The sequence below is a fragment of the Barbus barbus genome (genome assembly GCF_936440315.1).
Source record: "Barbus barbus genome assembly, chromosome: 35".
In the NCBI taxonomy this organism is placed as follows: domain Eukaryota; kingdom Metazoa; phylum Chordata; class Actinopteri; order Cypriniformes; family Cyprinidae; genus Barbus; species Barbus barbus.
The window spans coordinates 26,619,083-26,691,171 of record NC_136763.1 but is presented as its reverse complement, the minus strand read 5'-3'; the positions used below and the strand labels follow the sequence as shown (position 1 = coordinate 26,691,171).

The 72,089-nt window shown below is 39.9% G+C and overlaps 4 protein-coding genes across 4 annotated transcripts; all 4 read left to right on the top strand.

Moving 5' to 3' along the window:
* Positions 1-2,280: 2,280 nt before the first annotated feature.
* LOC306855047 (25-hydroxyvitamin D-1 alpha hydroxylase, mitochondrial-like) lies at positions 2,281-14,901 on the top strand. The gene is made up of 9 exons (XM_079393457.1): positions 2,281-2,587; positions 3,469-3,659; positions 5,457-5,653; positions 6,161-6,361; positions 7,228-7,391; positions 9,214-9,380; positions 9,470-9,551; positions 11,109-11,306; positions 14,109-14,901. Exons 1-9 carry the CDS (start codon positions 2,390-2,392, stop codon positions 14,220-14,222), a joined length of 1,512 nt encoding a protein of 503 aa, XP_079249583.1. The 5' UTR covers positions 2,281-2,389; the 3' UTR covers positions 14,223-14,901.
* Positions 14,902-16,246: 1,345 nt separating this feature from the next.
* Positions 16,247-19,589, top strand: LOC306855114 (EEF1A lysine methyltransferase 3-like; the record flags this gene model as incomplete). The annotated part of the gene is made up of 3 exons (XM_079393564.1): positions 16,247-16,390; positions 18,939-19,050; positions 19,258-19,589. The coding sequence occupies 3 exons, from the start codon at positions 16,247-16,249 to the stop codon at positions 19,587-19,589; spliced, it is 588 nt and encodes a 195-aa protein (XP_079249690.1).
* A 16,950-nt stretch (positions 19,590-36,539) lies between these two features.
* On the top strand, positions 36,540-48,713 carry LOC306854928 (uncharacterized protein). Its single transcript, XM_079393248.1, has 6 exons — positions 36,540-36,765; positions 39,302-39,382; positions 39,962-39,997; positions 43,755-43,916; positions 44,077-44,160; positions 45,008-48,713. The coding sequence occupies exons 1-6, from the start codon at positions 36,667-36,669 to the stop codon at positions 45,407-45,409; spliced, it is 864 nt and encodes a 287-aa protein (XP_079249374.1). The 5' UTR covers positions 36,540-36,666; the 3' UTR covers positions 45,410-48,713.
* Positions 48,714-50,408: 1,695 nt separating this feature from the next.
* LOC306855452 (advillin-like) lies at positions 50,409-64,518 on the top strand. Its single transcript, XM_079394189.1, has 20 exons — positions 50,409-50,563; positions 50,749-50,829; positions 52,197-52,271; positions 52,923-53,119; positions 54,014-54,122; positions 54,607-54,717; positions 54,797-55,002; positions 55,135-55,213; positions 56,081-56,179; positions 56,736-56,889; positions 57,036-57,136; positions 57,348-57,485; positions 58,174-58,332; positions 59,365-59,544; positions 59,674-59,822; positions 61,521-61,665; positions 61,887-62,075; positions 62,206-62,274; positions 62,373-62,480; positions 64,232-64,518. The coding sequence occupies exons 2-20, from the start codon at positions 50,770-50,772 to the stop codon at positions 64,343-64,345; spliced, it is 2,442 nt and encodes an 813-aa protein (XP_079250315.1). The 5' UTR covers positions 50,409-50,563; positions 50,749-50,769; the 3' UTR covers positions 64,346-64,518.
* Positions 64,519-72,089: the final 7,571 nt, after the last annotated feature.

The following is a 72,089-nucleotide window of genomic DNA, read 5'->3' as shown; positions in this document are numbered from 1 at the left end:
TGATCTGAAACATTAAAGTGTGACAAACATGCAATAAAATAAAAAATCAGGAAGGGGGCCAACACTTTTTCACACCACTGTATATATATATACAGTCACGGCCAAAAATATTGGCACCCTTGGTAAATATGATCAAAGATTGCTGTGACAATTAATCTGCATTGTAAATCCTTTTGATCTTTTATTTAAAAATTCACAAAAATGTAACTTTTCATTGGATAATAAGAATTTAAAATGGGGGGAAATATCATTATGAAATAAATGTTTTTCTCTAATACACACTGGCCCCAATTAACGGCACCCTTTTATTCAATACTTTTTGAAACCTCCATTTGCCAGTTTAACAGCTCTAAATGTTCTCCTATAATGGCTGATGAGGTTAGAGAACACCTGACAAGAGATCAGAGACCATTCCTTCATCCAGAATCACTCCAGATCCTTCAGATTCACAGCTCCATGACGGTGCTTCTTCTCTTCAGTTCACCTCACTCATTTTCTACAGGGTTCAGGTCAGAGGACTGGAATGGCCAGCAGAAGCTTGGTTTTGTGCTCAGTGACCCATTTTTGTGTTGTTTTTGAGGTTTGTGTTTGGATTATTGTCCGGTTGGAAGATCCAAACATGGCCCATTATAAGATTTCTAACAGAGTCAGTGACTTATTGATTTTTTATCTGTTGGTATTTGATAGAATCCATGATGCCATGTGTCTGAACAAGATGTCCAGGACCTCCAGCAGAAATATAGGCCCACAACATCACAAATACAGCAGTATATTTCATTGTACACATGGGGTACTTTTTATCCCTGTGTTCACCAAACCCATCTTGAGTGTTTGCTGCTAAAAAGCTCATTTTTTTGTTTCATCTGACCACAGAAGCCAGTCCCATTTGAAGCGCCAGTCGTGTCTGATAACTGAATATGCTGGAGTTTGTTTTTGGATGAGTGAGGAGAATTTTTCTTGAAATCCTCCCAAACAACATGTGGTGATGTAGGGGCTGTTTGACAATTTTTTTTTAAGGTTTTCTGACCCCGAGACTCAACTATTTTCTGCAATTCTCCAGCTGTGATCCTTGGAGAGTCTTTAGCCACTCAAACTCTCCTCCTCACCGTGCATTAGGACGATATAGACACACGTCCTCTTCCAGGCAGTTTCATAACATTTTATATTGATTGGAAATTCTTAATTATTGCCCTGATGGTGGAAATGGGAATTTTTACTGCTCTAGCTCTTTTCTTAAAGCCACTTCACTAATTTGTGAAGCTCAATTATCTTTTGCTGCACATCAGAAATATATTCTTTGGTTTTTCTCATTGTGATGGATGATTAAGGGAATTTGGGCTTTGTTTTCCCTCCTATTTATATTTCTGTGAAACAGGAAGCCATGGCTGGATAATTTCATGTTCATAATCACCCTGGCGTGCTCAAAATTGTGAATATGAATGGGAATATACTTCAGAGATATTTTACTCATAAGAATTTCTAGGGGTGCCAATAATTGTGTCCAACGTGTATTTGAGAAAAACATTTATTTCATAATGATATTTTGATAATCCCATTTTAAATTCTTATTATCCAATGAAAGGTTAGATTGTTTTGTGATTTTTTTTAAATAAAAGATCAAAAGGATTAGCAATGCAGATTAATTTTCACAGCCGCCTTTGATCATATTTACCAAGGGTGCAGATATTTTTGGCCATGACTGTATATATATATATAGTCGTAGTCAGAATTATTGGCACCCTTGGTAATTATGATCAAAGAAGGCTCTGAAAATAATCATTTTGGTCTTTTATTTATGCTTCAAAACAATGTTTTATTGTTATTAAGTACAAATCATTATACATGTGTGTTAATGGGTACATCTATGCATGGAAAACTATTAAAGTTGATTAACATTGTCTGCAAAATATGCAGTGTTATTTGAATGGGTACATAAAATCCACCAAACTTTAGGAATGACCCTAATGTGTCAGATATGCTTCTCCATCATCGGGTTTCTGTGAAAGAGCATTGCATTGCTGCCATCTGTCCCATTGCTTCTCAGTACTGTTGATATATTACCTCACACAGCACCCTGGACATCAGCCACGGTCACTGGAATCAGGTCAGATCTCAGCATAACCTCCTGAAGCAGGTCAGTAAACCATGGGCTCGGATAGACAGTGTGTGTAATATCTCATGATTCGTGACAATACACTCTCCAGTTACTTCATCACTCATCAATATATGGATTCATCGGCTGCTGCTCATCTGAAGAGGTTTCCGCGTATCGCTCAGACCGGTGGGCGGGGCGTCGGCGCTCTCCGCACGCCATTGGCTGAGCCGAGGAAAGGTGTGCTCGGAAGTCTCACTATAAATAGAGTCCCGCTGCACGGGAGTCCTGCGAAGGATGCTGCCGCAGGCTCTGAAGATGTCCGGCAGGAGCGCGTTTCCGCTGCTCAGGTGCGCGGACCGCTGGCCTGACGTCATCGCGTCCGCTGCGTCACGCCAGGTGAAGACCCTGGAGCAGATGCCCGGACCCTCGGCCCCGGGCTTCATCTGGGACCTGCTCTTCAGACGCGGACTGTCGCGCCTCCACCAGCTGCAGGTGCGTGGGATCTTACTTGATTTCTGTTTCTGAGTTGCTTTCGAAGTAACAGAAACGTTACTGCTTGCTTATTACAGCTTCTGCTTCAACTGCAGTGAAAACATGCTGTTTATTAAGATTAATCAGTAATCGTATTGTATAAAAACAGCACTGAAGACTGTAAAATAAGCAGCATTCATTTTTTGGCTAGGGAAACAAATAAACTTAAATTATGTTTGTAAGAACATTTTTGTTTCACAAAGGTTTTTTTTTCTTTCTTAACCCTTGTGTTGTGCTGGAGATCTTACTAATTTGCTATTCCTAGCCAGAAATGTCCGGCCTTGCTTGCTTATAAATCTCTCATTATGCTATATTATCATTAAATCATGGATGCTGTTGTTCTTGTCAGCTTGTTTTCTTTCGGTCAGCACAGGTTTTGGAGCTGATTGATCGTAGGCCTCACTGATCTGAGCTTATGCTCCTTAAGCGTTATTTGTGGAACATTTTGTTCACTCAAAAACTGAGCAAAAGCTCAGATCAATGAGGCCGGCTGACAATCAATCAGTTTCAGGATCAATTACAAAACCTGTGCTAACTGAAAGAAAACAAGTGGATTTCTACTGGTCACCTTCTATTGGTGGCTTGTTAAAACAATAAAATAAATACTAATAAATACTAATGGAATATGTCCCAAAGCACACTGCAGAAAACCATTTTTTAATGGTTAAAAGTTGATGGTTTGTAATGGCATTCGTTTTCGTTTTCTGTGATGGTTCTCTTGTTTTTTTTTTTTTTTTTATCAGATTAAGAAACTGATGACCAGTCCACATCATTTTTTATGTTAATGGCTTTGATGTGAATTAATAGTGTGCATCTGAAATGAAAGTGCACTGTGTTTGCAGCTGGAGGGCAGGAGGAGGTACGGGCCCGTGTGGAAGGCCAGCTTCGGGCCCATCCTGACGGTTCATGTGGCCGAGCCGGAGCTGATCGAGCAGGTGCTGAGACAGGAGGGCCAGCACCCCATGCGCTCGGACCTCTCGTCCTGGAAGGACTACCGCAAGCTCCGCGGAGAGGGATACGGACTCCTGACGGCGTGGGTACAAGCGCTCAGTCATACGAGCATTTCTAGCAGTTTGCATGCATGCAGCTTGTCCTTTATGATCCAATTAAAACACTGGTTGCAGGAGCCAGTTTTACATGCATTGCATCTCACACATCAGGGAAGCGTATACAGTAATTATTGGTTGCTGCAGGTCCTGTTAGGAAATTCAAAGGAGCGGTTAATGAGAACTGAAAAATTATTTACTGTACTGAAGCTGTATGAACACGCAACACCGTTCCATACAATAACAGACTTGAGAAAATGCATCATCAAAGTGATTTCAGTGCCACTGTGATCCACACATCATAGAAACCCGCATCTGAACCGAGATGAAACTTACATGCTCATATCAGTCAGTGGGTCATATCACTGGTCATGAAATCAGTCGCCTGAAATCAGCATCTGTCACTGAAGTGACGTGACTTCTGCAGACGGATGCATGTGATCGCATCACTCTGTAGATACTGTCGCTTACACTGTGACCCAGCTGACAGGGAACGTTCTGGCAAGGTTCTCTCAAGTTACAAACAAACGCGCTTCCTTCATTCAAAGTTGTCTGGTCCATACAAGTGTTCTCAAAATGTTAGCACAAACACAATTATGAAATGTTTCAGCTGGACGTTCATCTAATGTTTTTTATTTAAATGTTGCTTCTTGTTTCAGAAGAATATTCAAAAGCAACATTCCCATAATCTTTGCAAAAGTTTCCTTAACGTTAACACATAACCAAGAAAATTCCTTTATAAATCGTAAAAAATTGGATATTTTGAATGTTCGGGAAAACATTCAGAAATAAAATTTTCATAGCTTAATGGTAACAGTAGCCAAACATAGCCACGGGAACATATTTAATCTGGCGGGCGGGGCTTGATGTTGCAGGGCGGGGCCGCGGTATATAATATTAAACAGCCTGAACTCTTGAAAGTTTCTGACCCATACTCAGAATCCCATCCAAAGTGTGTGTGTGCGCGCGCGCGCGCGCACACACACACACACACACACACACACACGTAGCAGTTGGGGGTTCGGTGCCTTGCTCAAGGGCACCTCAGTCGTGGTATTGAGGGTGGAGAGAGCGCTGGACATTCACTCCCCCCACCTACAATCCCTGCCAGCCGGGGACTCGAACCCACAACCTTTGGATTACAAGTCCAACTCTCTAACCATTAGGCCACGGCTTCTTATAGATGAACAATGAAGACATATGAGTTATATGAGAACAAAAATATATTTATGCTTTTGTGATTTTAGTTCAATATTTTTTTTCTTTAATATTGTAAGGGGATTTTACTAAATATTAACCTCTAAATAAAGTATGCACCATTTATCATCTGTAATACTACGGTGTAACCACTAGATGGCTGTATAGCCCTTTATATAAATACATGAACCGCTTGCTGAGAGAGTATGTGAGACATAAAGCACATTACTTGTATTTGGATATTTAGATATCTTTTTACTTTTTAAGTAAAAGTTGACATTTAACGTTGATTTGAAGTGTCAGTTTTTATTATTGCAAGTTAAATCTGGACACAGAGAAAGCATTTTGTTACTCATACTAGCTACAGCATGATAAGTCACACGAAAGTCATCTGAATAAATGTTGACTTAAGTGTGACCAGGGCAATGTTTCAAAATATATAATTGAGTGTCTACATACAATAAAGAGAAATTCTTGAGGGAAGACTTTGCAAGTAGTCATTGTAGATGGAGTTTGAACGTGAAGTGTCTTCCTTTCCCTGTTTTTCCCTCGCTACACTGATATGCATTGATCTGTGTGTGTTGCAGTGAAGGCGAGGAGTGGCAGAGCATGCGTAGTCTACTGGGGAAGCACATGCTGCGGCCGAAAGCTGTGGAGGCGTATGACGGCACACTCAACGCTGTAGTGACGGACCTCGTCCACAAACTCAAGCTTCGCTCGCAGCAGAGCTCCAGCGGCCTCGTCACAGACATCTCTGCTGAGTTCTACCGCTTCGGTCTGGAAGGTAAATCGAAGCGAGTCAAACCTTCAAGCGATAAAAGAGTTTGAAGACTCCTAACCCTCACTTTCAACTTGCTCAGTACAAAGAGCTTTTATTAAAACTGAGTAAAAAAGATTTAAAATAAAGGTGCTTCGTGATGCCATAGAAGAACCTTTTTGTCTAAATGGTTCCATAAAGAACCTTTAACATCTGAAGAACCTTTCTGTTACACAAAAGCTTCTTTGTGGCGAAAAGGTTCTTCAGATTATAAGAAGGTAAGAAAGAGATGGTTCTTTAAAGAACCTTTGACTGAATGGTTCTTCTATGGCATCGCTGTGGAGAACCTTTTAAGCATCTTTATTTCTAAGAGTGTATTTAAAAAATTAACAAATCTTAATTCATGCTTCTTCTAATTAAGATCTTAAATCAAGCTGAAAGTCATAAAACTATGGCATTCTTTCCTTGGTTTTAAAAAGTCTTAAAGCCTGCAGAAACCAAAGTGAGGTCTCCTGTCTTCTGCTCCTCCTCCAGGGATCTCGTCTGTGCTGTTTGAGTCCAGGATCGGCTGTCTCGACCCGGTGGTTCCTGTGGAGACGGAGCGCTTCATCCAGTCCATCAACACCATGTTTGTCATGACGCTCCTCACTATGGCTATGCCTCAGTGGCTCCACCGGCTGCTTCCCAAACCCTGGGACACCTTCTGCCGCTGCTGGGACTACATGTTCCAGTTCGGTGAGTGTCACGAATCTGCTGGAGGTTTGTGTGAACATGAAACCATGGCCAGGCAAAAACCTGCATCTGCACTTCACTGCATCTCTAAATTCATGAGTGTGAAATTGAATTGAGCACAACTTGCAGAAAGCTGAATTGAAGTGAAACAGTGAAATTCAACAGGTAGTGGCATTCTGGGAAATTAAAGGAATAGTTCGCTGTAGAAAAATCTGCTGAAAATGTGCTCCTCATCAGGCCATCAAGATCAGGATGAGTTTGTTTGTTCATCAGGTTTGTAGAAATGTGTCTCTGCATCAGTGTCTCATCAATGGATGCTCTGCAGTGAATGGGTGCCGTCAGAATGAGAGTCCAAACAGCTGATAAAAACATCACAATAATCCACACCACTCCAGTCCACCAGTTAACATCTGGAGAAGACAAAAGCTGAAACAAATCCAGCATTAAGATGTTTTTGACTAAAATACAAGTCCATAATAACGCTTCCTCCAGTGAAAAAGTGCATCTCCTGTTGTCTCTCACATCAGAATCCAGACACATATTTGTTTAGAGCTGTTTTGTCTTGTAAACCCTGCTTGATCTGTGCAGATTTCTCTCCTGATTCAGAACAGAACACTTTTCACTGGTTGCAAGTGATGAAATATGATGAGGAAACTCATCTAGATCTCAGATGGTCTGAGGGGGAGCATATTTCTTGCACATTTTCAGTTTTGGCTGAACAGAACTACTCCTGTAGTGTTTTATAAAGTATATAAAATACAAATTTCTATAGCTGACACTTCAAACAGTGTTTTTCATCTGGACTGTGGTTGTGGTTGTATAACAGGTTTATGATGTTGGAGATGTTGAAACTCTTTTTGTCACCGCAGCTAAAGGGCACATCGACCAGCGTCTTGAGGAGGAGAGGCAGAAGATGGCGCGAGGAGAGCGTCTAGAGGGACGGTACCTCACCTATTTTCTGTCTCAGGCCGGAGTTCCTCTGAAATCTGTGTACAGCAACGTGACCGAGCTGCTGCTCGCTGGCGTCGACACGGTATGAACCTCACATCACTTCCAGTAAAACGCTTCACACCTGAAGAAATAAGTAACTCTTCGGAAAGATCCGTTGATGGTCTATTTTTAGTTAGCTATAAAAACGTTGCATTATAGTTATTGTCCTTAAGACACTTTAGACATTTCGCAGGCTTTCAATGGCCTTGTGTCAGGTGTGGGTGAAGGGATAGAGCGAGGACTCAAATGCAGGAGGCAAAAGGGCTTTATTAATACAAAAAATTAAATAAACAACAAAAACTACCCCATAGGGGAAAACAGACTGGCAAGGCCTTCAAACAAGGTAACATCGACGACGAACTGACACAGGACTGCAAACACAAGAAGATTATAAAGGGAGCAAATGAGGAGGGTAACGAGAAAACACAGGTGGGGCAAATTAACCAATAATCAGGAAACAAGGTGGGTGGGGTCAAGACAATTAACATGAGAGCACATGGCACAGAAGTAAACAAGACCAGCCATGTGCTCACACAAAACAAAAACACAAGTAAAACAGGACACGAACACGCAGCTAATGAGGAGACTTATAAGCAGCATGTTCACAAAAAATGACAAACATGAAAGCACGCATCCAGTGAAAAAAACACAAGCTGCGTGCCACACAGAACAAGACGAAACAAGAAAAAGCATGCAGTCGAAGAACGAGCTGCTTGCAACAACACAACGAAAAAGCTGAACCGCGTGCCGAACAAAACACACACTCACAGAGGATCGCACAGCCCGAGCAAACTCGAGACCGCACACACCGTGAGTGTCCGGACACCGACACAAAACCAGAACTGAGTCTGAACAAGACAGGAGTGCCGGGATCCAAACACCACGCCCCAACATGAAACAGAGCACGCAGACACACTCGAAGCCACGCGCTCACCAGAAAACAAGACAAGAAGGGAGTGTCAGGGCTCCGTCACAAAACCATGAATAAACTAGACTGAAGTGACAGAACCCTGACACCTTGTTAATCAAAATCTACTGCTTTTGCATCCAGACCTCCAGACCAAGATATCGGCCAGTGCTGCGTTAACAAAAACAGGTAACACTTTATTTTAAGGTGTCCTTGTTACACGTTACATGTACTTACTATTACAATAACAATAAATTATGCATAATTACATGCAAGTAACCCTAATCCTAACCCTAACCATATAGTAAGTACATATAGTTCATTAATATTACTTGGGACTTAAATGTATTTACACTATAACAAGGAAACCTTAAAATAAAGTGTAACCCAAAAACACACTGACTTCACCTTTCAATCTAATTTTTGTACAGCATTTCTGTGAACAGTAATCATCTGAAATCATTTACAGTTATTGAATTGGCAGATAATGTTTTATCCAAAGCGACTTACAATTGAGGAATACAACAAGTCATTTATCATAAGATGGCAATAAACATAAGAAATGCCTGTTATACAAGGTTTCAGTCATCGTTCGAATTAGTACAAGTTAGGACAAGGAAGGGATGAAGGCTAATAAGAGAACAGAAGAAGTGAAGGCATAGAAACATATGTATTTATTTATGAGATGCTCAGGGAAGAGATGAGTTTTTGCTTGTTTCTTGAGGACTGTGAGGGATTCGGCTGTCCGGATGGAGTTAGGTAGGTCATTCCATCAACAGAGTAAGGCAAAAGAAAACTAGATTTGTGATGAAAGCTGAATCGGGGAGTTCTGACTGTGGTGTGGCAAGATATGACATGATTATCTGATTTCTTTCCATCCTGGGAGAACAGTAAACACTGATGTTTTGGTGTAATATCTGTTTTGAGGATGTGTTGACACTGTATTGGTGTGCTCCAGATCTCCAGCACACTGTCGTGGTCTCTGTACGAGCTCTCGCGGCACCCTGAGGTCCAGGCGGCGCTGCGGGACGAGGTTCAGCGCGTGATGAAGGGCCGCAGCGTCCCCGAGGCGCGTGATGTGGCTGCCATGCCACTCATGAAGGCCGTGATGAAGGAGATCCTCAGGTACGAGGAGAGCTCTGAGCCTTCACTCGTATCATCAAACACAGTTCATCCTGTGCATTATATCAAATTAAGCATTGAATGTTTCCCAGGCTCTATCCTGTGATTCCAGCCAACGCTAGAGTCATCACAGACAGAGATATAACCGTCGGAGGATACCTCATCCCGAGAAACGTGAGTACTTCCATCAACACACTCACATACTCTAACTGTGATGCATTGCTTCTCTCAATTAATTAAGCATAATTGTGCAATATTTGCCTATTTCCCTAGTAAAAAAGTAATACATTTAAAATACATTTATTTCATACTAAGGATAGTTCAAATCTATTAATATTTTTACTGACATATCACTCGAGACTTACTGATATAAAAATGATAATTAAACTTTATTTGGAGTACTACTTGTGCACAATGCACATTTCTTAACATTAAGCCTAAAATGTGTTTTAATATCACTATTGATGAGGATTGTATGTTCTCTGAATAATATCTTTAAATGCAAGATATTTAAAGTAGACCTGAAGTACACTTTAGCACAATCAAATATACTTCAGTATATCTTTAGTTGGACTTCATCACTATTTTCACACAATTAACGTGCATTAAGCACAAAATTAGTTGTTCCAGTTCAGCAGACTTTAGGTTTACCAGTTTAGTATACTACAATGCAGGGTATTTTTCTTAAGCACATAAATATGTAAATGTATCTGTAGTGTACTTGGTATGAAATAAATGTATTTCAAATACATTTTAGTATATTTATTTTTCACTTGGGTGGTTATTTATCCTGACATTTGCATTATAAATGGTAACACGGTTGCCAGATGTCAAGAGTTTAAATCCCCCAATCAGAGCTTTTCTTTTAAATGGATCCATTTTCTGACTAGTTTCACTTAATCTTCACAACCTGGCAACTGCAAAGCAAACATGTAAGCTGGAGTTTAGCGCTCTCCATTGAGATATTCTGCTCAAAATGAAAGCGTAACACAGCCAGTCTATGTTTCATCACACAGCCGTAAATCTGCCATCATTCCTTCACATGACGAATTGTAATAAATCCAAACACGGATCTGGGATATTGCTGAATAAATGCACTTATGCAACATCCGAGCCACAATACAAAGGCTTTTTTGTTGTTGTGTTAAAAATAGAGACTTAAATATTATGAATATTTTAGGAATTTGACAGCTTTTGAGAGAAGCTTTCCCTGCTGAAAATAAACAAAACAATAGACACCATCACAAAATGTGTAATACAGTAGTTTTACTGGTTATAATGGGAATTGTCTTGGTTTTAATAGAAATTGTAATGAACCTTGTGGGTCTCTATTGGTAATTGGTCGTCTTCTATTGGTGGCTTGTTAAAACCAATAAATCCCAATGGAACATGTCCCAAAACATACTACCAAAAAAAAACATTTTTTTAATGATTTTAATGAGTAAAAGTTGATGTTTGTAATGTTTGTAAGGGTATTTGTAGTAATCTATTGTATTTTTCGGCAGGGAATTTTCTTCATAGTGTAGAGAGTGTTTGTTTATATTGTTTATAAAGACTAAATATAATAAATTAAAACATGCATGCGAGTTGATGTTCCCTCGATTTGTGCTTACATGAAAGTGCAATAATTCTGATCAAATGTACAAAGAAGTTCCTTACATGACAATTGTGAGTGTAAACTGAAGCATTATGATGCTGACGTGAAGGTCTGCGTTTGCTCGTTCCTCACAGACGCTGATCACTCTGTGCCACTACGCCACGTCCCGTGACCCGCGGCAGTTCAGTGATCCGGACACGTTCGTCCCGCAGCGCTGGCTGAGCCGCTCCGAGGGCAGTCACCCCTATGCCTCCGTGCCGTTCGGAGTGGGCAAGCGCAGCTGCGTCGGCCGGCGCATCGCTGAACTAGAGGTCCACCTGGCGCTGGCTCGGGTATCTCAACTATTCTTACGTGCATGAAATTAAAATTCACCCCATGGGTTTTCTAAATACATGTTGTTGATCTTCTTGTCAAGTTCATCCGTGCGTATGTATTTGACCTCGTAACTAGTGTTGGGGAAATTTACTTTTAAAAGTAATGCATTACAGTATTGCGTTACTCCCTTAAAAAGTAGCTAATTATGTTACTTAAGTTACTTTTTATGTAAAGTAATGTGTTACGTTTTAAAGTTTTAAATCTGGGCAGGGCTTGCTTGTTTTTTTATATATATAAAAGTTCTTCTTTTACAAATGCAAAAGCTCTTTCATACCAAAAGGGAAATGAATACGCCTCAGGCTGAAGGAAATGTAAATTCACTGGTTATTAAAATAGGATTAGATACATAAATGATATTTGTCTGATTTAACATATTTAATTATTGCAGGTTTGTATAATATTCTGAGTTTGCATTTCACTGTTTTTATTCATTCTAAGGAATACTGAATCTGTTTTGTGCAGGTGAGATGAGTAAATGCATGTTGACATTTAGTCTAGAACTACTACTTGTTCACACACAACCCTCTGCACTTACTCCTGATTTCTCTAAACATTAGGAAAGGAGAGCTGTCAGACAATACATGAGAAACAAAGTAACTGGAGTTACTTATTTTAAAAAGTACATATCCTCACAGAAACTGATATAAGATGCTACAGTCTCTGTGAACTCGTCCAGATCGTTTGCGGCAGCTTCAAAAACAGTCCAATCAGTGAGAGAGAAACAGGCTTGTAAAACCCGCTCTGTCTCATTAGTCCATCTTTTAACAGATCTTAATACAGGTTTAGCTGATTTCAGTTTCTGCCTGTAGGTCGGTATGAGATTAACCAAACAGTGATCCTGTCCTTTATCGCTGTGTAACAGTGATCCAATATATTACTGTCTCTGGTGGGACATGTAACATGCTGTCTGTATTTTGGTAGTTCACGGGAGAGATTTGCTTTATTAAAGTCCCCGAGAATGATTAAAACATAGTCCGGGTGTTTTTGTTCTGTGTCTGTGATCATATCAGCGAGTTTCTGTAAAGCTGATCTCATGTTCGCTTGCAGTGGAATGTAGACACTCACGAGAATGAACAAGCAGAACTGCCGTGGCGAATAGGACGGCTTGCAGTTAATGAAAAGCGTTTCTAGATCTGAACAGCACATCTTCTTTAACACGGTTACATCTGTACACCACCTCTCATTGATGTAAAAGCACGTCCCGCCGCGTGAAGTTAGCCAGATGTAGCACGCTGTCCGGTATGTTGCCCTTCAGCCTGACGAAGCTTCACAAGCGCGCCGGCTCGCTTCCCCCGCCATCTGCGCCTCCTGAAGCATTTGACCAGAGCTACTGCTCCGCCAACTACAATGTCCAGCAAAACGTCCGAATAGTCAAAATCCGGTAAAAGATTTTGTGGTGTGTTCTGCTGAATGTTCAGCAGGTCATCCCTGGTAAAACTGATCATATTTGAGAAACAAAAAACAGGAAAAACAAACAAAACTGTACAAACACTGAAGAGCAAAGCACTGTAGCTGCCATCTGCGGCGCCATCTTAGATCTTGTAGATTGCTGCGTTCTCTCCCCACTGCTCTTCTCCCTCTACACCAACGACTGCACATCTAAAGACCCCTCTGTCAAGCTCCTGAAGTTCGCAGATGACACCACACTGATTGGCCTCATCCAGGACGGTGACGAGTCTGCTTACAGACAGGAGGTTAAGGAGCTGGTTGTCTGGTGCAGTCTCAACAACCTGGAGCTTAACACGCTCAAAACTGTGGAGATGATCGTGGACTTCAGGAGAAACCCCCCTGCTCTTCCCCCACTCACCATCATGAACAGCACTGCGACTGCAGTGGAGTCATTCAGGTTCCTGGGCACCACCATCTCTCAGGACCTGAAGTGGGACATTCACATTGACTCCATTGTCAGGAAGGCCCAGCAGAGGTTGTACTTTCTTCGCCAGCTGAGGAAGTTCAACCTGCCACAGGACTTACTGAAACAGTTCTACTCTGCCATCATTGAATCCATCCTCTGCACCTCAATAACTGTCTGGTTCAGCTCAGCTACCAAATCTGACCTCAGAAGACTACGGAGGGTAGTCTGGACTGCTGAGCGAATCATTGGTACAACCCTCCCCACTCTCCAAGAACTGTACTTATCCAGAGTGAGCAAAAGGGCTGGTAAAATCACTCTGGACCCCTCACATCCAGCACACTCCCTCTTTGAACTGTTGCCGTCTGGTCGACGCTACAGAGCTCTGAGCACCAGAACGACCAGACAGAGGAACAGTTTCTTCCCTCAGGCAATCCATCTCATGAACACTTGACAATAAAACGCAGAACACACAACACTGTCATACATTATTTATTCACCACACATACTTTTTTTCATTTCAAATTTGCACATATCAGACCTGTACACACATAATTGTCTTTATTATATGTTGTGTTTTTGCTGTTTGGTACATTGCCTATTTGTATGTTTATATATTATTCTTTTATTATCTGTGTCCTGTCCTGTTGCTGTCTTTCTGTTGCACTGTGGAGCTTCTGTCACTATAACAAATTCCTTGTATGTGTAAACATACCTGGCCAATAAAGCTCATTCTGATTCTGATTCTGTAACTCAGATATTATCTTCTAAATTAAAAAGTAATGCATTACTTTACTAGTTACTTAAAAATCTGATTACGTAACTTACATTACCCCCAACACTGCTCGTAATGTTTAATCATAAGGTCGTGACTATACCTCTGATGCATGGCTTGTTTTTCTCACAGATTTTAATGCACTTTAACGTGGAACCGGCGGAGGAGAGCGAGCCGGTCCGGCCGATGACCAGAACTCTTCTGGTGCCCGAGAGACAGATCAACCTCCGCTTCATCGAGCGCTGACGTGACGGTCCAAGTGACCGGGTGTGACAGAACTGACCCTGTCCTTCACAGAGAGCCAGGAGGACACTGGGATGTCTGCAGCAGGAGCCGGTCTCCAGCACCTGTGACTCCCTTACCTGAGCAGATACCAGCTCAAGAACTAACCTGTGATTCATTACCCATGTGACATGACCCAGAAAAGAGTGCAAGAGAAGCTGAAGGTGTCCATTGCTGGATGAAGCTGAACAGATCATGCTGCAGATCTTCATGAAGAGCCGCTGCGCTCCTTCGTTACGCAACATAGAGACTAGAAAGATTGAAAAAATCTCTTCATTTATAGACGCTTGTGTGCAAAACAAATGAGGAGCAGCTCGTGCTCATGGTCTTTATTAGAAAATGAAGATTTGGTGCTATTGTGTTTGAAATTTGCCAGTTTGTTCATTGTAGCCACTGCAGACTCATCTCCTTGAGACTTCAGTAATCATACAGAGAAACATGCCACTGTCCATAAAGTGCTTTTTTTCACATATGGTTGATCTTCTGTGAAATTCTGAACTGACATAAGATCAGCCATATATATTCAGGAAAAATATCAGACTTGAAAAATTGCTGATGAAACTACATGCAGTATGATTGCTTACTTAATCGCACAATTTTTCTATATTGAATAAAAATGTTGTTTTGAGTAAACTTTAAAGGTAAATGCATTTGCTGTCTCTGGTTATAAAGTCTCTTTTATTAACAGTGCACAAAAAAACTAACTTTACTTTCTGGCTCGCTCCTATAGTTTAGTCCACGGTAATTCCACAAAAGCCTGCTTACTCTAATAACAGGTTTTCTGAGAAGGGTTGTGCTGTTCCTGATGAACACAAGGCCAGGCTGTGTTTGCTGTGGGGTTTCCCCAGCGAGCGTTCAGAGGGTCAGCGTGTGCTCTGAACCCGTGATACTGGGAAACCAGCAGTCTCCTAAAAACACTTGGCTCTGTAGTGTCCTCAAACCTAAAGCCTGCTCTGATGGCCAAGTCAAGATTGAACATTCATTGACATTAGTGGTCTGGAACTTGTTTTGTAACAGCAAAGAAATCAGTCCAAAGCTCATCTCTTGGTAGTTTGAACTGAGAGCAGCACCAAACACAGTGCGATCATATTCCTGTAAGTGTTTGTGTAGCAATCACAGAGTCATCCGTGCACAGCAGCTGATGGAAGGATGCCATCTTGTGGTGCAAGATTGTTGAAGATCTTAATATCATAGAAGATTTACCCTGTAAAGCCTGACATATGAAATAACAGTCAGCAAATCATTAGAACCATTAGTTGAAGCTTTAGATAAAATATGAAGTAAATAATTTATATTTACATATTTAATCCATCAGGCTTTTATATCTCATATAGTCTTATAGTGAAAATATGGAAGAAGAAAAAAAACAGCTCAATTTTACTCAGAGACTAAAACTGATCAGAAATATGAATATGCTGATATTTAGGCCTACATGATGAAATACTGATGCTTTATAGGCTAATGTAAATCATTGAGATCTTTATAGCAGATACTGACATAAAATGATCTAAATATCAGCGGTCACTCTATTTCTCCAGTAAGATGAGATTGAAATGATCCAAACATATAATGCAATGCTGCTTGAGAGATGAAGAAATAAACGCTCCTCAGAAGTCTGACGATCAGATTTGATTGAGACTAAATTTGATCATATTTGAAGCGAATCAAGGAAAGTGAAGCGTTCATCTTGACATTACTAACAATATCAAAGTTACTCTTTTACCTGTTTACTTCAGAATAGCTTAATAAACTTCATATAAATAATCTGAACACCGTTTACTGTATTTCACATAGGCCTGCAATGTTTCTACTGAAGAGGGAAATGCATCCTCATGATCATAAACCGGCTGTCAGCAGATAAATGAAACTATATCACAGAAAAACAAGAGAACTGCTGGAGATTTTTGGATCTGTTGGCGTTCCGTACTCAAGACTTTCTCTCAGGGACGTAAACGTGTCTGCAGCTGTTGTCATGATGGGAGACGCACATGTTCCTAGCAGAAGATGGTTTGTTCGAGGAGTCGTTCAGCACAGATAACAGCTCCAGAGTTCACCGACTGAACATCAGGCTTCAGCAGGATTACAGCGCGAGTCTGGGCCTCCGTGAGTTATTAATACAGCAAGCAGATCCTGTATGCAGTGAAGAATAAATCTGTCTAATACATTAATACATAGACCAATGAAGGACAAAACAAACACAAAAAGTGTCTTGTATCCAAATAAATTGTTTTTATTTATTTACTTAGCCTATACCCATTTGGGGTGTATGGAGGTCTTACATGATATAATATAACAGACTGGTTGCGCACACTTTGACCATAAACAAAGTTTTGCTGCGGCAGAACTGAATATTTCTGTGAACTAACTAATACTTGAATGTGTTTGAAACCCGCATTAAATAAGGATATTTAGAAAACATGAAGCTGCTTGAGCCAGAGCATGCCTTATAAGGACACAAGAGTCTCAAACTCACTGTGGCCGACTGAAGAATACACAAACCCCTCCTCCAGCCTGCGGAATGGGGCGGGGCTAACGCGTCGCCACGCCCCATGACGACTCTCATTGGCTCGTCGTCTTTCTTGGGCATACATGCTGTGCTCATAATCTGTAAAAGATGAGCATTTTTTACAAAGAAAAAGCATTCACCTGCATCTGTTAACTGCTGATATAAATGAATTAAATTAACCAGGAAATGTTTATTTCGTCAGTGGTGGACAAACTGCTCATATGAGTTCATTTATTTCTCATGTGGCTTAAGAAACCTAATGACAGCAGCTTTCTACTGACCTGCGTGTACTGTTTTGCCATGTTACATATGATGCTGATATCACTTTTTTGATATCACTCACTTTTTTAATTTCCTCATTTAATTCATAATTCAAAAACCTCAACCTCCTGCTGAATACAGTCGACCAAAAACTAACCTTTTAACAGTGACATTACACTGCTTTTGCAGTTTTCATATTTGATCGACATACATGTGAAGTTGTCTGTTCATCAGTTCATGCACAGCAGATGCCAGTGACATGAAAATCCTACCATTAAATATTTTAGAATTACATTTTAATTGTAAATCTAAATTAAAATCCATAAATAAATCCCATTACATGGATTAGGCACATACAGTGCCCTTGGTAAAAATGAGCAAAGGCAGCTGTGAAAATAAATATGCATTGTTTATCCTTTAAAAAAAATTACAAAATTCCAACCTATCATTGAAGTAAAACAATTGAAAGTGGGGGGGGGGGGGGAATCTAATTGTGAAATAAATGCTTTCTCTAGTTCATGCTGGCCACAATTATTGGCACCCAATTATTGCAACGTCCTTTTCCCAGAGTAACAGCTCTGAGTTTTCTCCTATAATGCCTGAAGAGTTTGGAGAACACCCGATAAGAGATCAGAGACCATTCCTTCATCCAGAATCTCTCCAGATCCTTCAGATTCACAGCTTCAGTTCATCTCACTCATTTTCTGTAGGGTTCAGGTCAGAGGACTGGGACAGCCATGGCAGAAGCTTCATTTTGTGCTCAGTGACCCATTTTTGTGTTGATTTTGATGTTTCTTATGGATCATTGTCTTGATGGAAGATCCAAACATGGCCCATTATAAGATTTCTAACAGAGGCAGTCAGGTTTAGATATTTTATCTGTTGGCATTTGATGGAATCCGTGATACAATGCATTTGAATAAGATGTCCAGGACCTCCAGCAGAAAAACAGGCCACAACATTAAAGATCCAGCAGTATATTTAACCGTGGACATGGGGTACTTTTTTTTTTTTATCTCTGTTTGTACTAAACTCATCTGGTGGGCTTGCTGCCAAAAAGCTCTTTTTTTCAGTTTCATCTGTCCATAGAAGCCAGTGCCGTTTGAAGTTCCAGTCGTGTCTGACAACTGAATATGCAGGAGTTTGGATGAGCAAAGATAATTTTTCTTGAAACCCTCCCAAACAACATGTAGTGATGTAGGGGATGTTTGATATATTTTTGGCTTTCTGATCCCAAGATTCAACTAATCTCTGCAATGCTCCAGCTGTGATCCTTGGAGAGTCTCTGTCCTCTCAAACGCTCCTTCTCACCGTGCATTAGGACGATATAGACACGTCTTCTTCCAGGCAGACTTGTAACATCTTTAGTTGATTGGAGCCTCTTAATTATTACCCTGATGGTGGAAATGGGGATTTTCAATGCTTTAGCAATTTTCGTACACCCACTTTCTATTTAGTGAAGCTCAACAATCTTGTTCTGCACATCAGAACTATATTCTTTGGTTTTACTCCTTGTGATGGATGATTAAGGGAATTTTGCCTTCGTGTTACTCATATTTATAATCCTGTGGAACAGAGGTCATGGCTGGACAATTTCATGCTCCTAGTCACCCTGGCGTGCTAAAAATGAAAATATACTTCAGAGATAATTTACTCATAAGGATTTCTAGGGGTGCCAATTATTGTGGCCAACATGCATTGGAGAAAAAACTTTTATTTCATCCTGAGATTTTCTCCCCACTTTCAATTGTTTTACTTAAATAATAGGTTCGAATTTTGTGAATATTTTAAATGAAATATATATCAAAAGGATAAACAATGCAGATTTATTTTCACAGCCGCCTTTGCTCATTTACCAAGGGTGCCAACATTAGCGGAGGGCACTGTAAGTCATTTACCTTGTTTTATCACAGGCTCTGCATTTATGTCAGTTCTTTGAAAGTGAGTCTCTGGATCTCAGTGGGACACGGATCATAGAGTTGGGCGGAGGAACAGGACTGGTTGGCATAGTGGCTGCACGATTAGGTAAAGCTTTGATTTATGTCTGTGCAATTGACATTCTCAAACTTCATCTCAACATGAACATAAGGAGAGCTGAAAATCTCTCACTCAACCAAACTTTCACTGCTATCAGGAAGAGTGTAAAGCAGTCTCTTACTCACAGACAATCTTCGTATATGTCTTTTAGGAGCACATGTGACCATCACAGACTTACCTTCTGCTGTTTCTCAGATAGAGAGGTACATTGCAGCGAACACGCCTCTCTCAGAATGGCCCTCAGGGGCCCCCGCTGTGTCAGCGCTGGCGTGGGGCCTGGACCACAGCCTATTCTCCTCCAGCTGGGCGCTGATATCGTCTATCTGCCAGAAACCTTCCCTCTTCTCTTGGACACATTAGTTCATCTGTGCCAGGATGGGGCTGTTGTCTACCTGGCGTCAACGATGCGCAGAGAACATGGCGCTCAAGACTTCTACGACCGCATGTTACCACAGATGTTCAGCGTGGAGCTCGTGCAAAGAGATCCTGAGAACAATATCAATATTTATAAAGCTGCTCTGAGATGAGCCGTCCATCCATCCATCCTCCAAACCGCATGTCGTATCAGAGTCTATTTTTATATCTGGAGCTGGGAGGTTTAAATATGTACTCTGTATTTGTGAGTGCTACAGATAAATAGCAAGTGATTTATTATCCATATTTGATCATTCATTCATTCATTCATTAATTGATTGATTGTACAGGTCATAAGTATTGGAGCTCAGTTTTAATTATTTGACAAATCCAGCCTCTATTAAAACTATTTGTGCAACAAAAATTATGCAGCTCATGCAGAAATGCATGTGGAAATTAAGTGCACGCTTGCATGTTATTAAAATATTTTCAAACAAAGAGACATCAGAATGAACCATTGCATGTCTCACACACAGCATCTGTCGAGCTGCCCAACAGCTTCGTCCTTCTTCAAGCACGCATCCTGATTTTCTCTGCTGTCATCCTTGTGCTGAGGTGAATTTGTCTGCTCAGTGGGGATTGTCTTGTAATCCAGTTTGCAATCAGTTAACAGAGGTAACATGTGGGATTTAAGTGGCTCCTCTGGAGAACTTGACAAGCCTGACACTTCTCCCATTCGAGAGGCTAGACAAAACACAGTCTCACTACCTTTTCTTCTTGTGAGTTTGGTCTGCTTCGTCCGAGTAATATCAGGATAGGTCATGTGTGGAGACTCTTGGTACTGAAGCTGTGTTTGTGTTAAAGGTAGTTTCATGTTGTATTGCACGACAGAGGATGCATTTAAGGCTTCTAGACAGTGTTGTCCACCCGTGATAACCCTGCGATAACTCTCTGTGTTCTGTTTCTGGTAATTGTTTTGTAAATAATGTCCATTGTTTGATATAGGATCACAATGTGTTTCTGTCAAATGTGTAAAGGGCACTTTTCTGCTCTCAAATGTCTGCTCCTGAAATGCTTCCTCACTTGCCTCTTCAGTAGCTTTTGGTATTGCTGCTATCTTGTCACCGTTCTTTGGGGAGCTGTATGCTGGTGGCGCCGTGTAGGATGGAGGCTGTCTGAAAGATCCTACTGGGAAAACACTCTCTGTATTTCTCGAATTCCAAGGGCTCCATTTCCACCGATGTTCCCCGATGAGCTCAGTTTTGTCTTTTTTCTGTGATGTTAAAGCAGTTGGGTGGAATTGTTCAGTGGTGTCTGAACTAACAGTCCACTGGCCACATCCCAACACCTTCTCCATGTCTGAAGCAAGTTCAAGTTTCAAGTTCTAGTTTATTTGTATAGTGTTTTTTACGATACAAATCGTTGCAAAGCAGCTCTACAGGATATTAAGTTTCCACAATATATTTATATATTGCAGAACCTTAATATATTTAACTTATGGCAAAATTTGGTAATTCTGTATGTTGTCTGAGCGTTGGCATCCTCTGAGGGGTTGGCATTATCTTTTCTCAGGTGTTCGGTCATCTCAGATCATTTAAGGGTTGGATCCAGACTGAAGCTTCTGTCATTCCTAGTTACCACGGGATGTTAATCAACAGAGAAACAAATAGAGACATAATTAGCGTAGCTGCTGTTCCATCTAAGAAAAAATGAATTGTTCAACCCAAGCTAAGGAATAATAATAATGTACGTCTGATCAGATATAACTGCAGTACAAGATTATAAGATGCATTATGTGAATGCTTGGCTAAAGAGATGTCTTTAATCTAGATTTAAACAGAGAGAGTGTGTCTGAACCCCGAACGTTATCAGGAAGGCTATTCCAGAGTTTGGGAGCCAAATGTGAAAAAGCTCTACCTCCTTTAGTGGACTTTGCTATCCTAGGTACTACCAAAAGTCCAGAGTTTTGCGACCTTAGGGAGCGGGTTGGATTGTAGCGTGGTAGAAGACAAGTTAGGTACGCAGGAGCTAAACCATTTAGGGCCTTAAAGGCAAGTAATAATAATTTGTAAATGATACAGAACTTAATTGGTAGCCAGTGCAGAGACTGTAAAATTGGAGTAATATGATCATATTTTCTTGACCTGGTAAGAACTCTAGCCGCTGCATTTTGGACTATCTGTAGCTTGTTTATTGAAGATGCAGGACAGCCAGCTAGCAGTGCATTACAATATTCCAGCCTAGAGGTCATGAATGCATGAACTAGCTTTTCTGCATCAGAAACAGGGAGCATGTTTCGAAGCTTAGCAATGTTCCTGAGATGGAAGAATGCTGTTTTTGTAACATGGGAAATATGATTTTCAAAGGACAAGTTGCTGTCTAATATAACATCCAGATTTTTGACTTTAGAGGATGTGACAGTGCATCCGTCTAGTTGCAAATTGTAATCCAAGAGATTCTGTGTACTGTTTTTTGGTCCAATAAGTAATATCTCTGTCTTATCTGAATTTAATAGGAGGAAATTATTGGTCATCCAATCTTTTACACTTTTTACACAATCTATTATCTTAGATAGTGTCACGGGACGCTGTGAAAAGCACCGTGGAAAGATGAGTCTGGGTCCAAGTGCAGGTAAGGCTCCTTTAATTCAACACAAAAGGCCAACACGGCACAAAACAAAACAGAAAAGGACTGGAATACAAAAACGGCAATGAGGTGCGTGTATCCCAGCCCAGAGCAAACACTAGCAACGAACAGTACATGAAATAACAATAAACGAACCCAGGCAGAGTGGTGAGAGAGGGGAGACTATATAGTCCGACAAATGGAGAACAGCTGGGAGTGTGATGAGTGTGACAGGTGTGTGTAATGGTGCGTGTGATGTGGCAGGTGTATGTGACTAGGTGAGGTGAGTCCGGGAGGAAGGGAGATGGTGACCTCTGGTGGCGACAGGGAGAAGCGCAGGGCCCGGACTCGTGACAGATAGTTGAGAAGTTTCATCTTGTCTTGTTGAGATATATAGTTGAGTATCATCAGCATAGCAGTGAAAACTAATCCCGTATTTTCTAATAATATTACCAAGGGGCAACATGTATATTGAAAATAGCAGAGGACCTAGGACTGATCCTTGTGATCCTCAGCTTTTAGAGCCTGTCTATAGCTGGACATATTGTTTTTCCACGCAATTCTAAAAACTTCCAAGTTAGTTTTTCTCCATTTGCGCTCAAGATTACGAGTTTCTTTCTTGAGAGAATGGGTATAACTGTTGTACCATGGCGCAGTACGTTTTTCTCTAACCTTTTTCAATTTGAGGGGGGCAACAGCTTCTAATGTATTAGAGAAGATAGTGCCCATGTTGCTAGTCATTTTGTCTAGTTCATGTGTATTTATGGGTACACAGAGCAGTTGAGATAAATCATGCAGGTTATTTGTGAATCTGTCTTTGGTGGCTGGAACAATAGTTCTGCCCAGACGATAACGCGGAGCCATATAACTAATATCAGTAATACACAGCATGCACGATACAATGAAATGATCAGTAACATCATCACTTTGAGGTACGATATCTATATCGGTAAGATCAAGTCCATGCGATATAATTAAATCTAGCGTATGATTAAAACGATGAGTGGGTCCGGTGACGTTTTGCTTGACTCCAAAAGAGAGTTTATTAGGTCAGTAAACGCAAGTCCTAACGCATCATTTGTATTATCAACGTGAATGTTAAAATCTCCGACAATTAGCAGTTTATCAACATTAACTAGTAGATCTGAGAGGAAATCTGCAATTTTTTTTAGGAAATCTGTATATGGCCCTGGCGGTCTATACACAGTAGCCAGAGCAAGAGATAGGAGAGATTGCGTAAATATTTCGTCCTTTTTCTCACGCTGAACAACAATATAATGCATCTGCATTACTGTAAAGGGTGGGTTTAGGGTTGGGGTAGGTCTAGACGTTAAGAAAACAATCTAATAGGTAGAAATTTCTTTTTATTGTTGGTTTCCAGTAGCTGTATCCCTTCTAGCCACAACCGCGAATATAACACATAATTACTGTATATACACTACTGTAAGGGTAGGTTTAGGGTATGGTAGGTGTAGACATTAATAAATCATAATTTAACAGGTAGAATTTTTCATTGTCGAGTTGTACTACCTACTGTTTTAATGGGAGGTAGGAAAATCTGACAGGGTAGCACAAATCGTCAGAACACTGGGCCACAGGGGTTGATTGACAGCGCTGCATTGCTATCGTTTCCTCCCTCAGCGGTTATGCTGTCCTTCATTCTCTCCGCGCTCCAGCAGCTGTAACATCAACAATGTCTCGCAAGCAATCCCCGTGCTCTGTGTTCGGATGTAAGGCTGAACATAAGAGTCTTCATTTTCTCCCAGCATCTGAGCTGCTGAGGACGCTGTGGATTACTTTAATTTTTCAAGGTAATGCGCCTCAAAATCTACCTAAATACATGTATCACTCCAGACTCCTTTGTGATTGTCATGTCGTTATAGTGCTTAGCTTTTTAACCTTATTTGTGTGCGTACATTTAGCATTTTTAACTGATCAGGAGTCTGGAGTGATACATGTATTTAGGTAGTCAAGCAAAACAAATATCACTATGTATCACTCAAGCAAAAAATAATTTCACAAGCCGCGCTTGAAACTTTGCACACTGCATTTATATTCTGGCTTCATCTTCTTGCCTGTACAAAATATACATCATCAATAAGGTGTTTACTGAATCTCGCCTTTTAATGTCTGTGTTTTACTACATTATTACTTGATGCAATCTGCGTAAAAATAACTGGTGGTCAGTGGAGCAAAGCTTGGTTTTGCCCTCCAGGTGGGCGTTCCTATGAGGGTGTGATGTCACGTGAAAACTATCAATTGATATTTATAATTATGGCATTTCCACCAAACAGTAAAACATTAACATTCTTAATGAAACTATATCAATCTAAAACATATTTGCATGTATATTGTTGTTGTTTTGGTCTGCTTTCTTTGGTCATGTCTTTTATTTTGAAGTCTATTAAATTCTTGTTTCCTGCCTATTTGCAGTCTAGTTGTAGTTCCTCAGTTCTGTTCCTTTGGTTTTTGGTTTTTCTAATCTGTTGTTGCATGTTCATTTATTTAATAAAATTCACTGCATATAGTCAAACCAAAAATTATTCAGACACCAGATATAATTTTTTATATATTTTTTTACTAGCAAAATAAACGGAGACATATTATCCTCAAAAATTATTCTTACAGTGGACTACCAGTAAAACTGAAAAAAATATGGGACCAAAAATTATTCAGACACTTTGACCTGACCGTGTTTTGCTTAAGTGTTTTTCTTTAATTGCTAATGCGACCTTTTTACACCACAGACTGAAAAAATTAAGCATTGCTTGGTAATTGGTTGACCTAAATTATTATTATCTAATTGTGTACTTACATTTAACAGCTGATAGCTATTCAACCTAATTATTACATAGCTTTCTAATCTGACATTATCAAGATAATTGTTTTCTGACACAGTTTAACTGAGTTCTTGTCATATTTTATTACCATTTTCTAAACTATAGCAAATAAACTGTGATTAGGTGAGAAATGTTGAAGGTGTCTGAATACATTCTGGTTTGATTATATATCTGATCTGAAGGTTCAAAGATTGGCTTACGAATTGACTCTTACAAACAGATCTGTAATTTGAGGGAGTCTGTGTTCCCTATAGACATGAATGAACTTTCACAGCTCTTAACAGACTGTGTAATATGAATGTTGTCACAGTGATTGGAGGAGATGTGTGTCTGTGAGGGCCTATTCTCTGCAAATACCAACACTGTTTTCACAAATTAAACCAATGCCATTCCTTTTTCAGGTTCAAAACTTCCACAAATATAGTATTATAAACAGATGAAACTGAATAACAGGCAGTTAAATGACTGCTGGTACATAAAGACAGATATTTACACTGTTTTCTGCTGATAGATGGGCCTCTGAACTATCAGGAATGGCCTGCAGAGGACAGCAGAGAAGTGTCTGCTGAATGCATAAATAAAAATGTAAAGTGTCTTGCCTCAAATATAGTTTCAAAGAACCTGTCCTAGGTTTCAGATGTAGATGTAGGTAAAGCCACAGATACCAGTGTTGTTTTCCTCAGATGTTTTAGGTATTTGGTGGCTTCCGGTCTGGTGTGATAGTGGAGCACAAATATTGTATTAAGGAGCAATTTCTTCGATCAGTATTGTTCCCTGTACATGCATCATTTCAGTGTTTCATTACAGCTGCTGGCTCTGCTGGGACTGCAAGTCATAGCGCTTCAGATTGATTGGGTTTGTCAACGATAAACGACAAATGTACTTTAAAGGCCTTGAAATGGTTGGTTGGAGAATCCAAAATGGTCATCTTCTTCAGTGAATAAGAAAGCATATTGCTCAATGGATTTTCCAGTGGAATCTGATGCAACTTTGTTTTCACTTTTTGCTCTTATATAGGGGCTTTTTTAAACGGGTTAAATTTCGTAACTGCTGAACAGCTTATAATGTCTTGCAAAAATGGTTAGACACAGCCTCATATGATAGCCAAAATAGTCAACAGGAAGTCAGTTCTTCTGTCAGCTCAAGAGGCAGGGGAAGTAGATATTTGTGTCTTTCTCAATACTCAGTCTGACTTCATCTCAAAATCAAGTGTTATTATACCAAAGCAAAGGCAATGCAAAATGATTTGACAAAAACCTTGAGATGTGAGACAAGACATAATCTTATCTCTGGTTTACAGCACATGTGAAGACAACACAGCACACAACAGATTAAACAGTGAGAGAAAAACAATGTAAAATGAAAGTAATATTCATAACATTAACGTATATTTAGAGGAAGTAACATTAAAGAGGAAAAAAAACAACAACATAAATTATGTGTTTCTACAACATATGTTTGCTCTCTTGAAGTCAAACGTTGCTGTTAAATATCCTTCATAATGCATCATTAATTTGTGTTTTGCTGCTGCCTGGAGCTATACTCCCCAAGGGCCGAGTATACCCCCTGTCCATCCCGGAGCGCAAAGGCGATGGAGGATTACATCAAGGAGGCTCTCCAACAACAGTTAATTCGTTCTTTCACCTCTCCGGCGGCCTCAAACTTCTTCTTCGTGGGCAAGAAGGATGGAGGCTTGCGGCCCTGCATCGAGAATACCGGACACTCAATGATCACACTGTCAAGCTCCCTTATCCTCTTCCCCTAGTCCCGGCTGCCCTCGAGGAACTTTGTGGGGCTCGCATCTTCTCGAAGCTGGACCTGCGGAGCGCCTATTACCTCGTTCGAATCCGGGAAGGCGACGAGTGGAAGACGGCGTTCATTACCCCCTCAGTCCACTATGAATATCGGGTCATGCCATATGGCCTTTCCAACTCCCTGTCCGTCTTCCAGGGGTTTATGAACGAGGTGTTCCAGGAGTTCCTCCACCAGTTTGTCATCGTGTACACAGACGATATCCTGATCTACTCCCAGAACCTGGCTGAACATCGCCATCATGTGACACAGGTCCTACACCAACTCAGGAAACACCACCTCTAGCTGAAGCTCGAGAAATGTGAGTTCCACCGCCCCACGGTCCAGTTCCTCAGCTACATCTTCAGTGCAGATGGGATCCAGATGGACCAGGGGAAGGTCCAAGCCATCCGGGACTGGCCCCAGCCTCAGTCAGTAAAGGACCTCCAACGATTCCTCTGCATCGCAAATTTCTACCGGAGGTTCATTGTGAACTTCAGTCTCCTCTCAGCCCCCCTCACTTCCATGGTCCGTCCAAAAGCCAAGTCTCTGTCCTGGAACTCCGAAGCACGAGCCGCCTACAAGAAGCTCCAGGAGGCCTTCTGCACTGCTCCCATCCTCTCACATCCTGAACCCCAACTCCCATTCATAGTGGAAGTGGATGCCTCCACCACCGGCGTGGGAGCAGTGCTGTCTCAATACCACGGAGAGCCACCCCGACTCCACACTTGCGCTTACTTCTCCAGGAAGCTTTCCCCAGCGGAGCGGAACTACGATATTGGAAATCGGGAGCTGCTTGCCATTAAACTGGCGCTGAAGGAATGGAGACACTGGCTCGAAGGAGCCCAACACCCCTTTACGGTCATCACTGACCACAAAAACCTAAAGTTCTAAGAGGTTAAACCCCTGGCAGGCTCACTGGGCCCTCTTCTTCACCCGGTTCCAGTTTACCATCACGTATCGACCCGGAGATAAGATAAGGCGGATTCCCTCTCACGTATCCATGTCCCCGACGAACCCTCCACACCTGAGCCCATTCTCCCTCCCGACGTCCTTGTGAGCCCCATCCAGTGGGCCCTGAATGAACAGATCCGCATCGTCTCCATCACCGAACCCGCACCACTGGGAGGCCCAGAGGGCAAAACATACGTGCCCACTTCCTTGAGGACTTCCCTTCTGGGCTTCCTGCATGCTTCCTCAGGCTCTGGACACCCAGGCAGCCAGCGTACTCTCTCGCTCCTCCAAGCCCGGTACTGGTGGCCTAGTATGCACCTTCGGCATCCTGGAAGATGTCATCTCCGACCATGGGCCACAGTTTGTCTCCCATGTCTGGAAGGCTTTCTTCAAACTCCTCGAAGTCTCCGTCAGTCTCTCCACAGGGTATCACCCCCAGACTAATGGCCAGACTGAGCGAAAGATTCAGGAGATTGGGAGATATCTCCAGGCCTACTGTCATGTCAACCAGCACAGCTGGAACCGCTTCCTCCCGTGGGCCGAGTATGCACAAAATTCCCTCAAGCAAACCACCTCCGGCCTCACCCCTTTCCAGTGCATACTCGGCTACCAACCCCTTCTGTTTCCCTGGACAGAAGAGCCCTCCAACGTTCCAGCTGTCGACCACTGGTTCCGAGCGAGCGAGAGAGTTTGGGACTCCGCTCATATCCAACTCCAGCAGGCAGTGCGGAGTCACAAGACCTATGTAGATGCCCGTCGGTCTTCCACCCGCGTCTATCGTCCTGGACATAAGGTCTGGCTCTCCACCCGGGATCTGCCTCTCCGCCTGCCCTGCCGGAAGCTGAGTCCCCGCTATATCGGTCCCATTGCCATAGAGAGGCAGATTAATGAGATCACCTTCCGTCTCCAACTCCCTGCACGATATCGTATCCATCCAGCATTCCATGCCTCACTCCTCAAGTCTGTCTCTCCCTCTGTCACAAAACCCGACGAGCCTGCAGTACCTCCTCCTCCCGAGATCATCGAGGAGCCCCTAGTCTACAGGGTGCAGGACATCTTGGACTCTTGGTGACGGGGTGGTCGCCTGGAATATCTTATTGACTGAGAGGGATACGGGCCGGAGGAAAGATCCTGGGTGGCCCGGGACGATGTGCTGGATCCCTCTCTCCTGGCCGAGTTTCACCAGAACCACCCTGACCGTCCCGCACCCAGAGGCCGTGGCTGACCCTGTCGCTGTAATGGGGTGTCAGCCGCCCCTGGAGGAGGGGGTACTGTCAGAGAGTCACCACAGTCACTGCAGTCTCCACCAACGACACTCACCAGATCCCAATCCCCTGATTTCTAATCACCGCCACCATAGAAAACTGATGAGAATGTTGTTTCAGATTAAATCATATTAGCAAAAAAAAATAAAAATAATAATAATTATATATGATACATTAGTGTCACGGTTCGGTACGTTTTCGATACAGCAAAAAGAAAGATATGCCAGAGAAATTTCATTGATTTTTAAATTTTTTTTATTTATTAACTCATTTTTTACTTTGAACAATTATGGAGCTATACTTGACCCATCTTCTGGGGTGTCTTCTTAGCAGTAGTATATAAAACAAAAACAGCTAACTATATGAAATTATTGACTAACTATATGAAATTATGTAAATATATACATTTTCTGCACCCATATATTGAATTTTGTCATCATTCTAAATGCATTTGAATAGACTGAATCATGCAGTGAAAGAAGCATTCTAAATGTGCACACGCACTAATCAAACCTAATAGGATAATATGCTGTAATAGGATTAGTCCAACGAATTGTTCGGTTTGTAATGCATACCATATACTTATATATATATATAAGCCCAATACCATAGAGCGCCCCCGTATAACAAATCTCAATTTAACCCCTGCTAACGTCCCAATATAATGATGGGGACACTATACTGTCAAAAAGCATCGTCCTTCGGATGAGACGTTAAACTGAGGTCCTGACTTTCTGTAGTCTCGCGTAGCCAGACCTTCAGATTGACGGCTGAAGGTCTGGGAACTTTGGCCGCTTTGGATGGCCAAGGCCCGCCCAAGAGGCCATATGACTGACACGTAAAGCAACCAATCACGTTTCGCTTTGTTCCAAGTCATGTTTAGGGTCGTGGAAATGTTGCCACAATAACAGACCAGTGTGTAAAACTCTCGGACATATTTGAAAGATTCTATGCCGTGAACTTGAAAATTTTCACATACTTTTGAAAATTCAGTGTTTAGTTGCTCCTGACAAGCGCTCGTCGTCACAATTAAAAACATGATGCTTTTCTTCTTCCGTGAGGGGGTTTGGCGCCACGGCATTTTTGTTTCCAGGCGGAACGTTAAGGAACGCAACACACACATCTCCCTGAAATCCTGTATAATTCAACCAATCCGATGACGACTTTGAAACTCCTGAAGAGTTTCCAGATAAGTGTGCCATATGCATCAGACGTTTAGCCAGCAGTCCGTGGGGGTGACGTCTGAGGCTGAGACTAGACTCTCTCCATTAAAAATCCCAGGATGTTTTTCGAAAAGAGTAGAGGTCTGACCTCGGCATCCTGGTTAAGTTTGTCATTGGCCTCTGACCATCATGGCCTCGTAACCATCCCCATATCTACTGATTGGCTAAATCGCTCTGTCTCCTCTCCACCAATAAGCTGGTGTGTGGTGATTATAGCTTAAAGATGCCTGCTGAGCGCTGAGCCAGATCTTACCTCATACATGATCAATCACACAACAACCAAGCGCTTTGTCTTAAATGCGTGTGTGAATAACCTGGCAAAGAATAAATTCTGCGCCCAACTTCCACAAGTGCATAAAAGAATATAAATACTTATCATGGGGTAGGTTGATGAAGTGATGAAGATGGTATGCTGAAGGAGACTAGCAGCCGTGTTTTTGATAGCAGGCCTGGAGAGACTTCAATGAAAATGGCATGTGATCAAACGTGAGGAAGCAGGACGTTTTTGAGATTTGAATTGTAAGATATAGCTCTACAATAGCAAAAGAAACTTACAATACAATTTGGTTATTGGGACACGAGGAGCATTGACGCGACAGCTAGGTGAGCATTCTTGCACACGTACATCATGGAGACGTCTATTTGATGTCTGCATTTACATCTGCAAGACGTATTTTTTGGAGTGTTTGCTCATCTGCAATACGTCTATAGGACGTTTCCTATCAGATGTCAAATAGATGTATATGAGATGTCTTTAAGATGTTTATGTATGTAAAACTGATATCTGAAAGACATCTGTCTGATGTTTGTGCACAGCAGATGCTTTCCAGATCAAGCGGTCTTAACAGACATCTTGCAGACTTTCATGTGCTATCTGGTTCGGACTGATAGCGGACATGAACTTAAAAGCCTCGCTAGTGTTTCACATTTTCCGTTGTGAAGATATTAACACTTTTATATCATAGCAGGACGATTAGACAACTGCAAACATTTACTGTGATATTAGTTCATTGCACAATATTAATAATATAGCCTGCATCATGAAAGGAATGTCAATTACAATTTTAAATTATATGTAACAAATTTTATGAAAAGTCGGGCTAAAGTTTTAAAGCAGCAGTTTCCCTGACTGAGCAGGGAACGTCAGCGTCATAAGCTGCGAAAATGAAACAGAGAGTTCAGTGCTTATATATTCCAGTGTCTGTGATTGGCCAGAACTATTAGTATGAATGAATGACGTGGCATTAGAGTCTTCCTGACAGAACTTGCGCTAAAAGCTTAATTTTCTTTAAAAAACCTAGAGTTCTTACTAGAACCAGGAATTATGACCACATTAGCCCGGTTCTGTCAACACTGCACTGCCTCCCTATTAAACATCGTATAGATTTTAAAATCTTGTTAATTACTTATAAAGCCCTGAATGGTTTAGCTCCTCAGTATTTGAATGAGCTCTTATTGCATTATCGTCCTCCACGGCCACTATGCTCTCAAAACTCTGGCCATTTGATAATACCTAGAATATCAAAATCAACTGCGGGCAGGAGATCGTTCTCCTATTTAGCACCCAAACTCTGGAACAATCTACCTAACACTGTTCGGGAAGCAGACACACTCTGTCAGTTTAAATCTAGATTAAAGACCCATCTCTTTAACCTGGTGTACACATAACACTAATACGCTTCTAATATTCAAATCCGTTAAAGGATTGTTAGGCTGCATTAACCGGGAACACTTCCCATAACACACAATGTACTTGTTACATCGTAAGAAGAATGGCATCTATGCTAATATTAGTCTGTTTCTTTCTTATTCCGAGATCATCATAGCCACCCAGATCCAGTCCGTATCCAGATCAGATGGTCACTGCAGCCACTCGGATCCAGTCCATATCCAGATCAGATGGTGGATCAGCACCTAGAGACGATCTCTACAGCCCTGAATGTCAGCGGAGATCAGGACACCTATGGCGCTTTTCCACTGCATGGTACAGCATGGTACGGTTCAGTACGGCTTACTTTTGGGGGGTTTTCCTCTTGGTACAGTACCTGGTACCTGGCACTTTTTTTACTACCACCTTGGCCGAGGTTCCAAGCGAGCCGTACCGTTACCAAAACGTGACGTGTAAACTCTGCTGATCACTGATGGGCCGGAGAACATCGCCACTGCTTGCTAGCGGCAGGAGACACAGAACAGACCTGCTAGATTTAAATCAGCACAGCCAGCGAATGATCAAACGCAACTGTTTTGAATGAGCACACCTTTCTTTTAACAACCAAAAATGTATTTTTCGTTGTCTGTTGAGGAAGTACAGACGTTCCTCTCGTTGATAGCCGAGGAGTGGATCCGGTGAGAGCGTGATGGAATGACGCAAAATTAAAACGTTTTTCAGGAGTCACAGCAGTAGAGGCAGCGCAACTATAACGACACGTGAATATTCCCGCCCACTCTAAAGCGGTACTAAACTGCAGTGGAAACGCAAATCGAGCCGAACTGAGCCGTGCTGTGCCGTGCCGTTCTGAACCGTGCCGAGCCGAGTCGTACCATGCAGTGGAAAAGCGCCACTAGATGAGCCCCGGAGACAGATCCCCATTGAAGACCTTGTCACCTAGTCGGCCATCGGGACAAGACCTTGGGAACCAGATGAGTCCTCAGCAAAAATTGCTGGTTCGTTTGGTCAGAGGAGAACTGGCCCCCCGAGTGAGTTTGGTTTCTCCCAAGGTTTTTTTCTCCATTCTGTCACCGATGGAGTTTTGGTTCCTTGCTGCTGTCGCCTCTGGCTTGTTTAGTTGGAGACAGTGCTTGAAGTGGGCGAGTACGCAGTACCGGCACTTCTATATTTTAGCCTTTAGAGTACCTGCACTTTTTTGTGCATACAGGCACTTCTGACATGTTGCCGGTACTCAGAGTAAAATCGTCAGGGTCTGTGTGATTAGGCTAGTTGATTCCATATATGATTTTAAATTATATAGAAAATATGTAAATCACACTACCCAGGCGGGATCACCTCTCATCTCGTCCAATCACGTGAATCACAAGCAGAGTTGGTCTACTTCATTGTGTGGTGCAAGAGAGCATGTCAGGGGAGGCGGCAGATGAGTAGAATAATAATTAATTATTGATTACTAATTTGAATTAGTACTTTATATCGAAAATCATATCTTAAAAGGAAAAGAAGCAGGCTTTTGCAATCACATAATTTTAAACCGTAAACTCCTGGAAAGTCCAAGGATCCAGTGAATGAATTCAAACAGTAAGCTCGAAACAGCGCTAATGCAGAGAAAACACGGCCGATTTCATCAGCGATTACGGACAGAATAGTGACTTACGTCCAGATGTCAGTAAAATTATTATTTTCAGCATGTATTTGGCTTAAAAGCAAGAGTGTTTTATAATGAACGCTGATTATGCGGTGGTCAGAGATTTAGCGATTCTGAATAGATCCGTATATTAAAGGCAGGTCATTTAGTGGTCTTTAGCGTCTCCCTGTGGTCCTGTTTGGTATTGCAGCTTGACTTGTGCTAATTTGTATTGATTGTGGCACTATACATACATTGTGAATTATTAAAACGTATAAAGTATAGGGGTCAGGTGAGTACCGGCACTTCTTTTTTCCACTTCAAGCGCTGGTTGCGAACACTTAATTTCCAGCGATATTGTTGACTTGATTGTACAGATACTATTTAAACTGAACTGAGCTGGACAATGCATCACTGAATTCAATAATGAAATGCCTTTAACTGAAAATTGAGTGTTTAATCTAGTCATTTTACATTATTGACACTATTTTCCTATTTTGATATTGGAAAGTTGCTTTGACACAATCTGTATTGTTAAAAGCGCCACATAAATAAAGGTGACTTGACTTCTTCACCCTGAGGCTTATTCATTTCACTTTTGGTGAAGGCATATCTTCACCAAAAAGGCATATCTATTACAGTTGACAAAAATATAAAAATGAATAAGCAAGCCCAGCTCATGTGACAAAAGTAATCCAAAAGTAATGTAATGCATTACTTTCCATAAGAAGTAAATTAGTAATGCAATTAGTTACTTTTTAAAGGAGTAATGCAATATTGTAATGCATTACTTTTAAAAGTAACTTTCCAACACTGCACTTGTTTTGTAATGAATTCATTTGATCATTATACCATCAAATTAATCTGTTTTGTAGAAAGAGAGTTTTCAGTTAGATTTGTATTCTTATCCATGAATATAAAGACCACTGTGTCTAGGGTCATGAAGGTCATTGATGCACCATGTGTCCGCTAACAAATGTACTTAACATTTGTGATTCGTTTTGTGGTCACAGCACTGCTGGTTTATGTTATAATATGACAATATCAGCTCTGTGTGGATGTATTTATCATCTGCTGTTACTCATCCTTGAAGGATATGGCTTTTATCTATTGGTGTGTTTAGTTTAATAGTGTTATATCTAATGGTGTGTTTGCAGAGGTTGTTGGGAAATGAGGAGGAGTCTGTCTTCAGTAAACTCTCTGTCAACTGGTTGAACTTGAATGTGACTCCCAGTCTTCATACTGGACTCTTTATGGCGTTTTACCATGTTTTACAGCAGTATTTGGTAAGATATGGGAAGATACACCTTTACTTGTCAACAATGTGCAGTTAATTTTTTTTATTGTAACATATTCATATATAAGTTTAGCATGTGCAGGATCACAATGCATCAGCAAATGTGTTTAAGGGAAATAAATAAAAACAGTTAAGCACCCTCAAATGACATCGATAGCACCCGCAGTTAAAGCTGTAATAACTGCATTTTATTGCAGATTTAGAAAACTATCCAGTTATGGTTTGTGCTCTGGAGATTGGTCTGTATTTCAACTTGAGCAATGTAGCCAATCACAGACATATCTGTTGATTTCTTCAAGCAACAGCCAATCGGAGGCATTTAAGTTAGAATCCACTTTCCGCTCAAATCGCCTGTTTTTATTCAGATGTTGTGTTCAGCTTGAATCATCTCATTATAACAAAGTGTAGACTCAATGCAAATAAGAGATTCATTGTGCAGCGTAGAGTACTTCATTGATTATAAAGTAACTTTGTGAGATCGCGATGAACTAATATGAGTGACATGTTTGTAGTGATTATCAATGCTCTTTGTGCCATAGCAATAGACCGCACTAAAACCTTTACATATCAAGATCTTTAATGCTATTTTAAAGAACTCTCTTCTGCTCACCAAGCCTGCATTTATTTGATCCAAAATACAGCAAAAGCAGTAATATTGTGAAATATTTTTACTTTTAATATACCTGATTTCTGTTTGAATATATTTGTCATTTATTTCTGTGATCTGCAGCTGTATTTTCAGCATCATTACTGCAGTCTTCAGTGTCACATGATCTTCAGAAATCATAATAATATACCGATTTGATGCTCGAGAAACATTTTATTATTATTATTATTACCATTATTAATTTTGAAATTAGTTGAGTACATTTTTTCCAGGATTCTTTGATGAATAGAAAGATTAAAAAATAATAATAATTTAGCGTTTTTCTGAAATAAAAAGCTTTTGTAACATTATACACTATGCAATTCAAAAGCTTGGAGTCAGTATACTTTTTTAATTTTTATTTATTTATTTTTTACTTTTATTTGGCAAGGATGCTTTAAGTTGATCAAAAGTGATTATAAAGATATTTATAATGTTACAAAAAATATATATATTTCAGATAAATGCTGTTCGTCTGAACTTTCTATTCATCAAAGAAACTTGAAAAAATTCCGCACAGCTGTTTTCAGCATAATAATAATAATAATAATAATAAATGATACAAAACTCAGAATATTAGAATAATTTCTGAAGGATCATGTGACTGGAGTAATGATGACAAAAATGCAGCTTTGAAATCACAGGAATAAATTAGATATTACAATATATTCAAATAGAAAACTGTTATTTTAAACAATATAAATATTTCAAAATTTTACTGTTTTTGTTGTACTTTGAATCAAATAAATGCAGGCTTGGTGAGCAGAAGAGACTTCTTTAAAAAACATTAAAATCTTACTATTCAACAACTTTTGATTCGTGACGTGATGTGTGGCCATTTGATTCTGGAGCTGAGGTAATTCCAGGGGATTGTTTCTTTGTACAGGAATCCAGAAGTTCACAGATAAACTCACACAGAGACTGTTTCTCAAACTGAAGGCTGCATCCTCCGGAGGTCGCATTTGCAGGCTGCATACGTCATCAAGCCTGGTTTATTTCAGTTATTGAGCATTACATTACCGAGTCAAAAGCATATTACAACAACTTACACTTAACTAAGAATAATGGTCAAATTTATAACGTATGCAGCCTACAAATGCGACCTCCGGAGGATGCAGCCTTCAGTTTGAGAAACGGCCCGACTGAAACTGGATGGCGCAATAGCCCCGCCCACTCGGGAGTGTCCACGCCCCGCCCACCGCACAACAGAACCCACCCTAAACAACAACACTGTCCTCGGGTAGAGACGCTTCCACGACACAGGCTTCTCGGACGCTTTCTCTGGACACTAGAAGAGTCTTTACTCGTGGAAGATGCATTCAGGCAACCTTGAGAAAGTGGGTTCTCTGCGGAGACGGACGCTGTCTCGAGGAATGAGCGAAGACGAGTCTCTACGGCACATCATCAGAGACGTGAGTCGATCTGATCTCTGATGCTCTGCTTGCATTACCAGCTCCATACTAATAGTGTTACATAACTCGGGCTGCTTTTCAGGTTTCTGGCGGATAATGATGAAAACACACATCTTTAATAATAATAAAAACATACGTGATTATTAGTAAGAGTTTTACTGTAATTCTTCATAAATAAGGGCGTCGTGTTAGTCTCGCGATGAAACACGGGGTAAAGATGGGGTTCTTCTTCAAACACAGTCGTGATACAACAATAGCTGTCCGTGTTTGTCTTCTGAGTTACTGACTTTACTTAAAGCACATATTAAAATCCTATAGTGTCGTTTTGACCAAATCCTGCTTTATCGGTGATTTTATAAAGAAAATCAGTGACGTCAGTCAGTTCACAATCAGATGATATTTTATTGTCAGCAGTGTTTTCCCCAGAATAATGCAATATTGAGTTTAGTGTGTTTGTGCCAGCTGTCATTTGATTTCAGCTTTTTTTACAAATCACCTACAGTCCTGGAGCTGTTAAAAATAAAAAACAGATTCACCTGTGATCTAGTGTTACCATAATTCAGCATTTGTATGGGGCAGGTAGGGGGATTTTTAAATATACAAATGTAATGGTTCTTTAATAAATAAAAATGATCAACACAAATAATGTAAGTTTAGTTGGACACTGTAACGTTTACTGTGGGCTGGTGGTCCTCAGTCAAGCTGGATTGTTTTTGGCCCTTTGTATTAAAAAGGAGCACATTTGTTTGAAATGAACTGGTCACTTTATTTTGGAGACCAATTCTCACTATTAACTAACTATTAAGCAGAGATGGCAAGAGTACACACATCCTTCACTCCAGTAGAAGTATAGATATTACTCGTGCTTAAAAATACTCTGGTAAAAGTACTGACTACACTTGTTTACTCAAGTTAAAGTAAAGAAGTATGGGCTCTGACATGTACTTAAGTAAAAAGTACCCTTTACTACAACCTGTTTTAGTGTCACACATTGATACAAAATAACTTGCATTTAATATTGTTAGCTAATGAATGTATCATGACTGAACAACCACCTTGTAGAACAGGGCAAGACTATCTCTCATCCCATACACCACAACAAATACTGAAGCCACGGACAACCCTATTTCTTTCTTTTTGTATGGCCATCACGTTTAAAAAAACAGGTTTAAAACCTCAGGCTGGGGCCGTGCAGAATAATTAAAGCTTCTCTATTGAGTGATGATAGTAATTTAGTTTACAGTAAACTATTATTAATCATCTGGCTGCTACTGAGTTGCTAGGTGTTTAATTCTTAACTAAGTAAAGACACACAAAACTACAGCCGATTACAGATGAAACTGACCTGCACTTGAAGTCATGAACAGGTCAGTAGGTTTGCTTCTCTGATCCTCGAGTCTCTCTGAGAGAAACCTTGTGGTGGAGTGCATGAGCTGAATCGCCTTCCCAGTCAAGACTAACCGATTCATGATGTATTATAGATCTGTTATCGTCCACTAAAACTAAAGTAACGAGCCTGGTTTGAAAACGTAAGAAGTAGAAAGTACAGATATTTGTGTAAAAATGTAAGGAGTAAAAGTAGTCAGAAAAATAAATAGTAAAGTACAGATACCAGAAAAATCAACTTAAGTACAGGAACGAAGTATTTGTACTTCCTGCTTATTAATAGTTAGTAAGGTAGTGGTTGAGTTTAGGTACGGGGTAAATTAGGAGATCTAGAATATGATGATCGTGCAGAATAAGGCATGAATATGTGCTTTATAAGTACTAATAAACAGCCAATATTATGCATGCTAATACGCAACTGGTCAGAATTGGTCTGAATTAAACTAAAGTGTTGCCCAGGTATTAACAGGATTTAAGGGAATGAAGAAAAAAGAATCATGAACTGCATTTTTAAAAATGTTATTTTCTGAAGTTTCCTGAGGTGCACTTATACTGTTATTGTTTTCATCACAATTGTCTTAATTTATAATTAAAAGGCTGTTTTGACTCCGTTTAAAGGGACGGGTCACTTTTAAGACTTCACCTGCTGCTGTGATTGGGTAACGTCTTTGCATAATCAATATAAATTACACGTGGAGCTATCTCTCTCTCTCTCTCTATATATATATACACACACACAGCTGTTTTTAAAAGTTCATAACAGTATAATTGAAAAACAAACACCTCTCACAGCTCACTTTTGTCGACTAGCTCAGGTTCATTCTCACACGTTCACAGTATTTATAACTCCTAATTATGCAGGTGTGAGGGACTAGGTTAAAATTTTGTGATTTTTTTGAATGAAAGATCAAACGTATAAACGATGCAGATTTATTTTCACAGCCGCCTTTGCTCATATTTACCAAGGGTGCCAATATTAGGGCACTGTAAGATACCGTTAAAACACTTCAAAGTCACACGTTTTACCATGTTTTAGTACAAAATGACGTTGTGTGACAAATAATGGAAATGACATGGAAATGCAGTTTGTCAATTTCTTTGTTGTTTTTTACTTGTAATCAATAATGTAATTGTTGTTTTTGTCCTGCAGGCAGAAGAATCGAGCAGACACCTGTCACGCAGCGATAGCAGATATGGATCATTAAAAAGAGGACAAAGACACGAAAGCCATGTTAGTATTGTGATGATTGATGATTTGCTTTTCGGCAGTGAATTGAAAGTGAATTATAGCAGAGCAGAACATCACTCATCCAGTGTGCTTAGAGGAATAGTCCAGCTTGAAATGAAAATTAGCTGAAAATGTGCTCATCCTCAGATCATCAGAGATCAGGATGAGTTTGTTTCTTCATCAGGTTTGTAGAAATGTGTCTCTGCATCAGTGTCTCAGCAATGGATGTGAATGGGTGCCGTCAGAATGAGAGTCCAAACAGCTGATAAAAACATCACAATAATCCACAGCACTCCAGTCCATCAGTTAACATCTGGAGAAGACCAAAGCTGAAATAACTCCAGCATTAAAGCGTTTTTATCTAAAATATGAGTCTATAATCCATAATAACACTTCCTCCAGTGATAAAGTCATACAGGTTTGGATTATTATTATATGTGATGCAGTGACACATTTCTACAAATCTGTTCCTTTAAGACTCTCCTTTAAGAACTATATTTGCTGAATAGGATTAGTTTTATGATTTTAAACATCGGTTTGTTTTTTATAGAATGAAAATTTGTCTGTTTTTGTGTTTTTTAGATTGAAGATGATCTACTGTCTGAAAACATAGAAATGGTAAGTTTATCACCTTTTTTACCAAATTGTATGTTTACTGTTATGAATTACATAAGCTGCTGATTCATAAAAGTGGCAGTGACATGTGATGCATGCTAAGCCAGGCTCCAGACAGTAAAGGTCAGTACTAAATGGGTCCTGAAAGGGAGTTGCGTGGAGGTGATGAGCGCTGTGAGATGTGACTCATGTAAGGTGAGTCAGAGTGAATCATGAATAGGTGTGTCTCCAGTCTTCGTTTAGATGAGCAAATCATCGTTACGCATTTCTCATGCACTGACTCATGAGCCTCTCCTCACGAGCACATGACTGCTAAAGTGATCAAACCAGACTGAGATTTTCATCCTGGTGCATTGCTTTGGCTGTCATTAGATAAACAGATTATAAGATAGCAAAACATAAAGACATTATTGAAGTCATAATTTATGTATTTAGTCAAACTCAGAAGTTGACAAGAATTATATATATGAATCATGAGTTAATGGTACAACGACTGACTCATAATGCACATAATCCTGCAGAAAAAGTCACTGATCAGTCCTTGTTATAAATAAAAGTGGAATTCAGTTGAATAAAGACTTTGTTTTACTGGGATGAATTAAAACAACCATAGTTCCTCTAAGTGAGTCTATAAAACTGTCAGGCAGCGCAGAAGCAGCTAGGCAGAGAGAGCCTTACATGAAGCATTACAGCATTACGAGGCCATCTTCTCCCAGATCTTCACTGCCAGGTCTGCCTGAGGAGACAAGCACTCGAGCGCAGACCTCAGTGATCTTTATTAATATTCAAGACATAAGACAAAAACTATCCAGAAGATAAAAACAGACTGGCAAGGTGAAGCAGGGCAGGATAAATCATGGCTGAACGCAGCTGTGAGCTCAGTAACGTCAAACGGTTGTTTACCATCTGACACAGGACTGGGAACTCTTACATAGGGAAGGATATTAGGAGGGTAATGAGGAAGAGCAGGGGGAAATGAACCAATAATCAAATAACTAGAAGATTGAGGTAAAGACAATAGATGGCAGAACACGTGGCACATAGAAACAAACACAGCTAAATCCATCAGTTCACACAAAACATGAAGACACTAGAGCACATGGAAAAGCCCCAAAGCCTCATACTATATTCAACACAGGAACGCCGAGCCGAAGAAAACATAAGCCAGATCCCCGGCAAAAACACACCCGAGAAGAGTCCACAGTGAGAAAATGAACACTCACAACAGCATTAAAATGATCTCAGTTTGGAGTAGAAACATCATTTTATCATTAGGAAGCTGAGATGTTTTGTTCATGTCACATGTTCCTTTATTTTCTGACAACACAGCAGGGGGGTCTTCCAGAAAGCAAGGTTAACTTAGCCTCTGCTAAACCCTGAACTCTTGGTTACTTAACCCAAACCTTGCTTACTCAAGGTATGTGGTTCAAGAACGCATCCAGGAGTAAGTTCATTCACTCCGAGTATGTTCCTGGTTAAGACGCTGGACGTTCTCAACAGAGCGACGGATCGAAGAGTCACTATGCAAACGGATGCTAAGAAAAAGCGTGCCACACTACTTCTTCTGTTCAAAGGCCATTTGCATACTTGGTTCATATCGCCACCTAACTGGTGGTTGTGCAATCTTTTTTTTCCATTTAATCTTTAATCCTTGAGAATAAGAATGATATTGTTGGTTTGATGCTAATTATATGATAAGTCATATCAGATATGTATTTTTATTATATTACAGAAAATGCCAACCCATGATGTGTGAGATGATAATATACATGAAATAAATATATACTATAATAAATTAAAAATGTTATAATTTTATAAAAGTTTTATCATTTATACAGATAACTATCGCTGAAGTGAACTAACCCTGAAACAGAACCTACTCCGGAGCAGGTGATCTTCAGAGAATAAGTTGCTATGGTTACATACCCTGAAAGTTACCTTCGTTTTTGGAACTTAATGCTGAGTTTATCCGCTTGCTTACCCTGAAACATAACCTGCTTTCTGGAATACCCCCCCAGGTATTGTCTTATAGACCTACTGCCAGCGCTAACTGATATTACCCATGAACTAAAGGTGCTTTACAAATTATATTAATGTTGTTAAAGCATCTGCCTAATATGACATGTTTTGTATATTTGTAAAACTTTGATTTGTAGACATGAATGCATTATATGGTGAAAAGAAAATATTAAGAACCAACAAATATTTTATAATTTGATAGAATTTCATAAGAACTTGCCAGAGTTCTGTGTCAAGGTCTGTGACAATAAGTCTCCTAAAGATATTTATGGCCTATTGTCCATCCCTAAACCTTTCGTAAAATGAGGTGTGTGTGATGGTTTAACATGGCAGTCATGGCAGCCTCTTCCTCAGACACCCTTAATATGCCTTCAGAGAGTCCAACTCATGTCCTTTCTGACCTACAAGACTCTACAGAAAGTCAGATCTGGACTAATGTGTTCTTTTAGTCGTTTACAAGAATGAATCCCTAATAAAGAAGCTTTTAAAACTTTAGGTTGGCTTGAGAAAGTCTAGCCTGAAAGTTTAAAGCAGTAGTAAAAGCTTGAAGTTTGAAATAGATAGATAGATGTTGATAACATGTTGCTAGCATGTTGTTAGTATACTGTTAGCATGATTAGCATGTTGGTAGTATGTTTCTAGCATGATTAGCATGTCTCTAGCATGATTAGCTTGCTGCTAGCATGTTTTAGCATGTTCAGCATGTTACTAGCATACTATATGGCTATCAGGATTAGCATGCACATGACGTCGTAATAACGACCCAGGAGGACTTGAACGCAGCATAATGTGATTAGCATGTTTCTAGCATGATCAGCATGTTGTAAAAAACATGGACAGACTGTAAGCATAAAGCTTCAACAGAGAATGCATTTCATGAAGAAATCGCTGTCTTTTAATGTCCATAGCAGAATATTGTTGATGTTTTATTGACAGCATTATGACATTGTGTGTGATCTGTTGGTAAAGTAATGCTTCTGAGACCCAGACAAGGTCACTGGGGAAGGTGGTAACGACAGCAAGTCAATTGTTAGGAACTAAGTTAGAGAGTATATAAGAGTGTTAAATAAGGCTAACATCATTGTGAATGATAGGAGGCATCCTTTATCTGATGCTTTTGAATCGTTACCATCAGGTCGACGATATTGTGTTCCCAGATGCTTAAAAAATAGGTTAAATTATCCTTTATTCTTCAAGCAAGTAGGTTTTTAAATTCTTCCTCCTCTAGTGGTAGCTGAAAGTCATATTAGATTGAATATTTAAATTTTTATTACTAGTACTAAAATATTGTTTATATCTATTTATATATGCCTAATGTGATTTGTCAAATATCTATGTGAGTATATGCTGCAAACAGAATTTCCCTACAGGGATAAATCAATTCTGAACTGAAATATCCTTACTCTATACCTTACAAACTCTAATTAACCATGGTTTTATTAAAGTAAAAGCAACCATGTTTTTTTGTGTATTGACTACCATTTGTATAACCGCAGTTTTACTGCAAATGCCATGCTTAGTGCTGCAAAACCATGGATGTGTTTTTGTTCTGTCATTCTGTTGCACTGTGGAATTCCTCGTATGTGTAAACATTACAGCTCATTCTGATTCTGGTTCAGATTAACTATAGTAACCATGCTTTTTTGGTTTTATTTGTAGTAAAACCCTGGTTAATTTCCATAAGGGCTGAGGCGTTCTCTGCTGCCAGTGCTTGTTCTGAGGCTGTTTTGCTCCCCTGCAGATGGAGCTGAGAGCGAGCTACAAGGATTGTCTGCAGGAGGTGCGGACCCTGGAGCTGCAGCAGGAGGCTCTTCTGTTCCAGGTGGACTGTCTTCAGGACGCCCTCGAGAGCACGGAGGAGATGCTCGCTGAGACCCAGAGAGACAATCACATTCTCACCATGGTACTGTAGAGATGTGTTAACGATAGAGGTCTGTTTCAGACCTAAGTGAGAGAACTTTTGTAAGAGATTAATTTTGACTGAGTAATGATTCATTGCATGGACTTCACGTCTGTTAGAATACAGTTCTCTCCTGTTTGACTCGCTGTGATTATGACCGCAGGAACTGGAGCGAGAACGAGAGATGAGGAGGAAGTCGGAGGACATTGTTGCCTCATTAAAGCAGGAGCTGGAGAGGTTAAGAGAGGTGAGGAAAGACTAAGCTTACGTAATCACATTTAGAAACGAATAGAATCTGCAGCGTAAAGCCAAAGGAGTAAATAAACAAATAAATGGACATGAGATGTATAGCACTGTGCAAAAGTCTTGGAGACACAGTTCTTCTGGATTTAGTCTCAGTTTGTTCTGTTTCTTCATGTCACTCCAGACAGACTGATGATGATCAGATCAGATCTCTGTGTGGAGCACTAAAATCTCACTGGATTATTGCTATTAATGGCTAAATGAATGTTTGTAAATGTAAACTGATATTTCTTACTGACACACTACAGCAGAAGATAGACATAACTGACTTAAAACCATTATTAGCTGCTGATATACTAGTGCTCTAAGACTTTTGCACAGTACTGTAGATTTCAGTTGTAATTATTCTATTATGTGAGCAATATAAAGTGTAGAGTGATACGCTAGATCATACAGCTATGTAGGAAATCACTTAACCATAGTTTAGTTTGTTTAGTGTTTAGTTCTGAGGAGATTGAATCATCAGACACCTTTTTATTGGTGATGTTGAGAGAGGACTCTAGGTGGTGATATGGTATCTAACAGATATTACTAGTTAGTAAGTGAACAACGCAGCAGTGCCGCATCTAACGAACTGAACTAACAAAAACACACCATGTCAGCTGCGTCATCATCATGTCCAGCGCCTCCTGACACGCCACAGGTTTTTGCATTTGCATCTGCAGTTTTTTGCTGTTCTGAATCCTGTGAAGTGATCAGCACATCCAGTTGAAAACTAGCATACGAACGGCGTGTTTGACGAGTCACTAACTTGGTTTCTAGGTGTCAAGATTGTTTTGTAACCTCTGCAGGAAAGAAGCAGCGAGCTGCTTCAGTCGAAGCCAGCGGGGCCCGTCTGGCTCCAGGCCGCTCCGGAGGGGACGTCAGTGGACCGAGACGAACAGACGCTCGCTCACAGTGAAGGCACCTCCGTGGATCCGAACACGAGCCAGCTCTTACAGCTGAAGAAAGCAGTCAGCCAGACACTGAGTCCGTCATTGTTTCACAGCAAGAAGCCTGATGCTCCGGCTGGAGATGATAATGAAGAAAGCAGCGGCTATGAAGATGCTCCGTCCGAGTTCTCGCCCAGTCCGTCCACTCCAGACACGCAGCCGGACGGAGCTCTGGACAGCGAGGCTAATGAGGGAGGAGATGGGATGAGTGACTCAGAGTCCGGCCTCTCTAAAAGTACAGATTCTTGTGCTCTGTCTTAAATTATTCTAGTGCTGTAAACCGATTAATCGCATCCAAAATAAAAGTTTTTGTTTACATAATATACTGTATGTGTGTGTGCTGTGTATACTTATTGTTTATATACAAATACACACACACACACGTATTACTTGTATTTACATGTATACATTTATATTTAATTTTCTGATATACATGTATGTGTGTATTTATATATACATAATCAATATACACAGCACACACACACATATTATGTAAAGAAAAACGTTTATTTTGAATGCGATTAATCATTTGACCGCACTAAATTCATAAAGTGCTGATGAACCTAGATTCATTCACTTTATCCAAGTAACCTTTACTCAAACAGCCTTTGCACAAATGTTAAAATGAAGACTACTTAGTTCTACTCATCAGTCAACAAAGATATTAAGGAAAAGAAGGAATCCACACTTTGCTTCTTCTGGTCGTTTCTTTATAGCTGTTTTTGTGTTGGACTTTGTAACGTTCTTGTTTCCCCTGCTATTAAACATGAGCTGTCCAGCCATTCAGGACACAAGGTAATACTTTCTATCTGTATGTCGGCCATATCGATAAAAAAATGTAATGTAATTTGTATTGAAAATCAAGTTACAGCAATCCCAGTTCTTTGAAAGCTCGCAGGTGTTTTCACTGGGAATCAGTCACAGTTATTTTTTTGCATGTTTGTCACACTTGAATGTTTCAGATCATCAAACTAATTTAAATATGAATCAAAGATAACACAAGTAAACACAACATTGAATGAAGTTTTTTATTATGAAGGAAAAACACAATCCAAACCCACATGGCCCTGTGTGAAAAAGTTTTACAGCGCTGTGGAGGAATGGTCCACTCATCTTGGCAGAATTGTTGTAATTCAGCCACATTGGAGGGTTTTCCAGCATGAACCGGCCTTTTTCACACAGGCCCATGTGGGTTTGGATTGTGTTTTTCCTTCATAATAAAAAACTTCATTCAAAAACTGCATGTTGTGTTTACTTGTGTTATCTTTGATTCATATTTAAATTAGTTTGATGATCTGAAACATTAAAGTGAGACAAACATGCAAACAAATCAGGAAGGGGGCCAACACTTTTTCCCAGCACTGTATATGGAATGACCTGACTGACCGAGGGCCGCTTGTGAGTTTGGATGTGGACGACACTGGAGAAGTCAAAGTCTGAGCTGACGTTCATCAACCTCCAATGAGCAACATGCGTCTATCCTCTAAATACACTTCTGTGCAAAGCTTTTAGGCGCATGAGACACTTCACAAAAACATTGCTTTAGGGTATCTTTTTCATTAGTGTGCCATCAGGAAATTTCTTTTCCTGCATTTTACATTAATTTTACATTTACAAATATTCCTTTGCAAATAATAATAATCCAATGGGATTTTTGTATGAACAAGGAGATTCCTGGAACAGTTTGCCTGTAAACTCCCTTAAAACTCTGCAGTACCTAGGAAAAAGGTGGTGAACTTAATATTAATATTGATTTAATACTGAAGTTAAAGCAGCTGCATGTAGTTTTGTGTATTTGTGTGGCTTTGGAGCCCCCTAGAGTTAAGTGAGTTGAATCCGCTGTCGTGATACAGCGATACAGTAGCTGTACATGTGCATTTGTTCGCAGGATACCAAACTCCCACACTCCCAGAATAGACGTTTGCAAAAGAAACAGAAGCCATTTGCCTGATTATAATCAGTGTACCAACAGAAGGATTTCGTCTGCCGTCGGTCGCATGAAAGGTTTAGACTTTTAAGTTACAAGTTAACTTGACTTACAAGTTAGTCATCTAATTTTTTCTTTAAGACTGGTCATATTTTTTTTTTTTAATTTGGTTACTTAAAAACATTAGTCTCAGTTGAATCCAAAAAAATAAGACTGATTACCCGTGGCTAACTGCTAGTTGGTCAGATTTGTCTTAATATAGCGGCTAGTTAATGCAACTGGCATATGGACTCTTGTTCATATGAAAATAAATATTGTACTAGTTGATTTAATACTTTACAGAGTTATTATGTACAAGAAAGGGATGTTTTTGTTGAAGCTGTATTTTTGATATTGAGTTTTTTTGCTTGTTTATTTGTTTTTTACATTCAGTAACGGCTAGATTTATAAATCTTATGATTTAGATCCTAATTTTTTAGAAGTGGTGATTGATCAATCACCTCAAAGCTTTTATGAGACAAATTCTAAACCAGAAAAAGTCATATATGGCAAAGGTAACTCATTTTTCTTATTTTTAAAAATGTGACAACGATCAGTTGTGCTGTTAAGATCACAATGTTTTAGTTTTTCCACACGAGATCTTGTTTCTCAGGGAATTTATACTGATTCCTTACTAATAATGTAACTAGTTCTCCTAAAGCGCTGGTTCTGACGTCCAGACAATCCAACACAAGATGTCTTTACTACTAAGATAAGTAGTTTTTATATTTGAACTCATTAGCATGTGAAATGTATGATTCATTGAAATGCTGGAGCTTGTAAAAGAAAACAGTGGGGTTCATTAAAAAAAACAAAAATCTGATTTGTGTGTGTTTTTTTTATTATTATTGTTAAATATCTTATGCTCAATTTTTAATTGTTTATAAAGGTAACACCTGTGTGTTCAACTGAATAATTAGATTAGTTCAGAAGCTTTATGACAACATGATACTACAAATATTGATTAATTTATGAATCTGATGAACGGGTGTACTGTTCCCATGATGCTCTATTTAATTATCTAATATCTGTTTTTATTCTTTTGTCATTCCAACATTGCTACCAAAGTTTAGTTTCAGTTCTCACTCTTTAATTGTTGTTTCAGTGTTTTCTTAATAGTTTTCCCTATATTTTTAGCTTTAAGGATGCCAAAATGAACATTAATCTCGGCATGATCTGATTGGCTGTTTATGTAACCTGCACCCAATGAGCTGCATACTTCCTCTGGCTCCAGCATTTAAATGCCTTGCCTTATGTTCGCTGTAAGCTGGTCTCACTGTGGTCTGCTGCACAGTCTGGTGATGATCGCTGTGTTTATTTCCCTCAATTGTAACATCTCGTCTGAAATATATTGCATTAGGGAGAGATGGGCAGATGAAGCTTTATTCTGGGATGTGCCGGCTAATGATTTGAATCTTTGATACACTGCCAGCTGAAGTCATTTTGCGGTGGACATTAAAATCCACTGACCGCAGAACCGTGCATCACCTCATCAAAACACGAAATGTTTCGTTTTGATCCTCTATTCGTTTTTTTTAAGCTACATAAGTGTATATGATGTTTGTAAATCAATATGCAAAATAAAATATTTTGAATGTTTCAAACTGTTATCAGTTATTTTAAAGGAATAGTTTACTCAAACATGAAAATCAGCTGAAATGTGTTCAGCCTGCAGTGAATGGGTGCCGTCAGAATTATTATTTTTTTTTTTTGCTTTTGTCTTCTCCAGATGTTAACTGATGGACTGGAGTGGTGTGGATTATTGTGATGTATTTTTCAGTTGTTTGGACTCTCATTCTGACGGCACCCATTCACTGCAGAGCATCCATTGCCATGACTATGCTGCAAAGATGGAAGATTAACCTGAAAAAGGCCCATCAGCATCTAAATGAAAGGGCACTGGGACAAAGGAATAAATGCTGTTTTAGAAGCAACTGACATCTGACACTCGACAGTTACTGCTCAAGCTGCCATATTGTGTTTTGCAGTTTCTACCATTAATAATAATGTGAATAAATTCATAGAAAAGGTCATTTCAAAGAAAAGAAAAAGAAAAGCTGATTTAATGTTACACAAATAAGCGCATTGACATGAAAACAATGCTTCCAACATATTTTGCTATATTGCAAATGCAGTTTTATACCGTCGTGCTATTAAAACCTCTCAACCAGTGTTGGGGAAAGTTACTTTTAAAAGTAATGCATTACAATATTGTGTTACTCTCTAAAAAGTAACTAATTTCGTTACTTTTTAAGGAAAGTAATGCGATACATAATTTTTTAGTTGACCTGGTCTGGGCTTGCTTGTTTGTTTGTAATATTAAAATAACATTTTTGGCTGTTTTTGGAAAATGTAAAGTGCTATGACACCAAAATTGAAATAAATACGCCTCAGGCTGAAGGAAATGTAAAATCACGTCTGTAGAAAAAAGTTCAACATTCTGGGTCATTGAAGGTCATTAGCAAAGGCATTGGTTAATAAAATGAGATTAAATACATGACGAATATTTGTGTTATTTAATTATCGTAGGCTTGCGTCATGTTCTGAGTTTGCATTTCATATTCTTTGCATTTTACTCAATTTGGTTGTTTTTTTGTGCAAGTGAGATGAGTAAATGCATGTTCATATTTAGTCTACAACTATACAGTAGCATCGTGTTCACAGCGCACACTACACCTCTGCACTTACTCCTGGTTTCTCTCAACATGGCAACATCAGAGCTGTCAGGCAATACATGGGGAACAAATGAACTGGCGTTACTTATTTGAAAAAAGCAACTCAGATATGTTCTAGTAAATGAAAAAGCAATGGGTTATAGTTACTCTGAAAAAAGGAACACTGATGACTTAACTCGTGTTACTTGTAATGTTTCACCCCCAACGCTGCCACAACATCTCATTGACAAGTCATTTCAGCAATGCTAGAGCACTGTAGTGAACAAAACACCAGTTTGTGCTACAGACCCAGTGAAACGACATTCTGCACATGGCTTGAATGACAATGACTCAAACTGGACCTAAGATTTTACAGCACACCAGAGCCGCTCTGTAAGAATCTGGCCTAGACAGTACAAGAGTGATGTTGTTGCATTGACTGGAGGGAGTACAGCTCTGAAAACACCCGATGAACCTGCTCCATGACTGCTTGTGTCTTTTGAATATCTCTCTTTGTTTACATTACTCATTTGCCTTGACTGTATTAAGTCTTATCCTGATTGGTTGTTGAGCTCAGCATCGGGTGACAGCAGGCAAATACAACCAAATGAAGTATTTGTCAAATCGGTGCAAAAGACCTGGACAAAAAAGGGCATATTTTGCTCTGTGCCTCGTTAGCATCAGAGACAGTCCTGGACTTGTTCACTTGTCTCTGGCTGGACTTACACATCAGCCTTTATCCGTCGGAGGAGAAACATCTCTAAAGCTCTTCGAAATCACTGCTTGGGCTTCAAGGTAACACTTTTGTTTTGTTCCAATTAAAGCTGCTTTAACAGAATGCTGTTAATAAAACTACTTTACTTTTATCTAAAAACCTGTTTAATAACGGCAATTACTTATTAAGCATGAAAGCAGTGTAATATAATGATGCTGAATTAAGGCTAATATCCCAGTGTACCCGTTTCTGTCTTGGTTTTTAGTCTGGTGCGCAGCGCTGAATCATGCAACACACATTCAGAGCCATCACACACTCTCCAGGGATACTCATTTGGAGAATCGAGGTAGGTTTGAGTCTCTCAGCAATAGATGCTGAAACAGGAAGCTGATGGTGAAACACATTACTAACTTATGATTGAGATGCTTTCTATAAAATATGAGAGGTGCATGTCTGATGAGCTGAAGAGCCGCTCAGGGTTATCAGGGTTAGGGTGTGCTCTCCGGCTCACATCATATGCTGCAGTCTTTGTGCTCCCTCGTTAGCATCCATTTCACCTTTGATAGGAGCATCTATTGATCTGAGTATTTTGGACATTTTCATACATGAATCTAAGCCAACTATTGCATGAATAATTGGATGTACCGTATGCAAAACATGCAAATGTTAGTGTGAAGATGTTTCAAAATAATTAGATTGAACCTTTTTTGGTGCTTTTTGCTTGATTTCAAGATTCGTTTGATATTTTAATGTTTTAATAATATAATTAGGGTTATCAATAAAAAAAGTGAGAAATTGCAATGAATCACATAACTTTGTTAACACATTCAGCTATAAGAAAACTAAATAACAGACCTTTGTGAAATGATCAGATTTGATCTGAATTGTGTGGATGGCACTTATCGTGTAACTTCTGTGAAAGGGTTTGTCTGTGTCTCATGAGCCATAGCATTACAAACCATGGCCAACACTTACGCAGATTAAAAACAACTAGTCATTGATATATAACAATCTGGGCTGCGTTTCTCAAAAGCATCATAAGGTAAGTTGATTGTAGAGACCATTGGTGGCAACAGGCCTACGGTCCATTTAGGCCCACGATGCTTCTGGGAAATGCAGCCCTGTACATTATGTATTTGTTTTATGTTTGTATAGCCAAATAATACTGCTATCAAATCTGAACAAGTATGAAAACAGCTATTAGTTAATTATACAATCAAATATGAGCCTATCCTAACCTAATGCCCTGCAATAAAAATAACTGTATAGAAATTCATGATTTTTATTTTATTATTATTATTTTATTCCGGTTCCAGCTTTCCAAGGTCTCCTTTCCAAAAGAATGGCTAATGAATGACATTCTTTTCTTTTTATCAAGAAAGTACATTATGCTAATAAGCTTTGAAAATAACAGTACAATCAAATCATTCATTTCAGAGTTACAGACCGACTGTAATTTTACAAAAACTGCATACAGTCCTACTATAAATGGCCATTTGCTGTGTCTAACAAAGCAGTGACCTGAAACACAGAAGCTTCTCTCCTTCCATTGTGAAGTGCAGTATATACAGCTGGACTGTGCTTGTGAATAGTGATCTGGGGAGTAACATTTGTACTTTACAGGTCATTTGGGCAAGTTTTTAAACAAAGATTTTGGACAGGCTGTCAAGCTGTTTTCAAAGAAATTTCACACTTTTTTCCCCCTTCTTACAGAAAATGGATCTTGTTTTGGTGCCGGAAAAAGTTCATGGACATTTTTATGAAAGTGACTGCTATTTACTGCTCTCAGTAAGTGAGAAAAACCTTTGCTATGTTCTGTTGTGAAAAATCAAATAGCATGTGTTTTCTGTCAGGGTTCTGTCATCTCAGTTTGGTGGCAGAGCTCTGTCTTGTCTTTGTGAGTCCATCAGGCTCCCTGAGCACCAGATCCTCAGCGGCTCAGAGTCCCATCCCTCCCTGGTCTTCTGCCTGGGTTCCGGATCCTACAGAGCTGTCCTCGGCTTGGCTCCCCTCCCTTCCCTCCTTGCTGTTTCTTTAGTGAGGCCACTGGCCACTGTCTGTTCTGTGTTGTCGTGTGATTCTTCTGTCACCTTTGGTGTTCGGCCACGTGCTCTCTGGTTCACATCATGTGTTGCACTCTCTCTGTTCTCCCTCGTTAGCATCCTAATTGCCCTCCCTGTATTCTCTGTCCTGTTCCCGTTGATTGTGGATGTTTCTATGTGAGGTGTTGCCATGCCCATGCCGTGTGAGCTTGGACAGTTTTCCTCCGGTAGTTTGTTTTGTCTTTTTTATTTTTGAATTCTAATAACAAGCCCATTGTTCTCACCTCACCCCTTCAGCCTAACCTAACAGTTTCCTGTTAGACAACTATTGGTGCATAGACATCATGATGCAACCAAGCCTCATGTTTTACATCCTATGTCTGTCATCTATATGCAGACACGCAAAGCTGGCAAATCTGCATACTATGACATTCATTACTGGGTAGGCTCCATGTCGACACTGGATGAGCAGGGAGCTGCTGCTGTCTATGCCATTCAGCTGGATGAGTTCCTAGGCACCTCGCCTGTCCAGTATCGCGAGGTGCAGCACCATGAGTCCAGCATCTTCTGCGGCTATTTCAAGCAGGGCATAATGTAAGCATCTGAAAACTGCAGTCCACATGTCAAGTCAAGTCACCTTTATTTATATAGCACCTTTAACAATACAAATTGTATCAAAGCAACTGCATATCTCACCAGGCATTCGGGCAAGTAAAGTTGTTTCTTTGATTAGTTTGAAAGCACTGCTTTTCAAAAAAAAAAATTGTTGAGCAAAATAACTGATAAAAAGAAATACAACTTGTCCAAGCTAGACAAAAAATAAGAAGAACAACAGTGGATGTAACCTAATTAAATAGCAAAACAACAAACATAATGGGTTGATGACAAAACATATATACATTAAAAATACTTCAGTTTAAAGTGAGGTTTCTAAATTGAATTTTCTAGGTGCTATCCAACTGAAGTTGTGATTTCAGTTCTTTTTACGGACCCCCTATAATTATTTAACTGTCGGGTTTGAAGCCATTACTCAGCACAAGCTTCGCACCGGCTGCTAAATTGCCATTGGTTCATGAGAATTTCATAATAGCTGAAATATATCTTCACACAGTCCATCAAGGTCAGACACAAGTAAAAGCATGAACACACTGGCATGCAGAACTGCTGCAAACATATCCATATCTCTATAATCAGATGCTTTTTAACCTCTCTATTCTCATCGATGTCATTTTTATAATTTTGTATTTTTTCATTGAGAGGGAAGCACATTTTAATCTAATCAGTACCGCTGCTCAGACACTTATATATCATGTATATCGTGGTTTTAACATGTTTTACAGGGCCCCCTGGTGTCTTGGGGCCCCTAAGTGGCCACTCATACTGTAGATAGAAATGGCCCTGCTACTTATACAGTAGACACTAATTTGAGTGTGTTTGGACCATGAAGATGACAGAAAGCTTCAAATATATGTCTTTATATATCCTTAGTTATAAGTCAGGAGGGGTGTCATCGGGAATGAACCATGTGGAGACAAACACTTATAACATTCAGAGACTGCTGCATGTGAAAGGAAAAAGGAAAGTGACTGGCACAGAGGTGAGCAAACTGTTCGTCTTAAAGAGATAGTTCACCCAAAAATGAGAATTCTGTCGTCATCTACTCAGCCTCGTGTCGTTCCAAACCCGTACGATTTTCAATCACCTTCAGAACACAAATGAAAATATTTTGAAAGGAATCTGAGAGATTTCTGCCCCTCCACTGACGGTCCACGCATCTAGCACTTTGATGCTTTAAAGAGATCGTAAAACCAATCCATATTAGTTGAGCGGTTTAGTCCCAATTTTCTGGAGATACTTGATTGCTTTATATGATGAACAGTTATAATTTAATTTCTTTTATTCACATATTTACATATTTAATTAAAAATGTCTTCATTTGTTTTGCAAAGATGAACGGAATCTTCATTTTTGTGCGAACTATCCTTTTAAGTATTAAGTGTCTTCTAGTACCACAGGTACCAAAATGGTCCCTAATGTGATTCTCAAGATACAAATGATCGAATGCATTGGCCAATTTGCAGGTGGAAATGAGCTGGAACAGCTTTGACACTGGGAGTGTCTTTCTGCTGGATCTTGGCAAGACCATTATCCAGTGGAATGGCCCTGAAAGCAACAAACAAGAACGTCTGAAGGTAATGAGCTACATGAGCGGCCGTAAGGTTTTGGGTTGTTTTAGACCGTAATGTTATGTTGCTCCTTGTTGAATGTAAGGGTATGATGCTGGCCAAGGACATCAGGGATCGTGAGAGAGGGGGTCGGACAGAAATCGGCGTAATTGAGGGGGATGCAGAGGCAAACTCCCCATCATTAATGGAATTGATGGTGAGCATTTTGGGTGTACGGCCCTCTAAACTGCCCAGTGGGACTCCGGATGAAATAACTGACCGGGAGCAAATGTCTAAGCTCACCCTCTATCAGTAAGTGCTGTGTATGTCTTAAATGCTAGCTGTTTGTATTAACTAACATGTGATTTGATTGATTAATCGGCTCACCTAATGTTCACTAGTTAGAATATCTAGCAGTCCTCTAACAAACCTTGAACTTTGCAGCGTGTCAGACGCTAATGGAGCTATGAACATCACAGAGACTGCAACCAGTCCACTCACACAGGACATGCTGAATCACGATGTAAGTGGCAATTTGTGTAAAATGCACAATTAATCCTCTTATATTGTTTACTCCCATTAGACCATTACAAGTCAATCCACAACATCATTTGACCAAATATTTACTTTTCATATTTATCTGAATTTAATTTGTTGGTAAGAAAGTAAGTTCACAAAAATTTCTAAAGTATAGAAATCTTTTGCTGAAAAAAGGTTTGTATAGCAATCACAGACCCTTTGAGACATAATATTTGCATGTGAGTTAATTAGAAATTATTCATTACCACAAATTAATAAATTCACATAATAATTGTGGAAGGCATCTAAGCACTCACTACGGTGGCACACTAAACTGATAAATATAAAGGTATAAAATATATCTTTACATAAATACAAAAAATAATCATATTATTATAAATATATACAGTATGTCAGATTTGTTTTTAAAAATCAAAAGGAGCACACTAATGCTGTCACAATCTGGTCCACAAAGAAAGACAAAGAGAAGGAGTTTCTTTAAGTACACACAAAAATATGAGTAGTGAAGTAACATTGTGTATTAAAACACAACCAACACCAGACAAAGAACAGAAAGAACTGAAGGGCTTAAATACACAGGCAAACAAGCTCAGGTGTGCTCTCATTAGTAACAATTAATAATCATGACAAGTAGGAACAAGTTAAAAAAACAGGTATAAAATCCATGAAAATAAATAATAACAGAACATGACAAATGCACAAAGTTTCTGACCCTGATTACTACATTTGCAACACGTTTTAATATAATTTATGTTGTGTATATATATATATATATATACTACGAAGAAATAATATGTTATTTAGTAGTATTTCAGTTCATGGAAATGGAGCATTCATTAATTTATTTCAGGACTGTTACATTCTGGACCAGGGGGGGATGTCAATATTTGTGTGGAAGGGAAAGACAGCCAACAAAGCAGAGAGACAAGCAGCAATGACCAGGGCTCTGGTGAGTTCCTATTTTTTATCATTTCCATTTCTGTTGTAACGGCTGCTACAGCAGGAGAGTGATTGTCCCTTTATTACTCTAATGCTTAATGACCTGTGTGCTGCATAATACTGACAGTTTAGACAACCTCGCAGGGATTGAACCTATAACCTGGATGTTTAACCACTAGTGGTGTTAGTAAGAAACAAGACTTTTTAAATCGCTGCTCCAGCTAAAATCTGAGTCCATAATCCATAATAGTGCTTCCTCAGGTGAGAAAGTCATCTGGTCTGAAACAGGAGAGAGATCTGCACAGATCAAGCAGCGTTTATGTGAGAGAGATTTTGATGTGAGAGACAACAGGAGATGAACGTTTTCACTGGAGGAAGCGTTATTATGGATTTTGGACTCGGATTTTAGTTAAAAACATTTTAATTATGGGTTTGTTTTCTCAAGATGTTACCTGATGGACTGGAGTGGTGTGGATTATTGTAATGTTTTTATCAGATGTCGTCGTGATAAGACTTGAATTAATGTTTGATTTACTTACAAATGACTAATGTGATTAATTCTACAGGAGTTCATTAAAATGAAGGGTTACCCACTCACTACTAAAGTGGAGGCTATCAGTGACGGAGGAGAATCGGCTCTCTTCAAACAACTCTTCAAGAGCTGGACTGTCAGAGAGCAGACAGCAGGTCTGGGCCGGACACACACTGTAGGGAGAGTGGGTACGTGTCTGACACCTATGCCTTTATTTTACAGTTTTTTCAGCTGAAAGTCACCAGTCCCAAGTCACCAGTCATCAGCTGTGATGATGAACAAAATAAGACTGCATGCTGGTCCATAAGCTTTGCTCTATTCTTTCATTAATTAGCTGATGTCACTCAAGAGAAGTTTGATGCCACTAGGATGCATGTGATGCCTGATGTTGCTGCACAGGAGCGCTTGGTGGATGATGGTAGCGGACAAAAGCAGGTAAGGAGGAGATTATTATTAAAAAGTAATGCTATTGATGCAGATGTAAAACAAAAACAGCACATATCTACGTATTATGCAATCGGGATGTAATATACACATAGAGATAATTGAGATAACATTGCAGTAATTGACAGAAAATGGATAAAAAAGAACATGCATGAAAAAAGTCATCAGTCACTGTCATCTCTAAAGACTTCTCCATCCTCAGGTGTGGCGCATTGAGGATTTGGAGATGGTGGAGGTGGAGCCTGAAGTGCATGGATACTTCTATGGAGGCGACTGCTATCTGATTCTGTACAGCTATGATGTTAATGGCAGGAACAGCTACATTCTTTACATGTGGAAGGTAAAGTGACATATTCCCTTTATCTATGTAGAAGAGAGTGTTATTGCACTAATAATTATTGATCATTTTATGTCAAAAAGCATATGAGCATATGAGAGAGTGTAAGGTCACATCATGTGATGATAACACAATGCAATTATAAACCCATAAAACAAAACTACTGTAAACAAATCCCTGTCTTCTATGAATATGCACCACAAACATATAGTTTCAGTGCTTCACGCCCTTTAGACAAACATCTACAGAATATTTTTACTTTTGTGTCTCTCTGCCAGAACATTTGTTATTGCCTTACTTATTAAAGCAACAGATGTTATTTTCTCTTTTGACACCTGTACAACTGCTGAATCTACAATACTGGGCTGCGTTCAGCCCCGAAAAAACGGCGCAAAACGTTTATTAAATGGAGACGGTGATGCGTTGAACACCCTGTTCTGATGAGTTGAAGTGTTGCAACTACGGCAGCTGAGAAGGCCATTCTTTGTGGGTTTTTTAAAGACTTTTCGGAGCCTAATGAAATCGGTATAAATATGTTTAATACTGCAAAATACCCTTGCCATCCAGAATAAAAGAGAACATCCCAGTCGAGTAATTAATTCTTAACATAGCTGATCTTCTCAGTGAAGAGGAGTGATAAATGACAAGTCGCACAAGTCGTAATAATGAGGGTGATCTGTTTTGCTGGCAGGGACGTCATGCGTCTCAGGACGAGGTGACGGCCTGTGCGTATCAGGCTGTGACGCTGGACCAGCAGTATGGAGGTCAGCCTGTTCAAGTGAGAGTCTCCATGGGGAAAGAACCACGGCACTTCATGGCCATCTTCAGGGGCAAGATGGTTATCTTCGAGGTAGCACATTACGTGTTTTAAATAGAGATTTTCATTTGGTTAGTGATCCGTTTGGCATAGCTTCTTTTTATTATCTGTGTCTTGTCACTGTCATTGTTGCACTGTGGAGCTTCTGTCACTAAAACAAATTCCTTGTATACCTGGCGATAAAGCTCATTCTGATTAAACACTCATTTGGCAGGAGGTACATGGTTCTGTGCTCAACATCTATCCTTTTTAATTTTCACAGAAAGGCTCTTAATTCACCAAAGTCACATTCTGTGTAAATGAGTTGTTATGTGAAAAAGCTTGCTTTTGGAATATGCTTTACAGCATTTAAACAGCAATATGAAATAGCTTATTTAGCAGATTCATGAATTCATTTATAAATAGCTTAAAACCAGCAACTTAAAAAATAGTAATAAAATAAAGGTAACACATCAGTTTAGGGACCAAGTCTCACTATTAACTAGTTGCTTATTAGCATGCATATTACTAGCATACTGGCTGTTTATTAGTACTTATAAAGCACATATTAATATTTTATTCTGCATGACTGTATTTTAGATATCTTAATCCACCCCATATCTAAACTTAACAACTACCTTACTAACTATTAATGATCAGCAAATTAGGAGTTTGAGGCAAAAGTAATAATAACTTAATAGTTTATTAATAGTGAGAATTGGTTGTAAAGTGTGACCAAAATAAATAACAGTGGAACACAAAACGACTCAAAATTATAGAGGTCATAATCACAAAATAAGTCAATCTTTTATGAAAATGTTTGTGTTCACTATGCAGCCTAATAAACCTACATTTCTTTTAATGCAACAACCTCTTTAATTCACCTATACATTATGTGCTGCTTTTGCATTAGAAACTGCGATAACATTATAAATTGCTACAATGTGTTCATAATGTAATGCGTTTCTCAGACATACTATTACCTTATGTGAAAGACGCTGACATTATAAGCTAAAGATTGTATTACGATAATGCATAAATGTTCTGTTTTCGTAATACTTAAATATTGCTTTGTTTCCATCCTAGGGAGGGACGTCCAGAAAGAGCACCCCGGAGCCAGAGCCGCCCGTCCGCCTGTTTCAGATCTGCGGCTCTCACCCAACCAATTCAAAAGCTATAGAGGTGCCAGCTCTGGTGGCCTCGCTCAACTCCAATGATGTCTTCCTCTTGAAAAGCCAGAACGGCACCTACCTGTGGTATGGCAAAGTACGCAGTCTTTCTGCTTTCATGACACTGGTAGTATTTTATTGGAAAAAAAGCACTCAGCATTTGTCAAGTACAGCATGCAATGCATTATTGGGAAAGCAGTACTAAGCTCTATATATAACCTCTCAGGGGTCCAGTGGTGATGAAAGGGCCATGGCAAAGGAGGTGGCCTCCTTTATTGGTCGAGGATCATCAGAGGAGATCATGGCTGAGGGACAGGAGCCAAATGAGTTCTGGGAAATCTTAGGTGGAAAAGAACCATATGCAAGTGACAGAAGGTACACTGAACATTATTTGTGCTTCGAGATTCCAAGCAATCACAGAAAATGCTTCAAAAGCTGTCGATGGGACAGTACCCTTATGTTAGGGACTACTATGCATCATTAAAGGGGTCATGAACTGCCTGTGTTTTTTTATTTTGTTCTGTTCTCTGAGGTCTACTTATAATGTTATCAAGATTTTTACATCAAAAAACATAATTTATAAGTAATAGGCTATTTTCTGTCCTGTTTTTGACCCCCTCATCAGAACACTCTGTTTAAATAGGTGTGGAGGATTGTAGACTTGGAAATAAACGCCAACTAATATGATTGGCTAAGAGTTGTGTATATTTGACAGCCTACGTCCTTCAGATGGACGCTGCTGTGATTTAGATCAAAAACGCATAAACACTCAGTACATATCAAATGACCTATAATTACAGACAAAGCATAGTGATCACATAATAAAAGAGTTACTCACACTTGTGTGTTGCTACTGTCAGATCCAATATAGTCGGCACAGCATCGTCTTTTAGTTTCAATCTTTCTGAAAATCCCGCGTTGAATCATGCCTTGCTTGTAAATGAATCTGCGGTAAAATGAAGTGAACAAAGGACTGATTTCTTACTGATGCGGTCTGGAATTTAATTAAAAATAAAGTTCATCCACTCTTTCCTAATGTTGGGATCAGAAGGAAGGCAATGCAAAATAGTTTTTCCACAGCTTGGCACTGCACAGCATCTTTTCGTCTTCAGAGCATCTTTATCATTTGATTTATGCATAGACCTGCATTTGCCTCTCTCGTTATTTACACTACATGCATGAACAGTCAGTGATGTAGAATTTGTGGGCGGGGCTAAACAGGCAGAGCTGTAGAAGCAGGCGTTGATCTTCTGCGGAGGTGTTTTGGCTGACTGGCTTTAATATATGTTGTTTTTAGACTAACGAGAAAGTTTTGAGTTCTGAAACTTACAGGATGTTTTATAGTACAATTACCTCTTATATGTCAAAAGATCAAGGGAATTTTGGTTTCTCAGTACATGACCCCTTTAAGGTACTAATATGCACCCTTTAGGGGTAAATATAGGAGCTTTCGCACTGGAGGAACCTTTTCATAGTTCCAAAAACTATTGGCAGAAGTTACTGTTTTTTGGTGTGTTCGCACAGCAGTAACTAGGAACGCATTTAGTTCTATGAACTCCATTTGGGGGAACTAAATAAGATTCTACTTCAGAGTAGGGTCTAAAACAGTTCTATACAGCCAAATACCAGTGAAATATATACGAAACACCAACTACCCGGCATTTTTAAAAACTCCATTAAGACAATAATAACGGCATTTACCTGTTGTCTGCAGCGTTGTGTTCTTTTCTCAGCCTTGGTGATAACACTGCAAGTTGACATAGGAGATTTAGTCAGATCTTCGTGGTCTTTCAATCTCGTAAAATATGCGTTTACATAATATCTCTGTTATCACGAAACCCATGGCACACAACAAAAACAGCTCCGGTCACGGCGTCCTCCATTCACTGGTTGTTGATCTTTGTAAACGTCGCAAATAAATCCTGACTTCAAGTTCCTAGAAGTGCACAGTGTGAAAGCCCCTTATGGTACAAAGGTGTACCTTTTGAAAAGGTACTCCCCCAGTGACAGCTTTTGTGGGAATGTGGGAAAAGGTTCTTTATTCTTGGCTGTTGATGTCACGTCTTCTTAAAGATTACAGCAGGTTACTCTAGATCATCAACCGCGTCTTTTTGAATGCTCCAATAAGACCGGCCAGTTTATTGCCACTGAGGTAACCCAGTTCACACAGGATGATCTGAGAGAGGACGACGTCATGCTTTTGGACACGTGGGATCAGGTAGACCAGCACAGTTTGAACTAAAACTATACTCTATTCCTCTGTAATGAAATGTAAAGTTTGATGGTGAAAGGCGATGTTTCTACAATAGTTTCGCCGGTATGCCGACATCTGAATAATAACAATATAGCAGCTGTCATAACATGTAAGCGTTGACCCGAAATATCATGAGAAGTAGATTAGATTACTAGAATCCTAAAGGCAGCCTTCGGCTCTTCTAGGTCTTTCTTTGGATTGGAAATGAAGCCAATGATGTGGAGCGTAAGGAATCTGTGAACACTTGCCAGGAATACCTGCGGACTCATCCTGGATCCCGAGACCTTGACACACCTGTGATAATGGTGAAGCAGGGCTTTGAGCCTCCTACCTTTACTGGGTGGTTCATGGCCTGGGACCCAACAAAATGGAGCGTAGGTTGGATTTGCATTGTATCAACATTCTGAAAGAGATTTACAGGCCTACTATTTAAGGAGTCATTCTCTACTGATGAACAAAACTCGTTCTGCTGTAATTCATACGCGGCTTTTATCCTTGTACTAGGGTGGCAAAACCTATGAGCAGCTGAAGGAGGAGTTAGGAGAGATTACATTGCCCACTAAAGTTGATTCTGTATGATCCTTTGTACCCTTGTATATAATACAGATTTCCGTCAATATTTGCATGATTTGCATGAAAGATTTGCATCAAATTGTAATTTCTTATGACAGGGATCCAATGGTGCGGAGAGTATAACCATCTCACAATATGCACCAGAAATGCTGATTAACAAACTGGCTGGAGAGCTGCCTGAAAACGTGGACCCCACACACAAAGAGGTGCGTACAGCTTCATGTTTTGGTTTACAGGAGCTTGATCGAGCATTCAAGCAACACAAGGTGATCCTATTGTAAGTAGGGAAAAAGCTGCTTTTGCTCTAAATCAGGGGTAGGCAACGTCGGTCCTGGAGTGCCGATGATTAGCTTGTTCAGGTGTGTTTGATTAGGGTTGAAGACGTGAAGTGACATACAGCCAAGTATGGTGACCCATACTCGGAATTTGTGCTCTGCATTTAACCCATCCAACGTGCACACACACAGCAGTGAACACACACACACACACACACAGCAGTGAACACACACACACACACACACACACACACACACAGCAGTGAACACACACACACACACACACACAGCAGTGAACACACACACACACACACACACACACAGCAGTGAACACACACACACAGCAGTGAACACACACACACACACACAGCAGTGAACACACACACACACACCGTGAACACACACACACAGCAGTGAACACACACACACACACACACACAGCAGTGAACACACACACCTCAGTCGTGGTATTGAGGGTGGAGAGGGCGCTGGACATTCACTCCCCCCACCTACAATCCCTGCCGGCCCGAGACTCGAACCCGCAACCTTTGGATTACGAGTCCGACTCTCTAACCATTAGGCCACGACTTCCCCCTTGGAGCTAAACTCTACTCCAGGACCGACGTTGCCTACCCCTGCTCTAAATTAGTACTGTTGTCCACCAAGAAAATCTTGTTGTCATTTGGATTTATCGAGTTCTCAAGAAATTTGCCACCTGCAGTCTATACAGACCTTCCTGACATCTTCCTGTCAAATTACGAGCCGATCATATTTTCATGCATGGCCCATGTTGATTAATTGACGTAAATGATCCTGCTCTGTTTTAAGGTTCAATGTAAGCAAAACTTTTGCTCAGGGAAATCAGGTCATTCAGATCGATTTCTATTCCATTGTTTTTTTCATGGATCATTTTCCTTAGGCGATTTGTCAGATTTACACAAAGTCTGACATTAATCATTTAAGGACACGCCTTGTTACATAACCAATTTAGACAGCTCAGACAAAAGCATCCACGATTCAGATGCAAAAGTGCTTTTTGAAATCTTCTAAAATGAGCATTTAGCACTCCTATGTGTGGGTTCAGTAATTTCCCTTTAATGTCAATGAATAGGTTCTTTTCATTCCCATTAAAGTGAAATAACTCAACATAAACATAGGAGCCTGAGAAAATACTAATTTTAGAAGAAAATTTCAGATGACACTTAGAGGCTTTTGCATCTGAACTCTTCAAATGTAGATGTTGCACTGTGCGCAGAGAAACTTGACAGCGAAAATGCATTCTAAAAAAAAAAAAAAAAAGACAAAAAAAAATCACACTACCTGTGCATGTTATTAATATTTAACGCAAGGATGTTTTTAAAATCTGCAAATGTTATACACTTATAGATTCAGAGTCCTAATACCAAACAAATTGCTGGTTATACTTTAAAGAGTGCACATGCCTCAACCAAATGGAGCACGACATAGAAAGGGAATTATGAGAAATTTGACTAAAATATTTGAATAAATTTGAATAAAAGTGTAGTGTTGCTTTGTTGAAAGCAATGTGTGCTTCTGTATAAAACATTCTAATTCCTGTCACCGAGTTAACATAGTTCTTCTTATAGGGATTCAAATAATTTTCATACACTTACAGCACATCATACATTTTCTATCTCCTTTTCTTGTTCTTGGTATATTAGAGATATCTCTCTGACGAAGATTTCCAGACCATACTTGGAACCTCCAGAGAAGAGTTTGACAGTCTGCCTCAGTGGAAACAGAAGACCATTAAGAAGGAAAAGGGATTGTTTTGAAAAGTGACATATGTTTTGTAAGTGCTGGTAGTAGGAAGAGGGAACAAAGACGCATCTATATTTCATAATTGATAGCACTAATGTAATCTTTCATATGTTCCAGACACAATAAGCATATTGCAGTTTAATTGCGGGACTTTTTTGGTGAAAGCAAAATAAAAATGTATATTTACAAGAATAATCTTTCTACTCCTGTTTTTTCTTCAAGTGACATTACCACCTATCCTACAACTATTGACTAAAGTGTGTACAAAGTGCTATAGAATATAACCGAGGCTAAATGTTTTTCATTTCTGAGCAACTCTTTAGCAACAGATGCTTCTCCATTCAAATTATTTATTTTCTTGTATGCATAGTTTGTCACACTTTACCAGGAGCACAGAGCTAGGAGATGAGGAATTTAGCAAATGTAGAGTCTTTAATAGTCCAACGGGGAACATGGAGCACAGGGAAGACATTCAAGAACCGACAAACACTAACTGAAAGGACTGGGGCTTATAAACACAGCGTAATCAGGGAGGAAGACGAGACACACCTGGAATCAAATTAACAATCAACACGAGGGAGAAACTGGGTCACAGGGAACACATGGGGAGCAAAACACACATAAAACAATCTACAATCCTGACAGTTTGAGTCTGGAGGAAATACTGTGTCCCAAAACACTCACTTTTAAGTCAATGAATGATGCAAAAACTGATACGAAAGCTGTGAAAGAGACATGCACAAGAAAAAAATGACAACAGTGTTGGGCTCGTTACTTACATTTTTTTATTACTCATTACTAGTTACTCCTTCCAAAGGTAATATTATTACTTATTACTTTCTGGCAACAGTAATTAGTAACACTACTAGTTACATTACTTTAATTTCACGCCCCACATAAGTTATTGTGTACCTTCCCCATACAATTATTTAAAAATGTTACTAACAATATATTTCTGCCAGATCATTTGACCAAAATCCAGACTGGATCGCAGACAGAAGTTATTACAAATGACCAATGGTGATTGATAGTGACGTTTAATTAAAAGTGTTGTGTCAAAGTTGTCATGTGTAGCTTGGAGCTAATTGTAGCTATAATTTCTCCATTGCAGTTGAATATATTAGACAGCCTATGTCCTTCAGATGGACGCTGCTGTGATTTAGGTCAAAAACGCATAAACACTCAGGACATATCAAACAACCTATAATAACAGACAAAGCATAGTGATCACATAATAAAAGAGTTACTCACACTTGTGTGTTGCTACTGTCAGATCCAATATAGTCGGCACAGCATCGTCTTTTAGTTTCAATCTTTCTGAAAATCCCGCGTTGAATCATGCCTTGTTTGTAAAAGAATCTGCGGTAAAATGAAGTGAACAATTGTATTTCATGATGTATTTTATCAAAAGAAATGACATAAGTTCATTAGAAAATTTTTAATTTTCTAAAATGAAATGGACTGACAATGAATGTTAACATCGTTCATCATCCAGGACAGTTCCCCACCACATTCTTGGAGCCCTCAACACTGCACATTTCACATGTCTCCTCGATCTAGTGTTGTGGTTAAGACCATCTAAAAACCAGGACCAAAGCAGCACTGCTCAAATTCATCTGAGAAATGTCTCGTATCCAGTCAATAAATAGAATTAGAACAATAAGACACGATATAGAACTGTTACCCATCAAGTGATGCACATAGGTTGCATCTGAATTAGTAAAATTACACACACACACACACACACACACACACACACACATACACACACATATACTGTATATATATATATACAGTGCCCTCCAAAAGTATTGGAACAGTAAATACAAAATTGCTCTGTTGGCTGTGGAGTCAAGACATTTGCAAATATGATTAAAATATGAATATGAGACAAAACTACAGAATGTCACATTTTATTATTAGGTGATTCAACACATAGATATTTCACCAGCTAAGAAGTTCAGCACTTTTAGAGTTCATCCCTCTATCTGATGTGAGCATAAGTATTGGAGCAGTTGCCTCACAGGTCTTTCTAAGTGATCAGCTGTGTCCTGTTGCATTAATTCTTCAGATATTAAAAGCAGGGAATGTGTCGTATCAGTTATATCCATTACTTCTCCATTCGATGATGACACACAAACCAGGATGAAGATGAGGGAGCTGACTTTGAGAGAAAAGCAAGCAATTTGGATGCTAAAAGAAAAGAGGAAGTCAATTAGAGCTCTAGCAAAAACAAAGGGCATGGAGAAATCAAGAGTTTGGAAACCACCAGCGACACCAGCAACCAACAACGACCTGATCGGCTGAAAAAACAACAGTAGTTGATGACAGACAAATCATAAAAGCTCTGAAAATGAACCATAAAAGACGTGTCTGTAAAATCAGCAACAACTTCCAGAAAGCTGGGGTGATGCTCTGACAATCTACTGTCCTCAGGAGACTTTGACACAGAATTACAGATGCTACACAGCAAGATGCAAACCTCTAACCAGCACCAAAAATAGAAAGACAAGATTAGGGTTTGCAAAAAAAGCACAAAGGTGAGCCAGAAGAGTTTTGGAACTGTGTTTATGGACCGATGAGACAAAGATGAACCTTTATCTAAGGGATGGGAAAGCAAAAATGTGGAGAAAAAAAGGGAACTGCAATGATCCCAAGCATACAGCCTCATCTGTAAAGCATGGTGGAGGTGGTGTCATGGCATGGGCATGCATGACTGTCTCTGGAACAGGCCCTCTCAACTTTACTGATGACTTAATGTATGATGACAGTAGCAGAATGAATTTGGAAGGGTACAAAACCATCTGTGCGCAAGTGATCTGCAACTAAATAATAGCTTTTAATCTTTTATATCTGCCTTATGTTCAACTGTCCCAATACTTATGCTCTCATCAATGAGTGGGATGAACTCTAAAAGTGCTGTTCTTTTTATTTGGTAAAACATATATGTGTTGAAACGGCTAATAATAAAATGTGACATTCTGTACTTTTGTCTCATATTCATCTTTTTATCATATTTGCAAATGTCTTGACCCCACAGCCAACAGAGCAATTTTGTCTTTACTGTTCCAATACTTATGGAGGGCACCGTATATGCTGTATATTACAGGCTATATATACACACAGGGGGCTAACAAGTTTAACAAGATAACAAGACACACCTGGGGAGGCTGATCAAGTGGAACCAATTTACAAACTTACTACAAATCGACTTCAAAAACCACAGGAAACATGAAGTGACATAAAAGTCTTAGACAAGACACAGAGAACATGTAAACAGTGGTGCTCTTTGCTGATACAAAATTATCTTTAAAAAATAAATAAATAAATAATTGGTAACACTTTAGAATAGGGAACACTTATTCACTATTAACTATGACTTTTCCCTCAATAAATTCCTAATTTGCTGCTTATTAATAGTTAGTAAGGTAGTTGTTAAGTTTAGGTATTGGGTAGGATTAGGGATGTAGAATAAGGCATTAATATGTGCTTAATTAGTATGAATAAATGGCTAATATTCTAGTAATATGCATGCTAATAAGCAACTAGTTAAGAGGCCCTAAAATAAATTGTTACCAAACAATAATAATAATTTTAAAAAAATGTTTTTTTAGTTAGTTTTTCAGCAAGTTGGCAGACAATTTTTTTTTACTGAAATGCAACTTTAATGTAAAACTGCCAAACTTTCATAGATATGCGCTTACCAACACTACTCACAAATATACCATTTGGAATAATAGGCATATTGTCAGGATCATGGACCTGTTTTTGTTGTGTTTTGCTCCCCATGTGTTCTGTGACCCAGTTTTCCCTCATGTTAATTGTTAATTTGATCCCAGGTGTGTCTCCTTAGTTTCCTCGTTATCCTGTCTTTAAAAGCCCCAGTCCGTTCAGTTAGTGTTTGTCGGTCCTTGAATTGTCTTCCCTGCCTCTGATCTGTTATCTTCTGGATATTAAAGACCTGTGTGTGAATTCCTCGTCTCCTGGCTTCCATGTTCCGTGCTTCCCGAGAGTTGTGACACATATTACATATAATAGAAAAAAAAAGCCCTGAAAAGAAAGGTTTAAAAATGTAATTCTATGGGGTTTGAACTGTTTTTTATTTTTTATTTTTTTTGGTAAACTTCAGTTAAAAAAACTTATCCCTGGATGGATCACTTTTCAGGAAATTCTCAGAAGCCTCAATCCACAAGAAATAGGATTTCACAGTATTTATCTGTCAGGGGTAATCAGTGCTAATAAGACGCATGATGCAACAATTGCAACAAATGCTTTTAATAGCCAACATGGAAAATACTTGGAAGGAAACTAACAAAAAGTACGTCAAACCACGACAAGAACCGACAGAGGAATGAACAAAACAGGGAGTACTTACACTCAGGGTTGTGCAAAGAAACATCAAAATGTATTTTAAAATAAAATAACAAATACCTTAAAGGTGCACTAAGGCACCTGACAAAATAAACTACTATATTTTTGTATTTTAAAAATACTAAAACATACTTTTACAAGGGAGCATAAAATGTATTATTATTATTATTTATTATTATTATTATTATTATTTAGACATTTAGCAGACGCTTTTATCCAAAGCGACTTACAAATGAGGACAACAAAAGCAATTACAACAACTAAAAACAGATCCAAAACTAAAGGCTAAAACTTTATAAATACTACCTATACACATTATAATATATATATATATATATATATATATATATATATATATATATATATATATATATATATATATATATATATATATATATATATATTATTTCCATTTAGTTTGTTTAAGTTTTAAAATAACTCAAATTAAATAAAACTAAAACTTAATAAAAGACCTATACAGACATAATATGTTCATACATAATTTAACTAAAATTAAAATAAATAACAAATACAAATCAAACGACAGTAGTTTCGGTAATCCTTAAAAATAACACAGCCAAACATGCTAAAAAAACCCACAACTTACACATAGTAAGAAGAAATGGTTATAGAAACCGAAACAGAAGTGAAACAAGTATTGGTAGGAAAGAGGAGAAATAAAAAGCGATACTTCTATCCTTTGCCGGTGTCCCTGTGGAGGTCTTTACTCTCTTCGGTCTTCACACGAGGAGGTCTTCACGTGACAGCTGCCGCGGTAAACTAAGCTTTTTTATAACAAAATATAACAAAATCCCTATTGCGATATCACATCATTTCGTTCCGCCGGGCTGAGTTTACGGGAGTAGAAGGCGCATGGATGGAGTCTGGCTGGTGTCCCCTGCTGTTGGGAGAGAATGGCTCCCACTCCAGAAGTGGATGCGTCAACTTCAATGACGAATGGTTTCCTGGGGTCGGGGTGCAGAAGGACAGGGGCCTTGGTGAAAGCTTCCTTGAGCTGTTGCAGGGCTTGGGTGGCGGCTGGAGTCCAATGTAAGGTCTTGGGCTTGTTGCGGAGCAGGTTAGTTAAGGGGCTGGTGATGGCACTATAGTCTTGAATGAACCGGCGATAGAAATTAGCAAACCCCAGGAAACGTTGGTGTCCCTTGATGGTGTCTGGAGTGGGCCATTCTCTTATAGCCCTTACCTTCCTCTTGTCCATCTGGATGCCACCGCTACTGATGTTGTATCCAAGGAACTGCACTGAGTGAAGATGGAATGAACACTTTTCAGCTTTGAGGAATTCCCTCAGGCATTGCAGGACCTCTGCAACGTGGCGACGATGTTCGGCCATGCTCCGGGATTAGATGAGTATATCATCAATATACACTAGCACGGATCTATGGAGAAACTCCCGGAGCACCTCATGCATAAAATCTTGGATTACGGAGGGGGCGTTGACAAGACCATAGGGCATGACGAGATATCCGTAGCGGCCGGTAGGTGTCACAAAGGCCGTCTTCCATTCCTCCCCCTCACGTATTCTGATGAGATTGTAGGCGCTGCGGAGGTCCAACTTGGTGAACACAGTGGCTCCACGAAGATGTTCCAATGCCGCCGGGACGAGGGGAAGTGGGTAACGGAACTTAACTGTTATCTTGTTCAAGGCACGGTAATCAATACATGGCTTTAATCCGCCGTCCTTCTTGGGTACGAAGAAGAAACTTGAGGAAGCAGGGGACGTAGAAGGATGGATGTAGCCTTGTTTAAGTGCCTCCTCGATATACTCCTCCATGGCCTTCTGCTCAGGGATGGAGAGAGGATAGATTTTGCCACGGGGCACTGGCTCACCCTGTAGGAGGTCTATGGCGCAGTCCCATGGCCGGTGAGGAGGCAACTGGGATGCTCTCTGGGGACAGAAAACAGAATTGACTGTAGTAGGTGGGAATGTCAGTGGATAAATTCTCGGGAGGACTTTCTATGGACGTGGCGTTGAGTGTGAGGGAGTCAGTAGGAAGGGGTACTGGTTTCGGTGCGTTGTGGTGGCATCTCTCTCCCCATTTGAGAACCTCCCCAGTGCACCAGGAGAGAATGGGTTCATGGAGATTAAACCAGGGTCGGCCCAGGATTATGTTGGCGGTTGAGCCCTCCAGAACCAGTAGTCTAATGTCTTAGTCGTGACGTATTGTCAAGTATGGTGACCCATACTCGAAATTGGTGCTCATCCAAGTGCACACACACAGCAGTGAGTAGTGAACAAATGCACGCAGTGAGTAGTGAACAAATGCACGCACACACACACACACCGTGAACACACACCCGGAGCAGTGGGCAGCCATGCTGCGGTGCCCGGGGAGCAGTTGGGAGTTCGGTGCCTTGCTCAAGGGCACCTCAGTCGTGGTATTGACCCGGAGCAGTGGGCAGCAGTTGGGGGTTCGGTGCTCAAGGGCACCTCAGTCGTGGTATTGAGGGTGGAGAGAGCGCTGGACATTCCCTCCCCCCACCTACAATTCCTGCCGGCCGGGGGCTCGAACTCGCAACCTTTCGATTATGAGTCCGACTCTCTAACCATTAGGCCACGACTTCCCATGGAGCAACCCAACCTTTAAATGTACAGGAGCTGACCATCTATTTACGTACTTGCGGCTAATGGATGTGCCGGTCACTGACTGGATCTGATAGCTCCTCGGGGTGGCTGTGGTGTGGAGGCCGAGCTGACGACAGAGGCTGCCCGAGATAAAATTCCCTGCTGACACTGAGTCGAGGAGGGCGATGACTGGAAGAGAGAAATTGGGGCACTTTGGGGCACCTGTAAGAAGCACTTCTGCCGACAGAGGTTTATCGTTTGGTACATTTGGTTGAATTGCACTCACCAACAGGCGAGGGGGTCGTACTGGACAGGTGACTCGAAGATGGCCCTTCTCTCCGCAGTACAGGCACAGGCCGAGGGCATAACGTCTGGATCGTTCTTGGGTTGATAGACGTGAGTTATCTAACTGCATGGGCTCCTGGGCTGGTTCTGGAGGCCGCTGGTAGACAGGGCGGAGAAGGAATGGGTTTCGGCGGGTATCAGCAGCTATTTCGGATAGACAGGTATTCATTCGGGTGGAACATCTAATGGAGTGCTGAATGAGACTTTCGAGGCCGAGGGAATCGTCGAATGCAGCGAGTTGTAAGCGGAGGTGAGGTTCGAGCCCTTGACGATATGCAGTGAGGAGGGCGCACTCGTTCCAACCGCTGGCTGCGGCGAGGGTTCGAAACTGCAGGGCATACTCTTTGATCGACAGTGTATTCTGACGTAAACAATACAATTGATCACTGATGGAAGAATCATAGGCGGGTTTTCCAAATACTTCTCTGAAATGGTGCACAAAATCTTGGGAGGACTGG

Bases quoted from the DNA above. Each gene is read 5' to 3' on its own strand.
- LOC306854928 (XM_079393248.1), top strand. From the start codon at position 36,667: ATGCATTCAGGCAACCTTGAGAAAGTGGGTTCTCTGCGGAGACGGACG. The intron at 36,766-39,301 runs GTGAGTCGATCT...TTTGTCCTGCAG, and splicing joins TACGGCACATCATCAGAGAC to GCAGAAGAATCGAGCAGACA. The intron at 43,917-44,076 runs GTACTGTAGAGA...TTATGACCGCAG, and splicing joins ACAATCACATTCTCACCATG to GAACTGGAGCGAGAACGAGA.
- LOC306855452 (XM_079394189.1), top strand. From the start codon at position 50,770: ATGCAACACACATTCAGAGCCATCACACACTCTCCAGGGATACTCATT. The intron at 56,180-56,735 runs GTGAGTTCCTAT...TTAATTCTACAG, and splicing joins CAGCAATGACCAGGGCTCTG to GAGTTCATTAAAATGAAGGG. The intron at 59,545-59,673 runs GTACGCAGTCTT...ATAACCTCTCAG, and splicing joins CCTACCTGTGGTATGGCAAA to GGGTCCAGTGGTGATGAAAG.
- LOC306855047 (XM_079393457.1), top strand. From the start codon at position 2,390: ATGCTGCCGCAGGCTCTGAAGATGTCCGGCAGGAGCGCGTTTCCGCTG. The intron at 2,588-3,468 runs GTGCGTGGGATC...CTGTGTTTGCAG, and splicing joins CGCGCCTCCACCAGCTGCAG to CTGGAGGGCAGGAGGAGGTA. The intron at 9,381-9,469 runs GTACGAGGAGAG...AATGTTTCCCAG, and splicing joins GTGATGAAGGAGATCCTCAG to GCTCTATCCTGTGATTCCAG.